The sequence below is a fragment of the Folsomia candida genome, unplaced genomic scaffold (assembly GCF_002217175.1).
Source record: "Folsomia candida strain VU population unplaced genomic scaffold, ASM221717v1 Fcan01_Sc051, whole genome shotgun sequence".
Taxonomy (NCBI): Eukaryota; Metazoa; Arthropoda; class Collembola; order Entomobryomorpha; family Isotomidae; genus Folsomia; species Folsomia candida.
Window position 1 is genome coordinate 548,514 of NW_019091243.1, and position 71,049 is coordinate 619,562.

Below are 71,049 nucleotides of genomic sequence, written 5' to 3' on the forward strand. Positions count from 1 at the left end.
GTCACTGGGAAAAATGGACTTTTCTTGTTGGGTACCTGTTGAAATGACGAGCTTTCAAACTTCCGGACTTCGCCGAAGATTTTCTTTGGTCAAGGTGAATTTGAAGGTGCTAGGTCCACCTTCTTTTCCAAACATGGTGGTTACTTCAGGAGTTCGCGTAGAGGCGAACAATGATGATTGTATTGTCATCCGCCCGACCAAATGTCCGAATTATTCATGCAAAACGATGTTGTGCAACCCCTTCCAGGTTGTTTTCTTAACCGAACCAGTTTTGTTTTAATTTACTATGATTGTTTTCTTTGTTTTCTTTGCTAATTGGTCCTTCCCGCTTAGTTTGCATTGAGATAAACCCACATTTTGACCCCCTTCAAATGTTGGATTAGATGGGCTCTGAAATATACATACGACAATGTGACATCCACAATTGTCATCAAATTTAGTGTCATAATGTTTATACGTTATATTCACAGCCTTACCTAAATGGGAAAATTAATTTATCCTGCTTTATCTGAAAATAATTGTACCTGGACGCACAATTTTGTCCGACCAGTTTGCACTAATAATTTTCATTGTTTATTTTTCTCATGTTTCCCCAGTAGAAATACAATATGTAATTACTGATTTCGAAAGAGTATTAAGGGACCAATAATTTGATATCATGAGTGTTGAGATGAGTCGACCAGTTTAGATGCTATGCAAGGGTCAGTGCAGCATAATAATGTGGACGCACAATTCTGTCCGACACTGTATATAGTGGCGATGGAGAACTTTGACCTAAAAATTATCAAAAAATGATTCTATAAATCTCAAATTTTGGTATGATATGCTAAATATATTTGGCCTTAGCTTTTCGCGAACAAAAAAGACCGAAGTCCGTTGTCCATCTCGTATTTAGCTTTTTTCATCACGCCCGCCATAACTGCTGTTTCGGAAGACTCTGCAACTTCAATGCTCATTATCTTCTAGAATCAGAATTTTTTTAAAGTATCGACTGTTTCACAAAGCTGGGAGTATGTCTTCTTACATATAGCCCAATTTTTTTTTATTACGCGAAAATAAGGGTCGAATGTGAGGCTTTCATTTTTCAACGTCAAACTAATTTTTTCCGATTTCTTCCTTGATACTTGTTGCACTGTGAATTAGTCCAAGGTCGGTCAAAAAAATTACATTGCATATTGTTTGATACTACTTGATGAAAGGAATCAGACAGTGTATCTCACATTTCCGAAAAGTCGCTCTAATACCCAAGATTTTTGGAGATATTGGTGAAAATGGCATACATACCCAGGTAAGGAAAACCCCGGGGTTTTGCTATTGAAAACCCATACCCAGGGGTTTTAGCTGGGTTTAGCGGGTAGTCGGGGTAGTCGGGGTTTTGGGGGCAAACTGAGCCAGTATCTCATGTACAAAAGGCGATCAGACATACTTTTGACGAATTCAAACGTTAATTACGGGATGGTTTTTAGTTGTAGTGATTTCTAGCATGTTTTATGTGAAAGCCCATGTCTCAAACTATAGGCAGGCCCTAAACTGGGGGTGGGCAAGCAGGGCAATTGCCCGGGGCGCCAAGTTGTCAGGGGGCGCCGGCAGGCGCCCACACAAGCACTAGATATTATGGGTTATTTCGGATTATACAAACAAAAATTTTGACATGAAAGTAAGTAAATCCACGCAAAGTTTGTTGAAATTTATTTTAACTTGTTCGAGGACACAAAAGCTCGTTATGGAAAGCTCCTTAAGTTATCAAGTTTTATTTCTACATTTCAGAGAAGTACAATGTAGTGAATTCCCCACGACCGCTCATAACCCAATAACCATTTCAATCAAATTCTAGATTTTATACACTGCGACCTTAGAACTGATAATTGTTGCATCCCAGGGCAGGTATAATATTTTTATACGCCATTCTAGCCGTGGAAACAACTTTCACAATGTGGAACACTTTGGGGTCAATTTGAGGACCCATTCACCATTGAAAGAGCGGATCCACGTCGCAGTTTGAATCGAAGTTTCGTAAGTCCTTTGGGTGTTTGAAATTAGCGCAATTTTTTTTGCGTATTTGGGCACAGGGGGGAGACGCCGCTGACTACACACCGCCGCTACTGCTTTAGGCGCCGACCTCGAGTAAAATTCTTATTTCACCGCGGGGTAATTTGTCGCCGATTTTTATTCAGGCTGAACATTTGGATTCGGGTCTAATTGTAATTATAAAATTCAATCTTTAAAAATATTGTCGGTCCCAAACTAGACTGTCCATTTGAGACTCTCCTACTTACACTATCTACAAAAAGTGAGTATACGGTGGTCCATGCCAAAATTTAAGTCTACTTTTTCCACACTTCAGTCGATACTATGTCCATCCAGAAAGTCCTGAGCAAGGGAATTCTCGGGAGGTTAATTGGCCGACCTTTCCATAAGTAATAACATGTAAAGTTTCGAAATTAATTGCACGGCCATTTCTCGATGGATTTTCAAGATGGCGTACATTTTGGAAACCTTGGACCCTTAGGAAAAATATACATTTTCAGAATTTTCAAATTCGGCCCCACCCCCTCGAAATCCAGGTCATAAGGTCAAAAACAAGTGACACTTCTCTCTCGGAGTTTAAAATTCTACGACGGAATTCAAAGGACCTGGGCATAAATTCTTGGCGGCACTAGCCAGGTCATCATATTCACTGACTAATAGACCACACCCCCTGCTTTGGAGTCATCGTGGGGGTGGTCAAATATAAAATTAGCACATTTCATGTAGAAAAAATAACCCCCCACCGTAGTTTCCGAAATTCAACGTCGCGAATAAACGTAGTCTTACCAAGGCCACCTGCGTGAATGACATTCCATTGTATTAGACCCACAGGGGGTGTGGTTATCAGCGCATCTGCCAATACATCTGGTCATGCGACAAATCAATTTTCTCAGCTCGCCAAGGGGGTTTAAGTGACGTAGTTTAAATTTAATAAACCACACCCCCTGTGGGTGTGGCTGACGATATCCAGTGAATCGAGATAAACCTGGTCATGCGACATATCAATTTTCTCAGCTTGCCAAGGGGGTTTAAGTGACGTGGTTTAAATTTAATAAACCACACCCCCTGTGGGTGTGGCTGTCGCTATTCAGTTATTCGAAGTAAAACAGGTCATGCGACATATCCATTTTCTCAGCTAAGCAAGAGGATTTCAGTGACGTAGTTTAAATTTAATGAGCCACACCCCCTGTGGGTGTGGCTGTCGCTATTCAGTTATTCGAAGTAAACCAGGGCATGCGACATATCAATTTTCTTAGGAGGATAAGTAGGTTTCTGTGGTGTAGTTAAAATTTAAAATGCGTGCACCCCCTGAGGGTGTGGTTGCTAGAATTTGACCAATGTACTTAAATTGGGACATGTGCGACACGTGAAGTTTCTCAGCTACTCAATGCGGCCACGACGGAATGATTAACATATGCTAAAACACGTCCCCCTTACGTGTCACACGCCACAGCAGCCACACCCACAGGGGGTATGGCTCATTAAATTTAAACTACGTCACTGAAATCACCTTGTCGAGCTGAGAAAATTGATATGTCGCATGACCTGGTTTGTTTCGAATAACTGGATAGCGACAGCCACACCCACAGGGGGTGTGGCATTTTAAATTTTACCGACGCCCCTCAAATCTACTTAACATCCTAAGAAAATTGATATGTCGCTTGACCAGGTTTACTTCGATTCACTGGATAGCGACAGCCACACCCACAGGGGGGGGAGTGGCTCATTAAATTTAAACTACGAGACTGAAATCCCCTTGTTGAGCTGAGAAAATTGATATGTCGGAGGACCTGGTTTACTTCGAATAACTGAATAGCGAAAGCCACACCCACAGGGGTGTGGCTCATTAAATTTAAACTACGTCACTGAAATCCTCTTGTCCAGCTGAGAAAATTGATATGTCGCATGACCTGGGTTAGGTACATTCACTGAACAGCGACAGCCACACCCACAGGGGGTGTGGTTTATTAAATTTAAACTACGTCACTTAAACCCCCTTGGCGAGCTGAGAAAATTGATATGTCGCATGACCAGGTCTATCGCGATTCACTGGACAGTGACGGCCACACCCACAGGGGGTGTGGCATATTTAAATTTGAAATATGCCATTGAAATCTCCTTACCGTCTTGAGAAGAATGATATGTCGCATGGCGTGCATTGGTAATGTATTGGCAGATGCGCTGATAACCACACCCCCTGTCGCCAGGGGGTCTAGTACAATGGAATGTCATTCACGCAGGTGGCCTTGGTAAGACTACGTTTATTCGCGACGTTGAATTTCGGAAACTACGGTGGGGGGTTATTTTTTCTACATGAAATGTGCTAATTTTATATTTGACCACCCCCACGATGACTCCAAAGCAGGGGGTGTGGTCTATTAGTCAGTGAATATGATGACCTGGCTAGTGCCGCCAAGAATTTATGCCCAGGTCCTTTGAATTCCGTCGTAGAATTTTAAACTCCGAGAGAGAAGTGTCACTTGTTTTTGACCTTATGACCTGGATTTCGAGGGGGTGGGGCCGAATTTGAAAATTCTGAAAATGTATATTTTTCCTAAGGGTCCAAGGTTTCCAAAATGTACGCCATCTTGAAAATCCATCGAGAAATGGCCGTGCAATTAATTTCGAAACTTTACATGTTATTACTTATGGAGAGGTTGGCCATTTAGCCTTTTAGTATTATTAACATTGGCCGATGCTCAGGACTTTCTGGATGGACCATAAGCAAATGTAGCAAATGAAATTTATAGCAAATTTATCCAGGAATTCGACTACGGTGGCCGTTTTTCAAAATTTCGGAGGCGGGAAAAGTAATGATGGGGCGAAGCGCGAAATCTGTGAATTTCATCCCAAAAAAGTATTGATACGATTCATGGTTTTTGTCCCCAGAGTTACATTTTCGCACTTTTTGCACCAATTTCATTTCTTATGTGATTTGGTAACTATCAGGAGTTATTTTGAAAACAATACATAGTCAAGTAATTTCTTGCATGACAAAGTAAACCGCGAAATTTGGACCTTGTACTGGTAGTAACGGGAAAACATGATTTCCTACACCAGAAACTTATCCGGATTGGACCAAATTTCTCCAAATACTAACGGCTGGAGACTTGGAATTAAAAAAGTTGCTCAGAAATTGAAAGAATGTCGCTTATTGATCACTAATACACAAATTTCGCATAAAAAGGAGACACGACACGCAATTTTGCAGCTGCACTTGTCAAAGAAGAGACCGATCGAGATTTTCAATTGTCTGAAAAATTCTGGAGTCAAACGCCAAACAGTCTATGACACCGTCAAAAGGACCTGGAGACAGGGAGTGTTGATTACCGAAAGAGATCCGGCCGACCTCGAACTGCCCGAACTCCAGCTATGGTGAAAGCTCTAAAGGCCAGAATTCGGAGGAATCCACGCCGCACTCAAAAGAAACTTGCTATGCAGATGAAGGTTTCAAGGGGTACCATTAGAAATGTCCTCAAAGTTGACCTAGGGGTTAAGGCTCTCCGGCGAGGTACTTGTCATCTACTGACAATTCCACAGAAGAAGAAGAGGGTGGAAAGATGTCGGGCGCTACTCAAGCGGTACGGGGGTGAACAGTACAAATCGATCCTCTTCACGGATGAGAAGATATTTTCGGTAGAAGAAAAATTTAATCGTCAAAACGACCGAATTTACGCAAGACGGAAACAAGACATCCCATTACCGCAAAGAAAGTCCAAAAGATGTCATCATCCTGGCTCCGTCATGGTCTGCCTTGGAGTGAGTTGGAAGGGGAAAGCAAAGTTGTTCTTCGTGCCCCAAGGGGTGAAAGTGAGAGCGAAGAACTACTTGGAAAACGTCTTGGAGCCGATTGTCAAGCCGTTGGGGTATACTTTGTTCAAGAATGAACATTGGACTTTCCAACAAGATTCAGCGCCTGCACATGGGGCTAAAATTGTCCAGAAGTGGTTGGCAACGAATACACCGGATTTCATTTCTTCTCAACAATGGCCATCGGCGTCCCCGGACCTAAATCCTCTGGACTATGACATATGGTCGAAATTGGAGGTGGAGGCCTGCTCTAAGCCCCATACAAGTGTTGAGGCTCTGAAGTGCTCCCTTCGTAAAGCTTGGGCAAAATTTCCAATGGAAGTCGTGCGTGCCGCCATCGACCGGTTGCCCATCAGACTTCGCCAGTGTGTAAAAGCCAAAGGAGGAAATTTTGAAGAATGGGATGTTTTTATTGTTCATAAATACTTTCTTTAACCAAGCTGAAAGTTTGAAATAAAAATTCACTTCAGTTACCTGAAAAAGTTAGAATTACTGAATACGGGAATTTACTAGCACACTAGGTAGTTTAATTTTTGAATATTTTTTCCGATATTACCTCCTCAAGGCGAAAAACAGGGACGTATTTATGCAGGAACTCTGATCCGTAAACGGGCTATCCAAGCATAGCTGTTCAAACCACAGTGTGGATCCACAAAGTGGACTGTGGTGTGGAAAGTGGACAAGGTTTTTCTGTGGTTTGTGGTGTTGTGGATTGTAGTTTGCGGAAGGTTTTGTGGTTTGTGGTGTTGTGGATTGTGGTGTGTGGAAAGTTTTGTGGTTTGTGGAATCCACAAACCTTTCCACTAACTACAATCCACAAAACCACAAAATGAATTTTGTAATTTCAGGAGAGTAATTCTGAGCAAAAATTGAAATTATGCTAAAATTCGAAAAGTGACAGCCCTTTCAAAAATCTGAATTTTGGCTGAATTTTTTTATTCTTCCGCCACGAGCGAAAACATGAGAATTCTGGAGTACGCAAAAATAATGATCGTAGAAAATTTAAAATTGGGTGAAAAAAACGAAGATAATTACCTCACACCATTTTAAGTCATGCCACAAAACTACAAACCACGACTACATACAACAACTATTCATAATTTATGGGAAGGTTAGTGGTTTGTGGATTGTAGTTTGTGGATTGTGGATTGTGGAAGGTCATGTGGTTTGTGGTTTTGTGTATTGTGGTTTGTGGAAGGTTTTGTGGTTTGTGGTCTTGTGGATTGTGGTGAGATGAAATGAACAGCTATGCATCCAAGTTTTTTTTTACATTTTTTCATCCTAATTTTTGGCTCAATTTTTCCTTTAAATAACTCGCTCAACAATCCCGGTGTAGCTTTTCAATAATGAGCTCTATTTTCGATTTAATTTGTGAATTTACGCTTCTAGTGATGGAAATTGTATCGCCGGGTCATCGTCCTGCACGTGGGGGGTAAAATATCGGTAGCAAATGTGCGGTGGCCAAGGCATCTTGTAAAGCGGTGTATGCGGGGAGACTGCAATAAGCCTTTAGTGCTTGCGCAGCTGACGGTCCTGTCCAACAATGGCAGGATCGTCACCCCACCAATACATACATACAAGGCATCTGGACCAGCTTTATTTTTCTCAAGAGAGGCATCTTCGGAAAGGAAATAGTCACCTTGGGACTGTCCATGTGCGCTGTGGGGAAAACTTAACATTTTTGAGTCTGACGTTAGGGGTTAAAGCCTAGGACGGATTCTTGGCGCGAAAAGGCAGATTCTTGGCGTTGTACCAAATTACTCCTACATACAATGGAATTACCTTAATTTCACTACAAATGGGAGTGTTTATACAAGTGAGTTTGAAGACTACAGTTAAGTTTCAGTTTCCCTGTTTTGGATAACTTTTTCGCGCGAAAAATAAATCCTGAGTTCTAGGGGCCATCTAAAAATTATGTTACGCGTGAGGGGTACCCAAGGCCCCAATGGCATGCAATTAACGATACCCCCTAACCGTTAAGTTTTTGCCCCCTAAATTGTGGAAATGAACCCCCATTTACTTTTGCCCCCACATAATTCATTTTTTACACCTTAAATATCAAGCGAATCAAACTAATAGAATGACTGGAAAAATAATAATGAACATCAAGTATAATCAAAAATATTTGGATCGGATTTGTCAAGGATAATCAAAATGATCTAAATATCATTCAATGACAATTCTTTGGAGCACTTTGAGGGGCCCCTGCTTTCCTTCTTTCTTTGAGTATGTACCTGTTTCCTGAATTGAAAAATGGTAATGTCCATCGGTTGTCGCCCACAAGGACCAACATTTATTCAATAATATGATACACCATTTGAATTGAATGTTGAATTTATTGCTAAAAACCCAATAAAAACCCAAACTTTATAACCTTCTCCGAGAGATCTATGAATTACAACCGACCTTACATGTATGCGCCAATTCATAGGACAGAAGCTTTTAAACATTTACTTCTTGATCGTAGGTGTCTTGATCTGAAAAGCAGATTTTATTCTGATGATTTACATTTCAATAAACTTCAGTAAACAGTAAATCCCAAGGTTTTTATTTTTTTAATAAACCCTGGGTGTTAATTGAAACCCTAGATCACACCTTAGAAGATCAATAACGTCGCAAAAGGTCACGTGAATGTTAAGTTGCATATAGATATAAATGTAACAAGAAAATCCCCGAATCAATGGGGACCTCAATTTTAGCCTCAAAGGTCACCCAAGGCGACAAAATGTAACGTAAAGGTTAAGGTACGCACCTATATTAGTCAATTTATTTAACCCAGAAACCCCTAATTCAACGGTCACCACCCTATTGACCTCAAAGGTCAGTTTGACGTATCCCACACTTTTCATCCCTTGGTTGCAAGCGTTGTAACCCCTTGATGAAGACGGGTGTGCAGGTACCCGGAGAAAGAACGATAGCAGAGGGCCCACCAAATTGGTCCAAAGATTGTCATTGATTAATATTAAATTATTTTGATTATCCTTGACAAGTCTGTCCAAAATATGTGCAATTATACTTATCTTTAATTTTTGCCCGGTCATTTTATTAGGTGGACTCGCTTGATATTTAGGGGTAAAAAATGAATTGCATGGGGGCAAAAGTAAATGGCGGTTCATTTCCACATTTTAGGGGGCAAAAACCATAATGTTAGGGGGGGGGCCGTTAATTTAATCCTTTTAATTCATTTAAGTGTGACTCAGGGGAGGAACGTGGCTAATAATTCGAAACATGCTTAATAACATAAACATGTTTCATGGAGTAAATTAAGCCTGTCTGTGGTCCCAGCGCCAATTTCAAATATTAACACAAACACACTACTACCCAATTCTTACTATTGATTGATGTCTGATGTGATAAATGACATTAGAGGGCGCATAATGCATGAATATACAAAAGTCGATAATCTCAAAATACTCCAATGCTCATCACTGAAATTCAGGGCGGGACGCTTATGTTTTTTTAAATTTCAATAACATTAAACTGAGTCTCATTTTGCCCCATGCGCAAACCAAGTTGGAACGCAAAGATTCAAATTGATCAGACAAATAGAGTCACTCACGGCTATTCTTAGGATTAATTTTTGCGTTACACAATTTATGAATGTCCCCCTCGGTTCATTTTTGTATAATAAAATCTGAATACCAGTCAATTCAGTTATCTCCAATTCCTCCAGAGTTTGGGAGCAGTTGCTTAATAAAAGCTGGAAGAAAAATACGTCTTCCCGAAATTCAGTGTATTCAATGCCCACGAAAACCACAAACAGGATTTTTGTGACGGGAATTTGTGTCCAATGAGGTTGCATCAGTAGCGGATATTGCCCCACGATTTTTTTAGTCACCCATTCCGATCGGACGACAAGATTGATAGATTCCAGCGATGGTGCGTCTACATTGAGGATATTTTAAGTTGCGTTTCTTCGTTTTATACGTATCGTTCGGACATGTTATACAGGGTGGTTTAAATGTCACGTTACAATCGAACAACTTGCAAACGGAAAAGCCTCTAAGATCTTTATTAGTTACAAGATTTGGGATTGAGATTATATTAATTATTTTCAAAACTGATGGAACACTGATGACAAAATTCTTAAAACTTTGAATTTCCGAATTTTCTAATATTTCAGTATTTAACGGGGATTTGGGAATTTTGCTTATTAAATAATTTCCCATTATAGCGTGACATTACATTTAAACCACCCTGTACATATATATAATTATTACTTTTAAACGTTGTTAAAATGGCTTCCAAAACAGGGCAAATGTGAATGCATAATGTTAATGCTGTCAATTTTGGGAACGCCCTTAGCATTGCCTCCGATCCACTAACTTCTTCTTCCAGTGTGAGTTCATATTTGGACTCAGGCCCGGGATAAACCTGGTTGGGCACCTCGACCCAAGAACAAGGTCCGCCGACCCATAAGGTTAGCTCGGTAATGTTCAGAAATGTTAAGCTTCCGTCAAATACGTTGTGAACTGAGTACTCTGTAATAAAAAATGACAAGTATTCCTACAGTTATTTGCTCTTCCTAATCCAACTTTCTTGTTATTTAAGAAGGAAAACCCTGAACAAAGGAACGAGGCCCCTTTGAAACTAAACCTTAACAGCTACATAAATAACTATTTTTGGATTTTAAAGGTATACGATACTCGACAAAAATTTATTAAAACTAAGTACTAAATTTATCTGTACCTATAAAGTTAGTCAACAACAGGACCTACTCATAATTCGCACATATTTATATCAACTTTTACAGGAATTGCGAAACTACGTGAATTTCAGTCTCAAATTCCTTCAAATTATGCTGAATGGAGACGTTGAGATCGGCAGTGGCGTGGTTTGTCACAATTCTAAATTTGTGTAAAAGTTCAATTGTGTGCGAATTAAGGGTATGTAATGTATACATGATGCACTCACCATTCTCCAACCCACTTTTCGAGAATACCACGGCGGACATCAGCATTTCTAAATGGGGCAGAAGTTTTGAAATTTTGCCAGCATTTACTTTTGTCAAACAGGTCCAGGGCGCGTCAATATTTGTCACGCATGGCCCCAGTGGTGGCCAGAGGGCAGGTGGTAGTATATCCGTAACGCGGGAACCAAGAGCTGCATCCAGTAACACCAAATTACACAAGGCCACATTTACAATCGAATTATGCGCCGTATGTAAAGCATGTGATCCATTTTTGGAGAATTTTGACCCCTACCCCCTGGTGTGACCTATACGCCCAATGTTAATTAACGTGAGAAAGATAGGATGCCTTAACTAGGGTAAGATAACGGCAGGGTTTTGCTATTGAAAACACATACCCAGGGGTTTTACCTTGGTTTTGCGGGTAGTCAGGGTGGGTACTCGGGGTTTTGGCGGCAAACTGAGTGTCGACCTCATGAATGTATTAAGTTTTGAAAACACTCTGTTTTTCAACAATTTCGCAACAAAACTGCTGGTTAATTCTCTTTTAATGATTTATTAAATTGTAGAAGTGTTGGTGAAGCACGGTTACCATACTTCACGAAATTTGAAAAACCCGACTACCCGAGGGTATTGGTCATTTTTATTGCCCCAAAACCCGCAAAACCCAAGGCTAGCATTGGCTGGGCTGAACCCTTGCTACCACCGATAAACGGACCCACGACCTGCCTACTTTGACCACTATCCCCCTCCAATCGACCACATGCTTTCTGCAGAGTCCCTCACCATTATTTAGCTCCCACGAGAGCCAGGAATCCAGAAAGAAAAATTTACCGGCTTCGTCTCGCTGGTGAATATATATTAAAAGTATAAAATAACCCCCTACCCCACCCCCTGCCCCCACCGCCGGAGAAAAGATTTTGTATCCCCAGCATCACCGCCCTGGGAATAATTTTTTGCTTGGTAATCCCTAAATAATTTATCACTGGTCAAACTTTAACTTATATTTTATTAAAATATGATTAAGACATGATTGATGCCTCTGAATGTTTCTAAGTATATACACATAACACAAATTTAAATCACCGTCACAAACTTTTACTTCCTTATACATATCTTAATAAATAAAAAATGATGAAACTTTTGTTATTTTATTATTAGAATATGAACGTTATTTATTTTAGTTTTAAATTTAAAATTGTATCACACATATTATTTAATACGTATTATATATGTTGACAAAGTTTGTGCATCTGAGTTTGTATATCTGACAAAGTTTGTGCACTGCTGGTGTTATTTCTGATGTTATTTCCTGAAAGATCAATGCAAAAAATGAATATTAAATTGTTTTGTATTTCAAGTGTAAGTTTAATTTTCAATGAAAACGTTACCCAATTTGAGAACATAGTTCGCATAAAGGCTCCAATCGTAATTCAGGTTTCACTGTCTCCACGCTACACGCCACCACTCCATTACGCTCCACCTCTAGGAAATTGAATTAATTAATTGTAACCAAATCAAGAAATTCTATATCTCTGAATCTTTGTAAGTAACATACTGCACAACCTCCGTCAAAAAATTATTCCCAGGGCGGTGATGCTGGGGATACAAAATCTTTTCTCCGGCGGTGGGGCAGGGGGGTGGGGTAGGGGGTTATTTTATACTTTTAATCGCACCAGTAGTCTCACCTAAGCATTCCTTTTTTGGGTTTAGTTTATTTTAAACTTTTCATTGATAATATTAAGGGTTGTTGTTGCAAATATGAGTTGTGAATGCTAGATGCTCCTATTCCTTTGCATAAGAATAGAATCACCAAATATTATGATCTATTCCTGAACCTTACTTTTGCCACTACCTGTCCCAGTCAGTATCTCATTTGGGAAAAAAATTCCTTGTACTTAACTCCTACCCGGAGTGCACTCAAATGAGACACTATTAATGACTAGGGACACCCTTTTCTCGATGACTTTAATACAAAAACGTATTCAAAGACACCTACCTTGTTTATTGTAGAATATAAAAATGTAGAAAATTTTGAACTTTGGCACCATACGCTTTTCTTGGAGCTAAAAACATTGATTAGTTAATGAATCAAATTGCATACCTCTTGGAACAAACCAAATACCACAGTTGGACATCTGAAACTCAAAATTAGATTAAAACCATGATAAAATAATAATGTAACTAAATAAGGGCTGGTAGTGGCAAAATATGGGAATAGTTCTATAACATTTTCAAAGTCTTTTATGTATGTCTACGATATTATGCAAATTTGTATTTCTTGAAATTAATTAATTTAACTTCAACAATAAAAGTTATTGTACAATATTGTAAAGATTTATAAGCGACAAATACACTGACAAACCCATTTCCTACAACTAACACATTCAGGAAAATCTAAAATCCAGTTTAATATTTCTTCCGCCTCGTCTTCATTTACTATTCCGACTTTGAAAAGACGTATACGATGAAGCTCCCGTACAGCATCCTCATCACAAGGCGTTTTATTTGGACCCATGGTTAATAATATGTACATACATAACATTCATACAGATAAATCCCACATACATACATATAAACATAGCACATTCATACAGCTATACATCAAACACACAAACAAACCATAATAAATATGTATCTATTACCGTTATCGTTTCCCAAAATTCGACAATTTTTTGACATTGGATCCTGTTCGCTAAAGTGTTTGGGAAATTCATAGCATCCAGGAAAGATCCATACACCGACGATGTTTGAAACACATTTCTGCTTTTTAAGTTGGACGATTTAACCGCATTAATTATGACTACAAATGGTGTACTCTTTAAAGATAACATTTTGCTTGCAAAATCGACGAATTCTCGCAATATTTTTATCCGTCGACAACATTTGTTACATTGTAAAATCCCCCAAGATTGTTGCTGTGCGACCTTTACCAAAAACTTTTCAAGCATTTCCAAACTACCCATTTTCACCATCAAGAAAACTTTTTCATTTCTTATCCGATTTTGATCATCTAAAGTTTGTTCGGTAGCCAAAAATATTTACTTCAATATTTTTGGAACAGAATTTTTAGTTAAGCCCCTAATTTTTTCAAATCCACCAGAGATCGAATTCAGAGGGGGTTTTTGGTGAATATCTCAGAAACCGACAGCACTTCCTGTCTCCTAGTTCGTTTTCAGATTCTACTCGATCATAAATGACTCTGGGTTTTTATTTCATCAAAATCGGTTGCGAAATGGCAACGTCAAGGCCCCGTGTCACTTTTTAAAACCATGCGGAATGCTTACTTAGGTGTTTTTTAACGTAACTATAGCCTCACCTAAGAAAAAGGGCGAGGGTGGAGTGCGCCTGTTAGGTTTCCCAATCCGGTTACGTTTATGCACACTGTCACGCTTAAAAATCCCGCAATAATATCTTAAATATAGTGTGTTACCGCGAGTGTGGTAATATTACTATCAGCGGTAGCCGGGTGTCTCAATTCCTCCACGACGCGATAAGGCATTATTTAGTCTCGTATCAGCATTACGTACGCTGTAAATAAAGTTGAGAACAATGGCACACTAGCACAACTATTGTGTAAAATTTACACTGACAAGTGAGAAAGGTAAAATTTACTCCAGGTTGGGCAAAAATCTTTCAAAATTGTATAAATCTTAACTTTTATTCAGTAACTTTTACACAATAGTTGTGCTAGTGGAAATTTTACATAAAATGGAGTAAATTACAGATGGTACATATAATCACATTTATTTATAGTGTTGCAAAAGATTGGGTGGCATGCGGTAATACATAGTGCGGCTACCAGCACAGTATAGGCATATAGGCATATACTTAATTATCTAACAAAATGAATTGCTTGTGCTAGTAACAATAATACCCTTCTTCACAAGTTACATAAATAGGTCGGCCTTTCTTCTAGACCACCATTTCCTTATTATCTAGTTAGAACGCGGTTTGTTAAGTATAAAAAATTGGAAAATTTATGGACATGGACTTTCTGTTACTTCATGTACGCAGGACGATAGCTTTTGCATTCGATTGATGTACCATGCCTGTCCAACGATTTAGGTCCGTAGGTCGTTCCACCAAAATACGCGTCGCATGGACCACAATTTCCACATCGAGTTGGTGCTTTTACCAACTGAACAAATTTGCGTGCAGAAAATACTACTTGGACCTAAATTTACAGATTCCAATTACTCATATGTACAATCTTGTTCATTAACGCTTCAAATTAAATTACCATCCACTTATCCCCTTGATTAATGATTAAGAAGTTGCCGATTAAATAAACTTCTTTCGGCGGGGTGTCATAAATCCCAGTTGTGAAATTTTGATTGCCGTCTATACATTGTAATTTCCGGCCTTCTCTCATCGTTAGGACGCATTTCCCAGCGCAGATTTCTGATGACGATGAACTGTTGTGAGCCCCGTAGAAAATAACATGTCGCCAATTTGAGCCTCGTGCAGGCGGAAGTATGCGGAACACCATTTGCTTATCGGTGTTAATGAACTTCTTGATATCCGAACCAATGTCATACTCTTTCAGTGTAGGCGAACCAAAACGAGCAACTACTAGCTTCGTATTGTTCTGATCTATGAGTAAAATAATAGGTCACACAATTACGACTGATAATAAATGATTTAAGCTATTTAATCTTATTTGAGTTTACTTAGAAATGCTACTTTTGGGCTACGATCTGGAACAACTGAGTAGTCATGGGTTGGGATGGTTACAGTCTCCGTCAGAGCTCCTTCTTTTACGAGGTATGCGGTGTATGGCGGCTTATCCTAATAATATGTATGCACACCATGAATAAACCGTAGTAAGGTTAGAAATAGCTCACCCTGTGATAATGGTTTAATATAACTTTGCACCATTGGTGCAGATTAGTTGGGAAAATAGCTGCATAAGTATTATACAATTTTGCATCACTGGTGCAGACGAAGTCGGGAAACCTAAGACACAATTTCGACATGATTTCGAGGTTATGTTGTGTCAGGTTTTACTTTATATAACTTTCGGTTAATCTAAACCACTGGTGCAGAACACATCGATTCCCCCAATTATTTCGCACCATTTTGAGTCACGATTCTCTGATACTAATGGTGCTGCTTAGGCTGGTAATAATGGAGCAGGGACATATTAATTCGCATCAATTGATGCAAAAAACTCGTCAACAGACAGACGGACGGACGGACAAGAGGAATTCAATAGCTCCCGTGCTACGCAGGGTGAGGTAATAACTTGGAGCCAAATCGTCACATCGTTTTTAAATATACCGTTCTATTTTTGTCAATGACGGATATATTTCGTCATCAACGGTAAATAGGTCTCAAACTCATGTACCAAACTGGGGTGGCGTCGTTATTCCAATGTTCACCACTTTAATGTAAAAAATCTTATACATATTCGGTCGGATAATAAAAATCGTCCACTTTTTCAAAATAACGACGTCACGTGTATTTGGTACACACGTTTTTTTGAAATATTTCCCTGTGATGACAAAACATTTCTGTATTTATTACCCAAAAATAGACCAAAATTTATGGTACCCTCGTGTTTGACAATTAGTCTTCAATTACTTATTCTCACTATTAGTTATTTAGAGTGTGTGGTAGTAAGTAATCACAAATTTGTACCGTAAATACTCTTTTTATAGCCTGGGCTAAAATGCAAAATTCAGGGCCACAGAGCCGGCTAAAATTGTGAAATATTGGTCCCGAGACCCGGCTAAAATTTTGGGATATTTGCACCGAGCCCCGACTACATATATTAGGAGATCGGCTATAATTAAAATATGGCTATAAACAGAGTATTTACGGTGCATAAAAATTGAAGGCTAAATTTGATGGCACTAAAATAAGGAATTCGTACCTCTCCCACGCATGATACACCGATCAGACAGCGGTCATTTTTAACACCTAACCCCTCGTCAAATGAGTGTGTAGATATCAAGACTGAATCCTCGCCTAAAAAGGCATCACTCATTGTCGCTGCCGAAACCTGCCGCTCATGACCAACGGTCCCCTTTTTGGTCACAAAGACGACAGAGTGATCGGAATAAGGATGTACATTAAATATGTCCTCGACCTATAAATACTTCATCATTACTCACAATGGAGGTCTCCCAACGTATGCTCACAGATTTGGACCAAATTAGCGTCAATCGATCACAAATATGATAAAAATGAATTTTGCAAATGGAACTATCTGCCAATGCGCAGGTTTTGCAAAAATATTTGCATTTAAAAGGGGGCAAAACGCGCCAAAAGGCTGGCAAATGTTTATTTTCCAAACTTGCGCATTTTTCCCGCTTTGGATGCAAATATCTTTGCAAAACCTGCGCATTGACAGATAGTTCCATTTGCAAAATTCATGCTTATCATATTTGTGATCGATTGACGCTAATTTGGTCCAAATCTGTGAGCATACGTTGGGAGACCTCCATTGTTAGTTAAAACTATAATAATATGCATATGTAAATATGATGAGTAAAACCTTAACGCCGGGAGTTAAATTAGTGAAGGGCTCGTGTTCTCTCCAAGAAACAAGAGCGTCTTCCTCAGTGATTCCGGCATAATCCGACAAGTCTCCGCAGTATAGAACCCTGCCTTTGAATTTATTTGGTCCAGTGTTCAATTGGACAGCACAGTCGACTCCTTCAAGCTAAAAAAATGCAGAAAATGTGCACACTTCGTCCAAGAAATAACAAATACTTATGTACATATGTATTTCCTTAGGTAAGCAAAATTTTTACTCGCAATTTTAATTGCAATGCGGTTTATTAAGGGGTGAAACCCCTTTATAAGATCGTTATGTCCGTCTGTCTGTCTGTCTGTTGGCGCTATAACTTTCGAACGCAATGACATAGAGACTTGAAATTTGGAACATAAACTCATTGCACCAAGGGGACGAAGTGATTAGAATTTGGGGGTCATAGGTCAAAAGGTCACGGCGCCAGGTCATAAGGTCATAATATTTTAAATGACAAATGGGTCGTGTGAGGTGTCAAATTGATAGGGTTTTCAACGCTCTGTCCAATGGGATAGGCCATTTTGACCTGCGACGCTCCCGTGACCGTGGGGACGAGGTCAAAGGTCAAAATGTCGAAAGTTTTGTTTTAGTGGTTTTAGACGTATTTTTGAGCGGGGATTTTAGAAATCACAACCATTTTGACCTGCGGCGCTCCCGTGACCGTGGGGACGAGGTCAAAGGTCAAAAATGTCGAAAGTTTTGTTTTAGTCGTTGTAGACTTATTTTTGGGCCATTTGAAAATAATTGAGATTAAAGGTGAATTAATAATTGGATAGTCAAGACTCGGGAACAATACAAGCAGAAGTTTGATCTTGATCACTACTAAAAAAAATAGTAATAATTATTAAAGTAGTAATTATTGTGTACCCAGAGTTCGAAGTTATAATGATCACATGCAAATACATGCATGACTTTGTTTCACCCCTTGGTTACAGTCGTTTGTAACGGTTTATTTAAATACATTTCCAATATGAATAACGAATTAAATATGAAAAATCATTTTCGATCAAGTACTTACATCGACTCGAAATGCTCCTTTAAGCTTCGTAGTAAAAATTGCATGATGTGTAAAGTTGGGGCTGTAATCCTTCACTATTCCGAATTTGATAATCTCAGTTGGCGAAAAACCCACATTTAAATAGTATCGTCCCCCTAATCCAGCTTGAACCTGACTACGACCCTCGAAATAGTTAACTAACTTGCTTACACTCCCACCATCAAAGTTAGGAATTTCACTCATTTCGAACTTGATGTCTAGAGTGTAGTGTAATTTTATAAAAATTAAAGTCGTAAAATCTGGAAGAAACAGGGCTAAAAAATTCTGACTGTGAATATTAAATGGACAAACTAAACTGGGAAGAAGACTGAAGAAGGAGACTGATGTAAAGTTTCTGGGATGGAAAAGGTATTCTGTACGATAGTCAAATTTCATGGACAATGGAGCATCTTATCTTTTGTAGCCGTACATATTTACTGGTCAAGCTGGACATTTAGCATGGGTAGGGACGGATGTTAAAATCTAATGATGTTTATGATTGAGATTAACTAAGGATGACGCAGAAATAAGTACTCTCACCTTGCTTGTTGCATTTTGGGTTGACAATTGTTTACCATAGATACATATGTGTGTACATATGTACATAGTTAGAGATATCCCTACCTTTGATAATCGGTGATTAACCGTTCGTTAACAGCAGAGTGCGTGCAAATAAATATGTAACGATGCACCTATGTACTATGCATTCGTTTATGTAGCTATGTTTGTAAGTACGTATATGGAAATTGAGATTCAACTTGGTAACTTGTTGAATTGGATTTGTGTCAAATAAATTTGCAGTTACATAAATACACAAATGTCGGGCCAAAATGAAGTGCAATATTAGCTAAAAACACGCCTTGCCTCTTACCAATTGTTTGGAATTCGGGTTTATTAATTTCAGTACTTACAATGGAGGTCTCCCAACGTATGTATGCTCACAGATTTGTACCAAACTAGCGTCAATCGACCACAAATATAATTAGTATGAAATTTACAGGTAGAACTATCTGCCAATGCGCTGACTTTGTGGAGGTATTTGCATCAAAGGCGGGAAAATCGGCAGCATATTTGGAAAATCAAAAATTTTCCAGCGTTAAGGGTGCGCTTGCTTCTCTTTTTACATATACCAATACCTCCGCCAAACCTGTTTATTGGCAGATAGTTCCATTTGCAAATTTCATACTAACTATATTTGTGGTCGATTGATGCTCATTTGGTCCAAATCTGTGAGTGTACGTTGGGAGATCCCCGTTACTAAATAAATACCAATAACACAGGTACATACACGGGTAAATATTCTGGAAATTTCAAGCATTTAGATTGGATTCGTAATCTTGGTTCTGAAGAAATCAAACATTGGGTGTGTCAAAATGACAGAAAACTAGCTCATCAAATTTTAATTAACTTTCCATCATGACTTAAATAATGTACAAATATATAGTCATCATTATTGATTGATTGATTGATTGATTGATTTATTGCATTTAAAAATCCGAAGGACATTCTTAACTTATGAAAAGATGTCATTAAATGTACATATCCTCTGCAAATATGAAATCTACACTATCTACAAAAAGTGCGTATACGGTGGCCCATGCCAAAATTTAAGTCTACTTTTTCTACACTTCAGTCGCTACTAAGCAAATGTAGCAAATGAAATTTCTAGGAAATTTATCGAGGACTTCGAGTATGGTGGTCGTTTTTCAAAATTTCGGGAGCGGGAAAAATAATGATGGGGGAAGAGCGAAATCTGTGAATTTCATCCCAAAAAAGTATTGATACGGTTCATGATTTTTGGTTTCAAAGTTACGTTTTCGAACTTTTTGCACCAATTTCATTTCTTGTATGATTTGGTAACTATCAGGAGTTATTTTGAAAACAAAATATAGTGAAGTAATTTCTTGCATGACAAAGAAAACCGCGAAATTTGGATGAAGAACGTTGTACTGGAAGTAAAGGGAAAATATGATTTCCTACACGAGAAACTTATCCGGATTGGACTAAATTTCTCCACATACTAACGGCTGGAGACTATGAATTCAAAAAGTTGCTCAGAAATTGAAATCATGTCGGTTATTGACCATCAATACACAAATTTCGCATAAAAATGAGACACGTTGTCGGGCTAATCGGCAAATTTTAGCCAATATCCTGATTAGAAAATTTATTTTGGAGTCTGAAATTGCTGCTTAGACCAGAGGACAACTTTTAGTTTCCATTTCAGACAATGTATTTCGAAATTCTCCGAAATTGAAAGGTTGCAGAGGTGTGTAGCAATTTGGAAGTCTACACTGCCAAGCGAAATAAATTGTACGGTGACGGTCTCCAGATTCAAATGACCACAACTCCACGAGTTGTCGGGTTATAATATTCAACTTTATTTTATTTTGTACATAATGTAATAGTAATTAATTGTCAACCACGTTTTGTTCAAAAAACTCAATGAAGTTTCAAAGAATTGGGGTTATATAAAAAAAGTCAAAAAAATTAAGTGCGAAATAAATTGTACCCCACTATAAAAATTACAAATAAAGAATAGAAACTCATAATTTTGTATTGAATGTAACTCTAAATAACGTGTGGGATGTCGCAAACTTGAAATCCATGCATTACCACGAGTTTGCATGGATTAAACCAACTTTTGACGTGATGTTTTGATCCGCTTCAAATATTCTATTTTTAGGATGTTTCCCGTTCGAAACAGTCAATATTCGGACTTGTCCTTCTATCTGGCCCTACAATTGTTCGAATAGGTAAGTGTTTTAAATAAACCTAAACCTGTATTTTAAATAAACCCTCCAAACGAATGTAAATAAGTAGCGTCGGAGCGATTCCAGTTTCCTTTAACGTTTCTCCGTATATGACCTCGTCCTAACGGTCATGAGGTCAAAAATCTTAACGTCCTTGAAATCTCAGTCAAATTTCCTACAAAATGACACCCCATATGACGATTATGACCTTTCTTGACCTTTGATCTCGTCCTCAAGCTCACAAGGTCAAAAATTGTGACGCCATTGAATTCGTGATGAAATGTCCTTTAAAATGACACCCCATATGAAAATTAAAGTCAAACTTAATTTTGACCACACCTCCTGGCGCCGTGGGGTGTGGTCCGATTGACCCCACTTTCGAACTCGACCGAGAACTAAAAATCAGAAGCACAATGGCGAAAACGGGGTTTGATTATGTTGACTCGTTCTTGAGATATCCTGCTTACCCAGGAAGAACCGAAATCGTATAAACTATGGGTTTTCTATGGGATGCCTGTAAATAGGCTGGGAATTTTTTTAGTGGGTTAACGGCAAGATAAAACCTCAACATAATTACGGGTATCCGCGTGATGGGATTTAGGAGACATTTAACTACAATAAACCAATACGATTTCCCTATAATTTTATAAGTCACATATTACACCCTTATTATTTTCGGGAAAACCAGTCGGTTTTACCGAACAATCGAAAAACTCAATAATACTGTTGGGTATACCCATGCTTGGTTGGCTTTGCTAATAAATTCTGTGGGTTTTGCCCGGGTTGTCCCAGCGTATTTTTTGATCGGGTTATTAGTTGGAAACCCTTTTATATCCCCGAGTTTCAATCGAGAACACTTATCAGCCTCATTTATCTTCTTCCATCTCTCGCACCAACAGCATCATATTTTGTTTCCTTCAAAATTTAAATTAAATATTAAATCTTGTCCATAATTTTAAATGTTTTTGTTGTACAATTCGCTGGTGAAAAATGTTGAAAAACGATTGTTACAACTTGTTCCTTCTTGTTGGATAAGCCAGTATAAAAAAAACTTGCAAGTGGCCATCGGGGCCTTTGTAAAAATATAATCAGTTTAATTAAACAAAAGGACCTCTGGACAGAACATCAAATAACCGACATGTGGTAAGTATATTTGCATGTTCATTTTTTACATTTCCAAAATTTGACGCATTTATGCATTAATAATATTTTAATGTAATTATTATTGTTTATATTGCAGACACACATTCATAAAGCCTGAAATTTGATTCTAATCCCTCAATGGACAACCCGTCGATTTCCCCTGCGTTAAACCCTTCTCAGGTTGCATATATCTCAACACAATTTATTTTTAGCTAATGTAAGTTGTAATAATTTATCATATATAAATAATTTTGTAATTGTTTTTGAAATCAAATAAAATACGAACAGAAATATGGAGTACGAGTTACTGCGAAAAACAGGCATCTTATTGGAATAAAAGCTCTGGGAAAAGCATGGGAAATCCCAGTAAATGCAGAGAGACAGCCCCACCGTAATATGGTCATAAAATGGTTGGGAAATATCTGGGTTCAAATTTAGTAAAACGTATGGGAAACGCTTGGGGTAAACACTGGAAAAAACTCGGGGTGGGGCGGCCAAAACCATGTATGTTTTACCGAAATTAACCCATAGATAAAATTGAAATATCCCATCATCTGTTCTTCCTGGGTACAGACGGACGGACAGACAGACGGAAAGACGGACAGACGGACGGACGTACAAGACGATGGCAATAAGTAGCTGACGCTACTTCATAAATCCCAAAATTATTAAGTTGTACATAAGGTTGCTTGCTTACTTACTCGGTTCGGAAATTTACACGGTTACGAAGAAATTCCATGTTTACGTTCCCTGCATAATGTGGGAAAGAAAAGTAGCGTGATTTGTCAGTGGAAGGAAAAGAGTGACATAGATATGGAGTAGCGTTCAATAGCTCAGTGGTTAAGGCGTTCGCCCGGTATGCGAAAGGTTCAGGGTTCGATTCCCTGATTGACTCTCCTCTATATTTTTGCACATTCTACGGACTTCCAGCTGACAAATAATGCCTACAATAATATTTAGTGTACGACTCTTCAATACAAAAAAGATTGACAATGCACTTTAATTCACCAACCTCTTCAGCACTCCTTTGTCGCAAAAGATCTGACCATTGACATCTTCACTTGACACACTTTCCCTTCCAATAATAAAATTTGAGTTAGAAATAAATATATTGATATGTGTGAACACTCTTAAAAATTGTACGACCAGTTTGAAAGTATGGAATTTCTGAATTAACCGAACTTTATATACTAAATCCAAACTATGTAACCTTTCCACTTCTTTTCCGGACTGTGCAGTGTGACCGATTTGAAGGGGTGGGTAGTGGTTCTATCCTATCCTGTTCATGTTAATTATTTATAACATGGGACATCTTGGCCACACCAGGGGGAGTTACGTTCAAAATTCTCCGAAAATTTAGCACATTCTTTATGCACGCCCCTTATCAAGTTCACCTTGCTCTGAATTAAGTATGTAGTTTCGTTAATATCGAATTCTGACTCTATTTAAATTCCACAAAGGTAACATTATTTTTAAGAGGGTGACACAAATTTCTGGTCCATTTACTGGTACACTCTTAGCAAAATTGTATTAAATCATTACCGACCAGAGTGCATATGTAACATATAACTTTACGGTAATAAATAAGGGAACGTCTATAACTTGTGTCCCGCGAATGAGGGGGGGTTCAGGGCTCCAATGATATTCATCGCGCCTATGTATCTGACACATGTTAAGGGGGAGAAAGAGTGGGGTGGGGGGGGGGGTGGGGTTCTAGAAAATCTAGAGTTTTGCATTACATAATTTTTGGACGGCACCTGATTATCGTATACATAGTAATGCAATATGCCGCTATGGTAATAAAAATATTTGTGACCACATTTTTAAGAGTACGTGGTACACCCATACATGAATATATTGTCTGACCATTAAATGAAAATAGTTATATGTGCATGCAAAGGCAGGTTAACAAAGTTTACACTAGAAATATGTAAATGTGTATAAAAACAGGTCCCCATTTATTTTTACACTTTACTTTTTTGGTTGTCTTTATTTTACTACGAGTTGTCTGACAACCCCATAAAAATTGATTGGGAAATAAACTTTACGCTACCGGTTTCCCCGTCGCGAATTGGACCCAATTTCATTTATTTATGTAAATATGTATGCAGGTATGTATCTGTGATCAAGTAACATTATTTGTATGTCAAATGTGTACGTACTAAATTGATTTCAACAACTCCGGAATCCCACTAGTTTCACATTGTATACATTATTTATTCATGAATGAACAAACATATTTTTTTAAATATGTTTGCATGCATCACGCAAATTTGTGTGAGGTTCTGCTGAAAAAAATTTATTTGATTCGATGCCATTCGATTAACTGTGTGCTTACCTAAATCACTTTCACAATAACGAGCAGATTCGGTTAAATTGTTAAATGGACTCTTATGTAAACCACCACTCGAAGCGTGCTTGTCACATATAATGTGTATACTCAAAACACAAATTTGTCAAAGCAACACCGCCGGTGTCAATATATGACTTAACCGCTTTGGTTACAATGTTGAATCAGGGTTATGATGATTTTGTGACCGGTAGTGATAATGTTATAACCGGACGGAAGAATTTCATTACTGCTTGGAATTAGAATTGTAACCAAGGCGGTTAAGTCATATATTGACAACGGCGGTGTTGATTTGACCAATTTGTGTTTTGCGTGTAGGGACTCACCCGTAACTATTTACTTCTCAACGTTTTAACGGATTTATTTAGCTTGCAGGTAAAAAAGTGAGAATTTCGCAATTCAATTGTGAGATTCTATTTGTGCAAAATCGTATCAAAAACATGGATCCATTCTGGCAGCTTATTCCATATTAATGGTTCAAAGTTATATCCAAATCATTACTACTGAGTGAGCTAAATACTTCTAACTTTACAACGCTAAATTCTGTGGGTACATATTTGTTTCTAAATCGAAGCGATATAATTTTCACATTCCGTCACTAAATTCGGAAATCTGGATAATATTTTTCCTTTAAAACGTGCAATCGTGCTTGGTAATGCCTGACATAAATGATTCTTCTCAACTTCAAGATGCCCCATGGGAGGAGGTAGTAGCCGCATTATATCTTCGTCATTCTGCCACACCTCATCGTGCACCCCGGAAAAAATTGACAACATTTGTAACGACTCGCAAGGCTTGGTCTCTGACGGGAATAGGGCTTCAATCATGAACAAGGTGGCGTCCAGATCGTAACATTTTTCGCTTGATTGATAGCATTGAACTCCATCGAAGAGAAGTCTGCAAGATGTCAACGATTTAAAATTTCATAAAATACACATGAAAAAACTCGCAACGGAACCGTTTTTCAAAGCTACACCGGGATTTATATCAAAAAATCGAGCCAAACATTAGGAAGCACATGGCCCGGCGACTGGCTCCTTCGAAGAAAATATCGGCGGCAAAGCTCAATGTTTGAACATTTTTTTAAGATTTTTCCTCCTCAAGGTGAAAAACAGGGACATATTTATGTAGGAACTTTGATCCGTAAACGGGCCATCCAACGCAAACTAAGTTATTAAGGGGTGAAAGCCCTTTATAAGATCGTTATGTCCGTCTGTCCGTCTGTCTGTCTGTCTGTCTGTCCGTTGGTCCAATAACTTTTGAACGGAAAGACATAGAGACTGGAAATTTTGAACGTAAACTCCTAACGTGGTGGGACAGGACGAGTTCGAAGATGGATACTGTGTCATCGTCACCTGTGACGATGACGTCGTCACAGTGACGAAAAAGTGACACGTGTCAGTTGTGGCATGTGACATCATTTTTAACTATCTTTGATTGAGGAGTTCAATGGTGACCTCCATTTTGACCTCACGTGTCACGAAATGTCACTTAGAGGTCATTTAAATGTCAACAACAGTTCAATTTGATAAACATGTTGAAGAAACGTCAGACATGTCAATTTTAACAGATCTTGAACGGGCAAACACAATATTGTGTTCAGTTTGACGTATGATAAATACACTACTTTCACCTCTTGGTTACATGCGTTGTAACGGTTTATTTTTTTCATTTTTGCATCATAATTTTTGGCTCAATTTTTTTTCTAAATAACTCGCTCAACAATCCCGGTGTTGCTTGTCAGCAATGTGTTCCGCTGTCAATTCGATTTGTAATTTTACTCTTCTAGTGATGGAAATTGGATCGCGGGGTCATCGTCCTGCACTTGGGGGGTAAAATATCGGTAGCAAATGTGCGGTGGCCAAGGCATCTGGACCAGCTTTATTTTTCTTAATCGAGGCATCTTTGGAAAGGCAATTGTTACCTTGGGACTGTCCATGTGTGCTGTGGGGAAATCATTTTTGAGCCTGTCGTTAACGATTAATGCCTACGTGGTAGTGAGGACAGATTTTTCGCGCGAAAAGACATTCTTTTCTTTTTATCAAATTACTGCTACAATGGAATTTCCTCAATTTCACTATAAAGTGTACCAAATGAGAGTGTTTATTCAAGTCAGTTTGAAGACGACATTTAAGTTTCTGTTTCCCCGTCTTGCTAAAATTTTTGCACAAAAATTAGTCCTGACTACAGTGGTCTTGCTCTAAAGAATGGATGTCAACAAGCAGATCGGGGTGGGGTCCATCCATCCCCCATGTGTAAATAAGTGGCTCTATTGACCACTGTTCAGTGGTGGTAACATGGTACCTGAAGCAGAACTCTCTTTTAAGATGCAGAATTTTATACATACAACACATGCCTCGTGTATGTGTTGTATGGGATTCTTGTTATACGGCGCATGGATGAAACAAAGATCGGAAAAATCTTCTTTCATAATGCACCTTATGGCAACTTTAGAACGGAATCGAATTTCGACATGCGGTTTTCGCCAACGTGTTTCTAATTTTTGAAGTACGCCCGAGTTAGAAGGTGGGCGTTGTAGATCATAAGGTCATGGCGCCACTGTGATGTGATGAACGGTCAAAAGTGTCGAATTTTTCGTTTCCACACTTTTAGACGTAGTTTTGGGCGGGGATTTCAGAAATCGTCATCATTTCGTCGTGCGAGGACCCCATGACCGTGTAGACGGCGCCAAAGTCGATAATTGTCGAATTTTTTGTTGCCACCGCTTTCGACGCATTTTTGGGCGGGGATTTCAAAAACATACACGAGGCATGTGTTAAAATAGAATAAAATTCTGCATCTTAAAAGAGAGTTCTGCTTCAGGTACCATGTTACCACCACTGAACAGTGGTCAATAGAGCCACTTATTTACACATGGGGGATGGATGGACCCCACCCCGATCTGCTTGTTGACATCCATTCTTTAGAGCAAGACCACTGTAGTAAAAGCCGTCCGTAAATTACATATGTGGCGCGAAATGATGGGATGCGGGGCTTAGGCTTCATCGATACCGCGAATACGTGACACCTGTATGCTAAAGGGGAAGAGGAGGTCTAGAAATTCGCGACTTTTGCATGACATAATTGATGGACGTCCCCCTCGGTTCAACCCGATGCAAATCCTTTTACGATAAAATCTGAGTACATACCAGTCAATTCAGTAATTTCCAATTCCTCCAGAGTTAGAGAGCAATGGTTTAGTAAAACCTGGAAGAAAAATACATCCCGAAATGTAGGGTATTCAATGCCCACCAAAACCAGGAACAAGATTTTCGTGATAGGAATTTGTATCCAGTGAGGTTGCATCAGGAGCGGGTATTGCGCCACGATTTTTTTTGTCACCCATTCCGATCGGACGACGAGGTAGATAGATTCAAGCGATGGTGGTGCGTCTAAATACATTAAAAATGTTTTAATTTACATTTCCCGTTTTATACATACGTTTCGTGTCAAAGTGTGGTTTAAATTTCGCGCTACAATGGAAAATTTGGCAGACGGAAAATCCCCCAATTCAAGATTTGCCAAAATTCATAAAGTTTTGACTTTCATAGACAAAAATTTCCGTAGCTAATGGAAATTTACGAATTTGTCTGATTGAAAAGTTTCCCTTTGTATTGTGACATTCATACGACCTTGCATATAAAATTATTACTTTCAAGCATGCTTAAAATGGCTTCCAAAACAGGGCAAATGTGATTGTTTAGGCTTAACACGGTCAACCTTGGGAACGCCCTTAGCATTGTTTCGGACTCGCTAACTTCTTGTTCCGGTGTGAGTTCATAGCTGGACTCAGGCCCGGGATAAGTTTGGCTGGGCACTTCAACAAAAGGACAAGGCCCGTTGACCCACAACGTGAGCTCCTTGACGTTCAGAAATTGTAGGCTCCCGTCAAATACGGTGTGGATTGAATAGTCTGTAATATGTAAGAAATTACCAGTACTTACATATGTATGTATTCAGGCAGTTATTAGATTCTAAATATATTCTTTATTAGAGTTAGTTAAGAAGGACTCCAAGTAAATGAGCCGGGAGCCTATGTCAGGCTCCGGTTTTTCTGGGTTTTGGGGGGTATGATACCGATACCCCGGGTATCGAATGTTGGGAAAAGTCTTAATGTTTAACAGGATTTTTGCGTTTTTTTGGAGCAGATTGAAGATTTTTAAACTAGAACTAATATGGGTGAAAATTAAATTTTTTGAATTAGCATAGAATTTCGAGAATTTCTTGAATTTTCAAATTGCATTATATTTATATTTCTGATTTAATTTCTGGTTTTCTATGTTGCAAAAAATAAACTTTTGACTTGTTAAAAAGTCAATGAACATGCTGTGCTAAACTATAATATTGAATTTTGTAGTTTTACTTTAATGTGTAATTTTAGGAATTATGCATCAACCAGCCCCATATTCTACAAAGACCCACAAGAATCTCAGAAGCCCCGGAAAAACGCCAGAACTCACCATTCGCAAACCAACTTTTTGAAAATGCCACGGAGGCCTTGAGAATTTCCAAATCGGGCACAAGTTTTGAAATCTTTGCAGCCTTTACTTTTGACAAACAGCGCCCTGACGCGTCAACATTTGATATGCATGGCCCCACAGCTGGCCAGAGGGCAGGCGGCAGTAGGGCCACAACGGTCGGCCCAGCACCTGTATCCAATAGATATGTAGATGATTAACACCAAATTACTCAAGCCCACATTTAAGTGTTATCAGACCCCGTTCAAGGAAATGTGGCGCCCTAGGCATAAATATAATGGGGCCTAAACGCTAATTTGGCGCCCAAAATTTTTCACCATTCTTATTATACATGTTATCCCTACACAAATTTGCCTTTTCCATTTAATTGCATTTGCACAAATCACTACGTTTGCAAAAAATGTCATTGAATATTTGATACAAAAACATAGAATACTTTTTACCAATTTGTACTTGTTGTTTTGCATGATAAGTTATAAAACTCCACAAGCTTCTTTTTATCTATGTAGTGCACACTCTAAAGAATTTTTTGATGATATTGTTACCGGCGGAGGTACTATGCAACTCTACCGCGTGGATAATAATTTATCACTAAAGGGTAGCATATAAATATACAGAAGCTAAATCCTGCTCAGCCCCCAATGTCTATGCTGACGTAATAAAAATATCACCAATACCTGAGGCAATTTCTTACCCTCAGAAGACAATTTCTTACTATAGTGTTACCACACGGTAGAGTTGCATAGTACCACCGCCCTTAACAATTATGTCAAAAAATTATTGAGAGAGTATTGCCTTGCCCGCCCATGCCTCAAACGGGGCCTGGTGGTCATCCAATTACCATTATCTAGCCTAGACGAGAGCCAGGAATCCAAAAAGAAATATCTGCCGTCTTCGTCTCGCTGATGAATATATTTCCTCGCCTCGCACGCCCACTCGGCGCAAACGAAGGACAAATTAATCATTTCGTGCTTATCCCACCCATTCAAACGAGGAGGAAATGTTTCGTCTATTATTATTTCAAACAGTCTGGAAACAATCTAGACGAAGATATCACAAGTAAAGTGTCCCATTCTACTCGAACAATTTTTGAGAATTTGGTGTCCCAAGCCAGGAAAGGATACATAAAACAAAACGGGTTTCGAAGTACTTTAGAAGAATCAATATATTACATCTGTCTGCTTCCTACACTCAAAACAAAAATTGGTCAAATCAACACCGCCGGTGTCAATATATGACTTAACCGCCTTGGTTACAATTGTGATTCCGAGTTGTAGTGAAATTTTTCCGTTCGGTTATAACATTATCACCACCGCTATCAAAATCATCCTAACTCGGATTCAGCATTGTAACCAACGCGGTTAAGTAATGTATTGACACCGGTGGTGTGGATTTCACAAATTTTTGTTTTTAGCGTAAGAGCAGATTTAGGGTTGAAAATTTCACTGTGAATAAAGTGCTTGTGTATTAAGATATTTCGAAAGCCGTGTTGGTTCATCTTTCCTCAGCTTGTGAGAAAAAAATTCTTAAAAATCGTTCCAGGAGAGGAGAACACTCTCTGTATTTATTACAGGATTAAATATCTATATAGTTAAAGATATATGTATGTATATGTAGAAAATCAGCGAATTTACCACGAAGTTTTTCAACGGATGCTGTTCCCCCATAGTCACAAGCCTTTTTGTCTCGTCTGCCATCTATTAGTCAAATACAATGTAAATATGCCCCTCTCTAATTAACAATTAGTGTATGTAACAATAAACTAAAGTACTTTATCATTACGTAGAACTATTTATGTGAGTTTCTTCTCGAAATATCTATTTCCTTGGTAAATTTTTCCCTTTCACAACAACAACACACATGTTGTTCTAGTAGGAATCGTTAAGGGATAGGAAACAAAAGTTATAACCCTTTCACTACATAAAACGATGAGGATCCAAACGGACAGAACTGTTAGGTAGGTACATACATGCATCACTCTTCCCATTCAAGCATTGCCTTAGGACCCAGTCACATTTGCGTTTTTTGCTGCGTGATGCGACATTTTTTGATGCCACATCACGCATCACCATCGTTCACATTTGCGCCAAAAAATGTGGCAGCAAAACTTCTGCTGCGCGCAGTTTTTGCTCTCGCATCTTTTGCTGCTCGCCTGTTCACATATAATTTTGCAGCAACATCAAATTGCTGCCGCAACTCATTTTCCTCCTGCGCATCTCAAAATCTTGCGGCTTCTCCCAGAGAAGCAGCAAAGTAGAATATTGTGCATCTTTTAGTCAAATCGTTATAAAATCTGTTTAAAAACGTTAGTTCGCTTGTTTTTCATTGATTTTGATGAATATGCACTATAACTAGCCAAAATAGTTTTCAAAAATTTCTTTTTCAATGTTTGGATTTATTATGTCGACATGAAAGCTGAAGCGAACAAGTAAATGAAGGAAATCAAAATGAAAAAAAGTAACACACACCCCATGTCGGATACAAGAGCACTTTTTATTTTGAATTTCTAAGACAAATATGTTCACATGAGTTGAGAATATTGTGAAAGAGTTGCAAAAGTATTCACATTTGACAAAATTAATGCAGTGTGAAAAACTGCCGCATCTTAGATGTGGCGTCAAAATGATGCGGCAAAAAAATGATGCAAATGTGAACGATTTTGCATTTTTTGATGTGGATGATGTGGAAATCAACATCAACATCAAAAAATGCCGCATCACGCAGCAAAAAACGCATATGTGGCTGAGGCCTTAAGGACAGGATGCACATGTACATATGTACATAGGTATGAGTCAAGTTCCGGTGTATGTATATTTATGCTCTCTCTTTAGTAAACTTGCAATATGACCTCACCGGAATGCTACGGAATTGTAGTAAATTTTTTGCCACATTTTGACTAACCGCAACAGTGGGGTAAGGATATGCTACAAGATGGTAGCAAATTTACTACAATTCTGTAGCACAACGCAACCAATCCTGTGTGAGGTCATATATAGACACCCCCAGGAGCAATTTGCTTACTTTTTATTCTCGGTGTGTTAAATGAGGACTTGCAGGATTTCCATGATTATGCCGCGAAATGGAACAATTTCCGTGAATATTTCTTTGCAATCTGGGGTTTTTCATAATTTATATGTAATTTATTCTCAAATTTTGTGTGGCATGACAGTATTAGAAAGACAGTATTTAAGTATCAATTCAAGTTTCACGAATTATACATATTTATATATTTATTTCAATGTTTTTAAGATTAATTAAAGACATTGATTAAAAGAAGTAATCGATAATATATGAATCGGATGATTGAAATCTTTATTTTTAAGATTTTTAAAGAAAATACCAATTAAGTCATCGGAAACATCTTCATAATATTTGAAGCTATTGTACTCGGACGAATTTAAGTTTGACGTTTTTGCCGCGCAATCCAGCACCAATGATGGGGATGGATTATGGTACAAAAACGGCAAACTTAAATTCCTCCAAGTACAATAATTGACAGTTTGCATTTTCCGAAATTATGTCACGCTTCCATGTCGACAAAAATAATTGGACGGATCAAGGATTGAGACACGTTTTAAAAATGGATTTCGAATTTTTCGAAATTTTTCGAACTTAGAATTTCAAAAAAGTACAGAAAAAAATATTGGTAGAATTTTAAAATTATTGAAATCACCAGAGTCAAAACTTTAAAAAATCCTTATTACTTTTTTATAATTCTAAGTTCGAAACATTTCGAAAAATTCGAAATCAATTTTCAAAACGTGTCTTAATCCTTGATCCGTCCAATGATTTTAATCGACATGGAAGTGTGACATAATTTCGGAAATCGCAAACTGTCGATATTACAAGGTTCCGAAGAAGTTTCGAATTTTCCCGCCCAGAACTCCTAATTAAAATTTTTGCTTGTTTTTTTCAAAGAAAATAAATAAGATTCCGGGCGGCATTAGTTAAAATAAGGCATAATCACAAATTTTGGACGGTCGGCGGCATGCAAACGGAATTGGATCGAGTCCATTTTAGGAGGAGAACGTGCGATGTTTGCCACGCCAAATTTTGATGCCCTTCGGATGCGTTGTAGGACTTAAGCAGGACCGGAAAAGGGAAGGAGGGTTCGACTTTATGGGTCCATTTGGGCCCGCCACACCTACCGAAATGGGGACCAAACGCTAAACTGGAGGCATTTCAAATTCACGAAAAACCCAATTTTTTCCTCAGATTCAAAATAATAATTTCTCTCTTCAAGAAATTTCCTCTCCTCTATCCAAAACTATACTCCACTTTTTCAGTTTTCAATAGCAGTCAAAAATTTAAAAACTTTAAAAATCTACAGTTTCGTATTGCATCGAGCAGAAGAACTTTCAAAAAAAGTTTATATTATGTATAGAAATCTGAGAATTTTCGTGAATTTAAAATGCCTCCTGTTTAGCGTTTAGTGCCCATTTAAATGAGTGCAACGGGCCCACATGGACCCATGAAGTCGAACCCTCCTTCCCTTTTCCGGTCCTGCTTAAGTCCGACAACGCATCCGAAGGGCATCAAAATGTGGCGTGGCAAACGTCCCACGTTCTCCTCCCTAGATCGAATTCCAATCTGTATACGGCCCATCTTCAAAAATCAGTGATTATACAAAAATAAAATGTTTTTCATATGTAATAAGTTTCCTAAAATTAAGTTAATATTAAATATTTTAGTCAATATTTATCACATCGTTTCCAAAATGGTCGGCCCGAGTTGATCCACGTCCAGATTTGTGTCATCAATTATCACCTGATTTTGCCCCTTTGTCAAAATTTGCTGAATAATTTCCAATTTTTTCTTGTAATCTGTAAGTTCCGAATTTTTCTCTTTAATAATTTCTTCCAAGCGGGAAATTTTTTACTCTTTGGCATCGTTCTCCGCTACAAGATTTTCCAGCCGTCGTTTCGCCGCGACGCGATTTTTTCTAGCCGCGATCGCATCCCGGATGTCTTTTGTGATGGGTTCCAATTCATATTTGTGTACGCGGGGAGCAGTTTTAGGCGCGGGTTTTTTCAATATTCGTGGTCGGCCCCGCCCTCTTTTTTGAGGTGGTGGCGATATGATGTCTCCTAATTGTGTGTCTGTTGCCTCAATATCGACTGGAGATGACGTAATGGAAGATAAGACCTCATCGAGCGAGTTATCTAGTTCTGATGATGACTCACTTTGTGACGTGGGCTCATCAAGTGATAAGAGAGCTGCATGGTTTATCAAATCTGAAAATGGCAAGGTGACGTCGAGGTCGTCCGTATCCATGGCGATTGAGCTGTCGTCTCGCCACGCCACCAAGGAGGTCAAGGTTGACTCGAGGTCAAAGGTGTGACCTTGGTCCGTTGTCAGCTCGACAGCACCAGCACCGACCGGAAACGATGTGAAGTCAATCTCACCATTCTCAATCGAGGAGAATGGTAGATAATTAAAATCACCGTTTTCAAACTGATGAGAGGGATTCATTAGTTCTGCAATTGAAAAATTGGAATTTTGTTACTATATAGTTCTTCGATAGGAGGAAATCCAACCGTGTGAATAACATGGTAACAAAATTGAATCAATCAAAAAACTTATTCTTCCATAATCACAAAAGAACGAAGCATGAATATTTTTGTACACTTTAAACAAAAATAATTAAAATTTTCCCACCCGTTGGACAAAATAAGCAAAATTTGTTGGATAAATTTTACACATCGGTTGGGTAAATTTTATTCAACGTTGGACAAAATTTACCTTTCGGTTGTGTCGTCCCCTTTTTATCCAACCTTGAGTAAATTTCAGTTATTTTTGTTTAGTGTGCATGTACATACATAGTTGGCTATAGCTGGCTGTCAACATCTGATTTCTGAAAAACTACACAGCAGAATTAAAATCTGATAAGTGCATTAGATTCGCCATGTGATTTACATTATGATTCATTATGGACTTTGTAATTTTTGAACATCTGGATAAATATATGGGAAATTGAAGAGAAGCGGGCGGCGATAGTTTTTCACACAAAAAATCGAATAAAAATAGTGCATTTGGCATGTGCTGTAAAAGTCAAAGGTGTTCTTTAATTTAGCCCAACGGACTATAAAAAACGTTGATGGGGACCGAATCGACTAAGAACAGTCGAAGAAGAACTTTTTGAAAACCTCCAAGGACCACACCCATCGTGATGCCTCTCAAGCCTGGAATCCGAAGAAATTCACGCGTCCCAGTGCGTGATAGGTTCATGACTGGTGACCCACACCTTATAACTTCGACCAGAAATGATTACTTACGTATTAAAATTTGGAGATTTCCTAAACTTCCTGGGAAACAGGGTAAGGAAAACCCCTGGGTTTTGCTATTGAAAACCCATACCCAGGGGTTTTACCTGGGTTTTCCATGTAGTCGGGGTAGTCGGGGGTTTGGGGGTAAACTGAGCCAGTGGCCCGCGTAATCAGTTGTGAAAATAATTTGGTTATGCAATAATTTTGCAGCCAAGCTGCTTATTAATTTTATTTTACTAACTAATTAATTTGTAGACTTGTTAGTAATGCCCAGTTATCATATTTTATTCAATTCGATAACCCCGACTACCCCGACTACCAATGGGTAGTGCTCAAATTTGCTACCCAAAACCCACCAATACCCGCAATACCCCAAAAACCCGGGGTAGCATACCCTGCTGAGAAATTTTTTGAATGTTCCCGAGAACACGTGTAAACTCCTGATAACCCGCATACATGGATTGTAAGCATTACGATGCACTCTTCTCAATGAAGAAAATATTGAGTAATCCTTATGAAAATGGTGCCTGTTTGAGTGTAAACCACCGAATATGCTACATCTTTGCAAAGCGTGTTTCTCTTGGAATTCGAAAGATTATATTCAAAATCCTTAAATTTTTGGATTTATTTAGGCGACTTGTTGATTCCTAAATTGCAAAAATTTTAGAACCACGCCCCCTCAGGGGTAACATTGCGCCAAGAGAGGGTTTGGTTGGTAAGAAATTTTGAGGCACATTTCTTAGTTTTTCGTGACCCAAAGTACATCTTTGGGTCACGTATGTATGAACGGTTTACACCCACACCTAATTTTGCAATTCATTCGGTGGCCGCGGATGTGGGGAGACATGTCCCCACACAGATTTTCGTTGGGATACGATGCAGCGCATTTGCTCCCACGGTCTCGTGTACAGGAATTAAAAAACGTCGTCCCAGGGTTCGGAAAACCCCGGGGGTTTTCTAGAAAATCCAAACCTCGAGAGTTTTTCGAGGGGTTAACTCCGCAGTTTTTGGGGGTTTTGTGGGTTTTTGGGTTTTTGTGGGTTTTTGTAGATTTTGGGGCAGGTTGAACCAAAATTCCTAAAATTATATATTAACGAAAAACTAACTTAATATACGAATTCAGCATGCAATTTTAAGCGATATAATTGACCACTGTTAAATCTAAACTTCATGTTTAGCATGTAAACCTGGAAAATCAAGTCTCACATTAAAATTCTAAAAATTCCATGATGAATCCAAGAGCTTAATTAGCATTGATCTAAGATGTAGTTTAAGGGATTTTGTTTCAATCTGCCCCAAAATCATACAAAAACCCTGGAAAAACCTACAAAAACCCACAAAAACCCGGTTTTGCGAACCCTGGTTCGACCAAGTCAACCCACAATTTAAAATGGTAATAAATTTCTTAAATTTTCTTAAAAATTTTGCATTTTTTAAAATTTCAGGTTATACCGAATATTGCGTTAACTTTTTTCTCCAAATTCTGGATTTTATTTAAACTTCCTCACCTTAGAGATAAATATGTAGGCAAGTGTAATTTTCGAGAGCGGGTTAAACGGATAATGTCCCCACCGTCCAGATTATCTTCCCCGGTCACTGCACTCATTGCACATTGTACGATACAATATAATGCATTTTAGCTATTGGAATCCTTATCAACATATTTGTCACTATCCCATTGCGGACTTACTATGTATACTATTTAGGTGGGTGGAGAGTTCATATATGCCACTATATGTAAATATTGCACACTAAATAGGTATGAAAAAATATGCAAAAATTTCCGTGCTATAATCACTTTTGAAAAAGTAATGACGATTCAAGTGACGCAAGTCTAGAAATTTTCTCAATGCTTTAACAAAGGTGAAATTTTTGCTTTTGACCATTACGGATTACACTCTTTCTCCACCACTGGCGGAGACATCGTTTCGCTACGGTTCTAATCACTGTCCAAATTAGCCGCCCAAATTGTTCAAAATGCCCAAAAAGTGTCCAAAATAGGAAATGGGCCAAAATGTTGCAATTTCTTTGTTACATCTTTTTGCAAATCTAGGCACCTATATTTTATTCTCCTTATTAAGTAGTTTTAACATTTATATAGCATTATTTGGAATTTTGTGCTCAAATATGTTTCCTTATGAAAAATTACAGAATTTTTATGCCAATTATTTGACAGCACATAAACGTGAATTTGTAGTGTCATTACACGAAGCACTATTTTCTCTGCAGGATACAAATGGTCAGAGAAAAATTTATTATGATTTAGTTACAGAAAAAAATCCCTCAAAGTGGGCCTTCCAGCACAAGGAAAACTTTTGTAAAAAGTTCATGGTGGTCGGTGCACTTAGTGGGCGTGGAGTCCTCCCTCTCATCAAAGTTCCACAAAAAGTTGAAATTAATGCAAAATACTATGTAGACTTTGTGTTAAAACCACTTTTAGAAAAACATGTGCCCAAAGTTTACGATAAGGACACCTGCAAAGTTATTGTTCATCATGACGCCGCGACATCACACACCGCCAGATTAACACAAGAATACGCAAAGACCTTAAAGATAGACTGGGGATAAAAATCATCCTAAATAGTGAAATTCCTGTGAAATCTCCTGATGCGAGTCCCATGGATTTTTTCGGATTCGGATATTTGAAACAAAAATGTTTTCTGCGGCGGCCATCTACAATGGAAGGAGTTTGGAAAGTCTTAAACGACGAGTGGCGCAAAGTTGGCCTTGATACTGTGACCAGGGTGTATAAAAGTTGGAGTGAAAGGTGTCGAATGATAGTTCAAGAGAAGGGCTCTCATATAGAAAATCTCCGAAGTCTGCATGGCAAGAGGTTATCGAGTAATTAAGGTGAGAATTTGGGTCAAATTAAAAAACTCGCCTTTTGTATATAAGAAATATAAAATTTGGTCATGACAAAAAGTAGCATGTTGACGATGGCGTCGTCACAGCTTATTAATCTGCTTAATTTATTATAGTTTTCAATTTCTTCAAACTACTCCTTCTTCTATATTAACAAATACTCTTTTTGTAAAAACCAAGCTATCTTCTACCCGAAGTATAGTGTCTTTACTAGATATTTAATTGTGTCTTGCTCGTGGAATTAAAGAAAGTGACCTGAGTGAATATACGTGGAATTTATCTGCTTAAACTAGATTTTATTTTCAACAATTAAACGATTAGTCAACACAATTGAGATCTCTGCACTAACACGAGTGGATTGGTGACTACTATAGCGACAAATTAATCGTGGGCATCAATTACAAAGAACTAACAATTCTTACTCTTGCCTGCCTACCACGACGCAACTAACTTACTTTGACAACGACTCAAACTCGACTCTGTAGATTTTCCTACTTACTTACTTATAAGACTTCTAACAAAGAGAGACGCGCACCCAAAATCCCACCCTGACAACCACCACCACGCCATGGAGTAATTTTGGACGCATACTCAATAATTTTCATAAATAAATAAAACAATTTCATAAATACAACATTTTACACTTTTTTTAAACCTAGGTGCCTTCTTCTCTCTTTAATTACCTAAGTTTCGCCGAACAGGTCCCTTAACATTATCGCCAAATAGTCGATTATGAGCCCATCTTAATTACAAATATTTACTCCAGCTAAAACGTCAATAATAAATCAATCGTGTAATTCACAATGATCGTCAAGATTTTTACGACCCATCGCTTTGTGGCGTAGCCAAACGGGCCAATCGCTATCCCCACCTTGGCCACTGATCTCAGTAGCTTCATCTCATATTTAGAGTAACATTTCCCCCTTAAAATTCCCAGAAAACTGCGCGATTCTTCAAAAATATTGGCAGCCTCGGGCAAGAGTGTCATAAATATCAAAAGCGCGATTGAACTTGTCGCCGGAGCTAACCAGTAAAGCAGCAGAGAATCCCTTTCTGACCGGATGGTCAAATAATTCGTAAAAATAAGGGTGCACATCCCAAAAAACACGAGTGGTGGGCAGATAAAGTAGCTAAAATCTTTGTTATAGTAACAATTCCAAATTTGAAATTCTTTATACACCTGCAAAACTCGGGTTTGGGAATTGGCCCAGGTTTCACTAACTTTCCTGCAACGAGCTATTAGTTCTGTGGATGTCGCCAAAACGATGAGCACGAATATGGCAAAGCCACAAATTGATGCCAGAATTTCTTCCACGATCCAGAACAAGGCGCTAATTCGGAGCAGAATTAGGATATACTTATGCCCCAGGGATTGGCTGAGAACATGGAGCGGATCAATATCCAGTAAGACGGCGATGGGACTAACACACGTAGGAATAAGGTGGGAAATTTGAATAAGTAATCGCAGCAAAAACTCCACTGTTTTATTGCGGTGGAACCGATGATGAATTTTGCCTAATCCTAGGGAGGATAAGGAGAGCATGTAAATTATATAATCTAATGTTTATCAATTGATCCTAACAATCCGATGGTGTGAAGTGTAACCCTCCGATATGGCTGAAATTTTAAATTACATATGTGGTCAATACAACTAACGTTTGTTTAGACAGTTTGTGCGATGATGGGAATTAGTCAAAATATTTTAGGTTAAACTAGAAAAATGGGTGATTTGGCCATTCCAAGGGACTGGGTTTTGCTTACTAGCTTGGTGAAAATCGCCAATTTTCAAAGTTTGACCTCAAATATTTTGACTAATTTTCACCATCGGACAAACTGCCTCAAGAAACGCTAGTTGTATTGACTTGGACCACATAATTTTAAAATTTCAGCCAAAAAATCGCAGGGTTACACTTCACACCATCGCATTTTACGTATATAGGACATATAGGATATTTTTCTTCAAAGTATCCATTCAACGGAAACATACATAAGCGTTATGTGACCCCTAATTTTTTGCTTGATTTTGGAAATAACTCGCTAGTCAATCCCAGTGTAGCTTGAAAAAAGGTTCCCTTGTAAGTGCTTACCTTTAACTCGGCTACGAAACTGATCAGCTGGGTTGAACAGCTGACAAGCCAGGCTCGCTCGGAACCCGAGGATCAAACTGCTCGGGATGATGGCCGGGAAAACCAGAGTGATGTAAAACATAGCCCAGATCCTAACTTTCTCTATGTGCGGACTTGCCGTTTCGTCAACCCGGTGGAAATATAGTTTTTCGAAAAGGAGAAGGAACGTCGTCAAGGTGTAAGAAATTACGAGAAGGGGCAACAATTTTACAAATTTTGGCTTCAGGCGGGAACACTTGTTCAAATATATTTGCCTTTTCTGCACCAAAATTCCGAAATGATGCAAGTGTCGGTTGGAAGAGGCGTATCGGGCCCAAATTTTCCATAACCCGGGTGAAATTAAATCGTTTTCGGATTTGGGGATGCAGCTAGATTTTAAAATATTTTGAAGAAAAGTGGAAACGCGAGACCATTTTTTGATTTTTATAAGTATTCTCTGCATGTTTGGAATTTTCATGGTTCGAATGGCGGATTGGCTTGGGAATATTATGTCTTAGAATTGAACATATTTATGTAAACGTATGTACATACATTCATATTTAGAAGGGCAATTTTGTAATGATATTAGCAGTTGTGTAACGTTCGAATACTTATTTTGGGACGAGTTGGTATACATATTTACATACGGATATGTAAGAGACAAGGAATTTATGTATGCACTTTGGAACATTTTGCATTTCGCCAGTTTTATTTAACTTGGAGAGAAGAGGTTTCGCCATAATTGATGAGAATATTGTAAGCAAACCGGATGTCAGAACTACATATGCATTCACAGACATATGTATGTTAGACATTCTAGCAAATGAGACTTTGACGTATTTATATAATGTCGAAGTAACTTTTCATAATAAATGTGTAGATACATACGTTCGATACGTATTACTGAATAGGTTAATGTAATATCGCAAATGTTTGGTTATATACATATATATTTTGCGGAATAGCTTCGCCCTCAGGGGCGGTTCATAAATTATGTAACGCAAAAATCGACCTTTCTCAGACCTCTCCCCCCTGTGTCACACTACTGTAATGCAAAACCAATACCCACCCCCCCTCCCCCTGTGCAACGGAACGCAAATCTCGTTTTTTTCCGAAAATGTAAAAGACAAAAATGAAAAAAATTGCAAAAAGGCATTTCTGTACGTTTGTTGCTAAACAAAATGCTGTAAATTTATATGTACAGTCAAAACAAAGATTTGTCAAATCAACACCGCCGGTGTCAATATATGATTTAACCGCCTTGGTTACAATTGTGATTCCACGTGGTAACGAAATTTTTCCGTCCGGTTGTAACATTATCACTACCGATATCCAAATCATCATAACTCGGATTCAACATTGTAACCAAGGCGGTTAAGCCACATATTGACACCGGCGGTGTTGATTTGACAATTTTTTTGTTTTGAGTGTATGAATTTGCTTAATCGAATTACTCAATTGAAGTGAAATTGCGCATACTTTGGATAAATTGCAATTGTAACTTTGTAGCAAGAAACTTCATGGGAAGGACTAAAATTAAGCATATTTTGTTGTGGACAATGGTAGTTCAATTTCCTATCAGATGCCTATAAGTATAAATCTTTCGCCCAATTTCAGAAACCTGACGGTCCAATTTTTATGAGATAACGAATGGTTTGCATTTTTATACGACACTGCGTAAGATTCGGAATTCTCAATTTTTGTATCAGTTCTAAATATTTACTTTCAAAACGTTACTTTTGCAAATTTTCTCGAATTAAGGTGAAAACACGTTTCCTGTGGAGTAAAAGTTTCCTGAAATTTTCAATCATTCTCAGGAAATTGTCAAATAATTACTGGAAATTTAGAATTTTTTTTTGAATTTTCGAGCAAATTTTCGAACAATTTTGAATTTGAATTTGAGTTACGTCACGCAAGACCCTGACCCCCCTCGTCACATCCTGTAACGCAACTCTGAAGACCTCTCCCCTTATCGCGTTACATAATTTATGAACGGCCCCTCACCCTCGCAAGGGCAGGCAGAGATGAGCCGTGTGCACGACTTTTTCGTGTTAACACGAACACGCACGACACGGCTGTGCATCGTGTCGTGCGTGCGCCGACGCGAGCCGTGTCGTGCTGTGCGTGTTACCCTCACGCAAACACTTCGTGCGTGCGTGCGTGCAAAAACAATAGCATCCTCGTGTCGTGCGTGTTCGCACTTTTAGCACTACACCCACGTTATGAAGTGGGACATTGGCTACTAGTGCCAGCGTTGCTAAATTCTTCGTATAATTGCATCTTTACACTCTGGAAATTGAAAATGTCGGTTAAATGACAATTACTCATGATAGTGTCAAACAATTCTTCGGTTATACTAGACATGATAGAGCTTAAATAAAAAATATGCCGAAATTTTCTGATCGTGCGTATCGTGGGTGCCGTGCGTGTTGTCCCATCGTGCGTGTTTTTTCGTTTTAAAAAAATTTCCGTGCGTGTTGGACATTTTTTTGGCAGACAAAGTCGTGTTTCGTGTCGTGCGTGATTTTTTTAAGACCCGTGTTCGTGTTCGTGCAGAACATGACACGAGTTTCGTGTTCGTGTCGTGCGTGTTTCAAAAAACCGTGACACGACTCATCTCTAATGGCAGGCATGAAAGTGACTACGTGCGTCAGGCGATCAGAAGACTATAATATATAAATAGGAACGAAAATGGCGTAAACAACTTAATTACGTTTGTATTGTGTACATACTATCCTCGCATTTAGGCGCGTCACCTCATTTGCATAAATCTCACTATGCCCATTGTCGGCGATACGGGCTTTTCATGTTGAAAACACTCTACGTCTCCCGCGACGGTGTCAAACTATGCAAATGAGATGACCGGCCCCGTAAGTGCACAACAAAAACAAGGAAAATTACCTAATTGCCATTCCAAAATAATATGCAGTTAATTATTTATGCAAGGTGATACTATAAACTTAAATATGAAAATTAACTGCGTATTACATATTTTGGAATTGCAGTTAGGTTATTTTCCTTCTTTTTATTGTGCACTTACTTACCTGGTTTTAGAATTAAACATTGACTGCACTTAGGTTGTGTTAGAACTAGCCCGACGATATGTAGGTATGCGTGCCGTATCTTTACAGGATTCAACAGAAGTTGATTACTCACACCAAACTTTGACAGCGATACATTCCCGGATCACTACTTACGCAACCGACCCGAAATCTGTTCCGGGTATTTCTTTCTCAGGCTCTGATGTACTTCTCCATTTAACTCCAGCTGCTCGTTGATCCACTTTTGTGCAAAAGAGAGACACACATTAGATACATATTTATTTGCCAAAATTTTCGTAAAGAAGAGAAAAAATGGACATCGAGCTCCGGTTTTTAGGTCGGGACCATAACTTTAAAACAAGCCGTCAATTCGTATACTGCGTTCTTCCGTACATCGAAGGTCAGCGGGTGAGTGGAATTATTTATTTGAAGGGACCATGCATAACTGTTGCGGTTAAATAATATTCTAATTATTTATGAGACCGATTTTTTTTCGAAAATCGATTCTGCGTTCTTAAAATAAAGATACAGTTTTGATGGGCAAATGAACCATGAACATTATAGAAATTAAACTTCACCAAATCCAGAGTATCATAAAGTTTACACAGTTTCTTTTACAACAGCTTACTTAATATGGTTAGAATTTGAAGTGCATTTACTGTTCAAAATGGTTAAGGCATTTTTAAGAGTGTGACCAATTTTGTTTAATTATTTGCGCAGTACACTTTCGGCCACTCGTATCAACCTTGTGGTTCCGGAGAAGAATTCCTTTACTTGTTAAGGATCCGATTATTCGGGAAGGAGAAAGAAGCGGCCCGATTTCAGATTTCCTGTCGGCGTGGTAAATTCTGGATTAAACGGTTGTCGGTTAGTTTCAGTTTTTTATTTTTGATAAATAAATATTTTTTTTATTTTTGAAAAGATTTTTGAAATAATTTTTTTGATTTTTGAAAAGATTTTTGAAATAATTTTTTTCATAAATCCGTAGTTATCTCAGTGCGCTGAACATTTTTAGAAATATGTTTGCGTTAACAAGCACATTGAATGTCGCCCAAACTATATTTTAAAATTGTGCGGGAATTATGACAACGAAAGACGAATTATTTGCATCAACTTTTAATGAGTGTACTCACCTCAACGTGATAAACTCGGGTGATTTTACCGCCACATGAAAAGTGCCTGGTATGCTATTCTCATTCCCAGCAGGCGGTGAAATTACCCATCATGGAATGCAGTTTAAAAAGTTGACACATGTATAATTCTTGAGTGAACTAATCTAAAAAGTTTCCAACAAAAATTCCAGAACGCCCAAAACTACGCAATATTCCTAAACGAGACGGAAGTTTGTGATACCACGGACGGAATGAAGCTATCGATCGGGGACATTTTGGTCGTCGCAGAACATAACACATTGAAATACTCGGTTTCCCAGCGATCCTGGTTGAACCCGAGGTGGAAATTGTTTTCAAAGGAAAACACGCAGAGGAAGAATCGGCCAGGAAATTTCCAGCACACGTGCGTCTTCACCTTCCAGGTTTGCATACATATGTAAATGTACAATTCATAACCCGTCTTAACCGGGTATTTATTTATTAGGGTTCGTTTCAATTTTATTTGAGTTTTGAGATATTCAAATTCCAAGAAAGATTTCTTAGGTCAAGTAATTTGTCGAATTTGTAAAGATCTGATGAAGGAATAAGCATTCTGAAGGCTAGTGTCACGTTTACGATAAATAATGTCCCAGGGCGCATCAACTTTTTATTGCAATTTTTCCATGACTTTGGCTGGTTACCATGGCAAAATTGCATGCAATTCCCGAACTTTTAATTTTTTAAATTTTTTGAAAACATGGTCTTCCCTGCACCACCCCCTTGGGAGAAACCACGGACAACAAAAAATTTATGCGCCCAGATAATGTCCTCAGAATCCATGAATTCTACTTCAAAATTTAAATTCCAATTTTTGACACTATGGACTAAACACTTTAATACGTTTAATGGGTCTAATTTATTTACTCCGGAATGTCTTGTAAAAAAAAATGCAAATTACTTTAAGCGGTTTTAGCTAATGCTATCCACGAAATGGAATTCTAAAATATTTTTTAGATTTCGATTCGCGACGAACGAGATTCGTGGTCTGATATGTGGAGCGCAGTATTTAGTTTGAGTAATTTTTTTTCCGCAAATGTTTTTTCAGGCGAGAAGAATTCCCACCACGTTCGACTCACCTGCGTATCACGCGTCCATGAAGTTCGAATACTTCCCGCGTGACGCAACCGAATCTTACAACGCCCTTGAAAACACATTGGTTAGTAAACCATTTTTGAAAAATATTTAAAAAAAATTCTATTTCATTTAATCCATAATTTTTGTGAAATTATGGATTAATATTTAGATACTCTCCAAAATATTTTCCCACTTGGGCCTCCCAACCTTAAAGAACTGCCGCCTCGTGTCCTCCCTTTGGGATAGTGAAGCCGTCCCCTGGCTAAAGTCCCGATCCGAAATTCGGTTCAAGTTTTACGCCTACCGTGAGCCCGCCAAGTCAACTCGGTTCTTTCTCTACAGACATGAAATGTTACCCTTCACCCATCCGAATTGGCACGTGGACCGTATCGATACCGGGGAAACGGTGACGTTTTGCAAATTAAGTGTCGATTTCGACATGGTGGTCGAAAATTGTGGGGTCATCCGTCGCCTGAGTTGTGTTTACTGTCCGACAATAAATAACTTGCTTTTGACAAGGTTGCTGAATCGATTGTCCAGTTCGTTGGAGGAATTGTCGATTTGTTTCGAAAATTGTGGAAATGCTGGGGATGATATTACCGAATTTTTTCCCTTTATAGAATTCCCGCTACTGAAAAGGTTTGAAATCGATATGGATCCCAACGTTTCGACGACGATAAGACCGTCAAAGTACGAAAATTTGACCCGTTCGCTGATCAAGTTGAGTAGCAAGGTGTCCGCGTTATATCTGAAGTCTTACAGTGCCCCAATGAACGCGCATTTTTTGCAGGAAATTGTGTCCGATAAGGGATCTTATCCCAGGCTGAGGGAGGTTCGGATTAAGAAGGTTAATTCGGAGGGGATAAAAGTCTTGCGGGGTTTTAGGACAGGTTTGGTGAGACTGGAGATTAATTGGTTTTCTGACGAGTGTGAGATTCGACAGGTGGAAGAGATCGTGCAAAGGCAGAGGGAGTCGTTGGAATTTCTACGTCTTGAAGTGCCCCCATATTGGGGACTGTTGGGGAGTATTCCTGTGGAGTTACCTTACTTGAAACGGAAAGATATTTTGTTCAGAAGGGTCTGAATAAGTCTCGCTTATAAATATGTGCATGATAAGTTGATTAAAATGCTGTATTGACGGAATGATTATCAATAAATTTAAAAATTTTCATTAAAAAGGCAAGGACATACATATGGTCGGGCTAATTCTAAAAGCACCTAAGTACAGTCTCATCTTAATTCTAAAACCACGTAGGTGCAGTCAATGTTTAATTCTAAAACCACCTAAATGCACAACAAAAACAAGGAAAATAACGTAACTGCAATTCCAAAATAATACGCCGTGATTTCTGCAAGATCATACAGTATGATCTTGCCTAATTCATACTATAAACTGAAGTATGAAGATTAACTGCATACATGTTATTTTTGAATTGCAATTAGGTTATTTTCCTTGTTTTTGTTGTGCACTTATGTGATTTTTGAATTAAACATTGACTGCACTTACGTGGTTTTAGAATTTCGAAGCGAGTTCACTTACGTGGTTTTAAATTTACTTCGACGATATATATTTGTGGCGTCTCAGCGGTTTAATCACGTGCTTAATTTATTACAATAAATTGCATACCAAGCAAAAAGCCAATTCCTTCAAAATATTTACTTGTTAGTTCAAGCTAACAAAGACTAGGTATTTTAAAGACACATAAATACATGTCGGCTAATTTTCTTGTTGCGCCGTAATCACATCATAATATTGGTAAGGCTAAGTTGCTAAATACTCATGAGTCCTTAACGACCTTAGCGATAAAAATTATGTAACTACCACCTAAAACGTCAATAATAAATCAATCGTGTAATTCACAATGTTCGACAAGATACAGAGGCTGAACGGGCGAAGAAAGACCACTTCCAAATTATTTTTTTTATTGGAAGAGAATTTTTTTCGAAACTCTTTTTTTCTTATCAGGTCGCCCTTATTGTTGTTAACCACTCTGGATCTTGATTTCAAATCCGGAAACACTTTTTAGCCCGTTTTAGGCCAATTGCCGCTCCACTCGCTTCGAGCTACTTTCCAGAGACCATCCAAAGTTGTTGCGCACCGTATGGAAAGTCGTTTTTTTAAATATCCAAAACCGAAAAAATCAAATGGTGACATATCAGGAGACTTGATATGAATGTTCTTATTGGAAATTATGGTGAGGGTCAATTGTTGATGAATAGTGGTTGCACAACCGACGACGTTCTTTGAACTCCGAAATAATGTTTTGACATCATGAATGACAATCTTGAAAATTTCACGAAGATCCAATTTGGCAAGATTAACTTCTAAAAATGGCTTTAGGACACTGTCAGGGCATACCTGTGAAATAATTTTTACATTTTGTGGCCCTGAATTTAAGGGGAGTGAATTTCTGCCACGCAGAACTCCAACCACTATTATTTTTTCCAATCACTTTTTCATGGGTTGGAACCCAAACTTTGAATTTTTTCAACGTCGTCCAGACAGCTAATTTGCTCTCACATTACCAAAAGTTAGGGCAAGGTCAAGACTCATCGGTAGTGACAATAGATTAATTTTTGTTTTTCTGAATGTGGCTTTCGAAAGCTTCCTAGAGTTGGCCCCACGATTCTGAGTATGACACGGGTTCAAGGCCTGTTCGACGAATCTGTTTCTTCGAATCGATATGAATGATGTTTCTGATAGTGTCTTGACTTGTTTCAATCTTCCTAGCAATCATCATCTGACGGTTAGGGATTTCTTCGTTAACTACTTTTTGACACCAAAAATTACGGTTTGGTCAATTTCAAATTGGAGTTTTGTCTGACGTATACTGGTATGAAATTTTTTTCGTCATGATGTTTTTCTACTACATCATGAAGTACCCTGTATATATATGCCTTGCTGACCTTCAATCAGTCTAGTTTTAGTCGGTTTGCAGTCCTTAATTTTGGGTAACCTCTCTGGAAAGCGTCTTCACGACCACTTCGGGTTCTGGGGTATGGTGCTCCTTTATTTTTCAAATTAAATTTCTAAAATAATTAGGATTACACACAGATCGGTTTGCCGACAATATATGCAAATTTCAACGAATTATTTCAATCCACGCAGATTTGAAAGCCAAATTTAAGTGGTCTTTCTTCGCCCGTCCAGCCTCTGTAGCTACCATCCACCTCTTACTAGCATAGCCAAACGGGCCAATAGCGATCCCCACCTTGGCCACTGATCGCAGTAACCTCAACTCATATTTCGAGTAACATTTCCCCCTTAAAAATCCCAGAAAACTGCGCGAATCTTTAAACACCTTTGCTGCCTCGGGCAGCAATGTCATCAATATCCAAAACCCAATTGCACTCGTCGCCGGAGCTAACCAGTAAAGCAGCAGAGAATCCCTTTTAGACCGGATGGTCAAATAATTCGTAAAAATCAGGGTGCACATCCAAAAAAACACGAGTGGTGGGCAGACAAAGTAGCTAAAATCTTTGTTATAGTAACAATTCCAAATTTGAAATTCTTTATACACCTCCAAAACTTGGGTTTGGGAATTGACCCAGGTTTCTGAAATTTTCTTACATCGACCAATTATTTCTGTCGATGTGGCCAAAACTATTAGAACGAATATAGCAAAGCCACAAATTGATGCCAGGATTTCTTCCACGATCCAGAATAAGGCTAATTAGGAGAAGAATTATTACATTGTTATATCCCTGCAAAATCTAGACTTTTCTGAGAACATGGAGCGGATCTATGTCCAGTAGGACGGCGATGGGACTCATAAATGTCGGAATTAGGTGGGAAATTCGAATAAACGATTGCAGCAAGGACTCCATGGTTTTACTGGAACGAAACTGATGGCGAATTTTGCCTAGTCCTGAAAATTTATACAATATGGACTGGTCGGTGAAGTTAAGTGTCAAGGTTCCCCCTATTGGTTCAACCAGTTAACAGTTAATTTTGCTTATGTAAAAAGCATAAAAATTGGCCAATTGGATAAGCTTTCTAGAACCGAAAACAGAATTTGATTATCTCTTTTCGTTAGAAAATGACAGCACAAAATTTAGAGGAAGTGGAAAAATTAGTTTGCCACTCGTGCGAAAAAGTGTTTTTCTCGGATCGGAAAAATGCTCCTGACCACTTCATTATTGAAGTCATGCCCCGGACAAAATTAGTCATACACTAAACATATCTAAGGATCGTAAAAAATCCAAATCTAAAATTTCTTCGGGTCAACCTGTCCCCCTGAAGACCAATCAACTGACGAGATACGTGAAAAAGTTTTTTGAAAAAACCCGATCACATCCATATGGGTTGCACCCAGACAACTGAAAATTTTGAAAACCTATCTTCGCAAGATCAAAGCCAATAAGATGGGCTTCAAAACTTACAACACTAAAACCGCGCCAAAATACAATGCTGATAAAAAAGCCGGGGCTAAAGCAAATTGTTGAAAACTTGTTGAGAAAATGTTTATATCGACTTCTTGATCTTTCTCGTCGTGAATGATGAAAACTACTGCCCTCTTGACCTCGAAGCGTCAATCATGCAGAGTTCTACTCATGTAGAAGTAAAACTGACTTTCGTTCGAAATATAATTTCAAAGCCAAGCAAAATTTCTAATGAAATACAAAAAATGGCTGGAAATTGACAAAAATTGGAGGGTCTTACAAAATGCGACCTACATGCTCTGATAGCTTCGGGAACAAGGAATTATTGAGATCAAAATTATTTTCATGCAGCGCAATGCCACAGGTCACATGGAATAATCCACTATGGGGGTAAAAAAAACAGCAAGTTTAACCGTTACCTAGGAAATTTCGGTTGTATGATAAAAATCTAGTCGTGTGTTTCGTGGATATCCTGTGGTCCATAGGGAAAGAAAAGGTGCACAAGGTTCAAAACCTTGAAGTGTGGAAGATATAATTCCCAAGGCAGACTTGCAGAATTGCGTTCCAAAATCAACTTTGGAAAAGCGAGCATAGGGTTAAGGTCAAAGAGTGGAGGACATTATTGAAGTGCATGGTGAAAGACCAAATTGTAATGTATCTCTGAAAAAAGATTGGCTTTGGTCACTCCAGTGCTTTTGAAACACACTCATTTGCTTTTTACAGTGAAAAAGGTCACCTGAATAAATCAACACCCTTTATTCAACAAGGTAACCTTTCAGTACCTCGTTCGAGAAAACACCTTATTCCTTTCCAGAGTTATCAATATTCCGAAAGCTGTTGGCTGTGTAAGAAACCTTGAAAAATTTCAGGTTTTTTCACCAAATATTTCGCGAATACGTAACTTTTAACCACGGAGCAGAAACAATGGTCCACGGATTCAGTGCTCACGTCGAGAACACGAGACCGCCTCGTCAGCGCAGAAATAATGCAGGGTGAAGGAATTTGGAAAACTAAAAATTGGTTTCTACTCAGAAATTAATTTGGGCCTGTCGCGAATTTTAAACGGTTTGCCAGTTAAAACTTCGTGTTTTAAAAATCATGGAACTTTACAAATTTCAGCTTCAAAAGTGATCCTTCCGATGTTTCATTAGAAGTACTTCGAGCAAGGATATGAGTTGAAAATTAAATTCTTCCTCTGAATTAAAATTTCAGTTTTTCCCAGTTTTCTACATTGATAAAAACTAGAAAACATGCTCCAAACTTTTAAAATGTCGTAGAATTTACATAAATATATCAAGGAACTTATTTTGGAGAAACATTTTTATGAGTTTGTGAATTTGCGATAAGATTATAATATTTATGTAATGGGTTTTAAAAAACCAAGGCCAGGGCTGAAAAACTGATTAGAGTTCGTTCATCACTTTCAATTTTAACACGCGAGAAGCATGAGCGCTAATTTAATGAGCGCATTACTTACTCACAACTATCAGGACAGCCACGTTAAATCGTTTTTCGTCGCTTACTACGGTATTATCCCTCTTGGAGGTCCACGTCATTCGATCTAGGAATCGAGCATCTTTGTTCCTCTTGGGCTGCACACGATTCATCTTGATTTTCCTATTTCTGAGGGCGGGGCAGGCTGAAATGACTTTACCTATTTTAGACGTTTAAAAGGGAAGCCGGAACTCCGCTTAAACCTGGCTAGTTGTTACACAGGGGTTGCGAGGCGACGGCGAATGATGAATTTTTGTGTTTGTGTCATTTTCGGTTGGCGTTCTCGCTTCCTTGTTCCACCGGAAGTGCTCGCCGTGACAATAAACGTTGTTACGGAGGGTTGGCCGACATTTTTGTGATTGCTCGTGTTTGAAATACTCCATCGTAATGCAAGCGCAGCTTTCACCCTGCCCCTTTGCAACAATTACTGTAAGTTACCACTCACCATGGGAAATGTGCAGAAGAAAGGATTTACTTTATATCAACTATTGACCAAAATATCACAAATATAGTGCTAATGTAATTTCTTACTCAAATGAATTTAATTCTAATCAAGTCCGCCGAAAACAATCGATTAATTATGGGGTGTCCTTGTTTTAGTGGCCACCTGAATTTAATGTTTTTGTGGATTCCCAAGTTGTTTCACTATGTACCAAGATGAAAATTTACGACAAGACTACTACGCACAGTAGTCTTAATGGGGAAATAATCAGCTAAATATTTTGACAGGCCTTTGAGAAATGTGAAAAAACCTAGGGTGTCCTTGTTTTACCGGTCGGAGTGTATGTATGCTTATCAATGTGTTGTGGTAAAGATAGTGATAAAGAATTACTAAAATTAATAAGAAAAATTACACCTGCGAGAACAAATTTCGGCACATTTGTAAATTAAAAACTTGTTAAAAACGCACATTAAAACCAAGAAGAATGGGGGAATATTCCAGGGTAGGCATTTGCATTGAGTGCCCACCCTGCTATTTTCTAGGGTGGGCATTTTCCACCCTGCCTACCCCGTGTCTGCGCCTATGAACACACTTCATAAGATACACCTTTCAGTAGGTCAAAGAAGTATACATATCACTGGGTCCCGAAATATTATCGACGACATGAATGTTATAGGAGATACTAATTTACTCCACGTTTTTCGTTTATCTAGCTTGCCCCTCATTGTATTTTGTCCGAGAGTATGTACAACAAATTTTCTCGCGTAACCCTTCAATGGAGTTTTCCGGAAGGGTTATTTTTCTCCCTCAGGCGAGCGAACTTCAACAGCATAGAAAATTGTAATCTATTGAAAATTGGAATTTACATTAAATTTCCTATAAAACGGATGTATTACATAACAAGAATCGAGTTACATAAAGCAGGAAACAATGGATTTGCGACATCACAGAAAAGGGTACGATTTAAATTTTTGCTTACTGTAAGTAAGTTGAGCTTCATTCATTTTTACGCATTGTTATTAGTTTTTATGAATTTTATGCAGTTTATGTATTTTTATGTATTTTTATGCGTTTTTACGCACCGTGCATGCATAATTATAATTTTGTGCGCACGTCAAGATAGATATGTGTTCTGTATGACCAAGTGCAGTTTTTACACATATGTATGTAAATTTAGCCGAACTGCACTCGACACGATAAATATTTAGCCACACTAAATACTTTCCCCGGATCACTCCGCACCGCAACCAACCCGGAATCTGTTCCGGGTATTTCTTATTTAGTAATAGATCATCTTTTACCTTCAGCTGATCATTAAACCGCACGTACCACTTTTGTGCAAAAACGAAAAATTTACTTATTTGCAAAATTTTCGCCGAGAATAACATAGAATGGACGTGGAACTGCGTTTCTTAGGTCGGGATAAGAAGTTAAGACCACGTGGACAATTCACGTACTGCGTCCTCCCGTACATCGAAGGTCAGCGGGTAAGAGGAATTCAATCTGTTTGTTAAATACTTATTTAAGGTACCCCTCATAAATATTGCGATCGTACATACCTGTTCAAAAAAATATTTCTTCATGCAATTTATAGACTGAATTAACTATTCATTAATTAAGTATTAATTCATTATTTAAGTACCTGGTGGCCATGTTGACTGGACGAAAAGTGAGAAATATCAAATTTTCGTACTTTTCATCCCGCCCACACGGTCACCAGGTCGTCGAAGGTCAAAAGAAATGTGGTTTATGAATTCTCCACTCTTAAAAATTCAACAAAAATTCAAACAAAAAATAATGCCCCGACTGGGACTCGAACCCAAAGATAATTTGTCCGCTTATTAATGAGCCACCACCAACATCACTTCCCTATAAGAACGTTCATATGCTGGACGGATATGATCAGTATACCAAGCACCTTGTCTTTGATGCTTTGAGTGACAGACAAAGATATGCCTCAACTGGAGCGATGGTGGCGCATATACCTATCTGTGTATTATTTAGTTGCTAGATGACAAGTCGTGGTGCTAGTGTGCAACACCTACCAGTGTATTATTAGTTGGTGAATGCGCATAGACGGCGCTCATAAGGGTGCTACTATCACTCGTCCATTTCGCCTTCTAGATATCCTATATAATAGTATAGTTCTGTGCAGTATATGTACATACCAAATAACTTTTTTTTAATAATTTGCACAGTACACTTTCGGCCATTCGTATGAGGATTGTCGTGACGGAGGAGAATTCTTCTTTTTGTTTAGGATTCGAGCATTTGGAGCGATGGTCACCTCTGCCCGATTTCAAATTTCATGTCGCCATGGACACTACTGGATTAAGCGGTTGTCGGTTAGCTACATAAAATTTAATACGCAGACGCATCTACCCAAACTTTTTAACAAGCAGAATACTAAATTCAGGATTCAGGTCTCCTTAATCTCAGAAACCGCATGATAATATTAAATTTTAAAAAAATTGAAAATGAATTTCTATATTTTCAAGGAAGTAATTCATTTGAGCACAAATTGTATTCAATTTTTGAAATCGGGCTAAAATTCGAAAGGTTAGAGCGTTTTTAAAAATCCGGATTTTGGCTGAATTTTTTTTTTGAAAATTCCGCCACGATCGTAAACATGCCCATTCAGGAAAACGAAAAAATACGGGTCCGCTTATTTCTGAAGGTAAACAATTTAAAATTATAGTCTAGTCCACATTGGGATTTGACAAAAAGTGAAGGCAATTTTAACGGTATTCAAAAATGTACTAAAACCTTGAAAACAAAAATTAATTTCAGAACGGCCAAGATTACGCAATATTCTTAAATAAGACCGAGGTTTGTGACACAACGGACGGAAAGAAGATCACACTTGGGGACATGTTGGTCCTTCGGGAAGACGGGACTTATCCACCTCCACCCTGGTGGAAAGTTTTAAAGTGGAAAGTGTTTTCAAACCAGGAGAGAAAGTATTCCCCAGAGAATTATCAGTACAAAAACGTTTTCAGGTTCCAGGTTTGTACAGACATACAGTTTTTAAAGGTTGTAACACACCTGTTCAAAAATCTAGTTTTCATTCAAAACTCAGTCATCCCGATTTCTGACTAAAGATTTTCATTCACATTCATTCAGTCATTTTCGTTCAAATGCATTCCATTTCACTTCATCGGAGTTCATTTCTTATTTCGCCCCACGTATTAAGTATTAGATGAAAAATGAAATGAGCGAGAAATCCTATCATTCACAGTGATAAATCTGAAATGACGGAACCCTTCAGTCGTTTCCGTTCAAATTAGATGAAATTCATTTTTATTCACTATCATTCACCATCATAGTAGCGCACATGAATGAAAGTGAACAGATTTGGGTTGCACCGATTCAATTTAATAAGTTTTAAGGTCAATTTTCGGCATAATTTTGTTGAGCCTCTTGAACGGTTCGATTTTGCCCTCTAAACGATTTTGCGTTACGGTAGTTGACTAAATTAAGTAAATTAAATTGCAAGTAATTTGATTGGTGTTGTCCACCAGAAAATACTTAAGCTATTTCTTTTGTTAATATATTACGTGGCAATTTAAGTTTAATCAGGAGGCGAAAAAAAATACGTGCGGGCAAAAGCGATAGTTAATTCATAGTATGAACTAACCAAACGATAGCTTTCCAGAGTATGAATTTCATACTCTGGAAAGCTATCATGAAAAAATTCTCAATCACTGAGACAATTCACGCAGTGTGACGTTGTCAAACGGATAAGTTCTCTACACTTATCATACACATTTTTCTTACAATGCAAGTCTTTTACGTGTACAACTCAGATCTGGTTGGGACCAATTTTATTTTGTTCACAAGAAAAAATAAGCATATCCGTATTTCTCCATTTTTACTAATGCGCTAATTTGAGCGCGCGGCACGAATTTTAAGCCATCTTCCTCCCAAAACCTCGATATTTAAAAATTCTGTAAATTTTCGAATTTTGACGGGAATCCAAAAATTAAAAAACATGTCTCGTCAGAATGACTTACTTGACTTATGAAAAATCCAGTTGCTGCGAAATTTGAATTTCAGAATTTTATGCCAGTTTTTGAAACTCTTATTATAAACTCTTACAAATTTTTAATTTTTCAAAAAACAGTGATTGCGAATTTTTTATACGTCAAGTAAGTCATTCTGACGAGACATGTTTGCGAATTTTTGGATTCCCGCCAAAATTCGAAAATTCACAGAATTCTTAAAAATCGAAATTTTGGCTGGAAACTGGTTTAAAATTCGCGCCGCGCGCTCAAATTAGCGCATTAGAAAAAATGAAACAATACGGGTATGCTTATTTTTTGTGGTGAACAAAATAAAATTAGTCCCAGTGAGATCTGAGCTTATCACGTAAAAGACTTGCATTGTTAGTGAGGCAAATACTTAACAATGACAAAATTACTAAATATTTTTTGAAAAAGTTTGCAAAATTAATTCACGAAGCGCACATACATAGTTCGCAAGTTATAAATGAGTGCGTGATTTGTCTCAATATTTCACCGAACTTTCTACTAGTCAGTATGTCACTCTCTATTTCAGGAGAGATGCGTAACTTTCACCATACCCGACCCGTCTAGGAATCACGTATTCCAAATGACCAAATATTTCCCACGCGATAAAACCGAATCCTACCCGGCACTCGAAAACATGTTGGTAAGTATTTTTAATTTCCCCCTAAAATCAAATTTAGTCCGAATTTTTTCGTGTAGAATTTTGAAAACATGAATTTAAATAGATCCTCTCCAAAATATTTTCCCACATGGGCCTCCTAACCTTGAAGATTTGCCGCCTCGTATCATCCCTCTGGGAGAGTGAAGCCGTCCCCTGGCTGAAATCTCGATCCCAAATTCGGTTCGGGTTTTACCCGTACAACGAACCCGCCCAGCACTCGGCGAGATTGTTTCTCTACAGACATGAAATGCTCCACCTCGCCCATCCCAATTGGCACGTGGACTGTTTCGTTGAAGAAACAAATGTGATGTTTGACAAATTTAGGGACGATTTGGACAAGGTTCTGGAAAATTGTCACCCAATCCGTCGCCTAAGTTGTGACTTCCGTCACATAAATAACGAGCTATTGATTAAGGTGCTGAATCGGGTGGCCGGTTCCTTAGAGGAATTGGAGGTTTGTTTCCACAGTTCTGACAATGCGCGGGAAGATATTACCGAATTTTTACAGTTGGTAGAATTCCCGCTCCTGAGAAGGCTCGAGATTGATATGAGTCCTAACGTTTCTTTAACGATTAAACCGATATGGTATGAAAAGTTGGCGGGTTCGCTGATAAGGTTGAGTGGCAAGGTGTCCACTCTGTACCTCAAGTCGTTCATTGCCCCGCTGAATACCCAGTTTTTGCGGGAAATTATGTCGAATAGGGAATACCCGAGGTTGAGGGAGGTTCGGATTGGAAAAATTGACTCGGACGGGATGGAAATTTTGCGGGGTTTGAGGGCGAATTTGGTTAGGCTGGAGATTAAATGGTTTTCCGACGAGTGTGAGATTCGGCAGGTGGAAGAGGTCGTGCAAAGGCAGAGGGAGTCGTTGGAGTTTCTGTATCTCGAAGTGCCCCCGGACTGGGGGGTGGTCCCTGTGGGGGAGATGCCTTACTTGAAAAGGAAAGACATTTTGTTTAGACAGCTTTAAGTTCGTTGTATTTAAGCATTTTAAAGTTTTAAATTCAAGTTTTTATTTATTCGCCCCTTAATTTATTAAATTTTTATCAAGATAATTGTTAATTGCAAGATCAAAATCTTAATTGCGTAGTTATGTTGATAAATTATTAGTTAATGCTGCACACTTTAAGGGGCCTGTAATTCTACGGAGCATACATAAGTGAGCCTTGTAAGAATCTTTCAAGCATAAATTATATATATTGAATTTTTGAATGAATAAAATTTATGCTAATTAATTAAATTAAACCTTAATCTTCTACGTTAACTGTTTATTTTTATTCGTTCATGAACCATAAGAGTGCCAGTCCTGGTCGCATCTTAACCCATCTCTCTAAATATTTAAGGAATATTTATGGAAAGGGCCACACTCTTAGAAATAGGGTTACGATTATAACCAAAAACTTAACGTACAAAACATAAATTTGTTAAATCAACACCGCCGGTGTCAATATGTATGTGACTTAACCGCCTTGGTTACAATTGTGATTCCGAGTGGTGATGACATTTTTCCGTCCGGTTATAACATTATCACTACAGGTATCAAAATCATCATAACTCGGATTCAACATTTTAACCAAGGCGGTTAAGTCACATACATATTGACACCGGCGGTGTTGATTTGACAAATTTTTGTTTTGAGTGTGTGATTCTACCGTCGTCGTTATGTATAAAGTTGTCATCGAGTGATTACAATTGTCACCGACTAATTATAAATTTTCACTGACTTCGTATTAAATTGCCACCAGAGCTAGGAAATTTATAACCAGTTCGTGACAAATTTGTAACCACGGCGGTAGAGCCATACATATATCTGTACGTTTGGTTTTTGGTAATAATCGTACCCCTACTTCTAAGAGTGCACATGTCTTTTGGTACAGAGCGTTATCTAAGGTAATACATATATTTTTTTCAAAAACCCTGTTTTTTAAAGCGTTTTTTCCCTTCAGCTCGGAAAATCATGTTCTTCAAGCGAACCCAGTCTAACCCGATTTGAATTTCAAGTATTTTTAAGTGTTCATATAGATACCTGTTCAAAAAAAACATTTTTTTCAAAAGCGAATCGTTCCGATGTCTGGTTAAAGATTTGCATTCAAATTTCGTCATTTTCTTCAAGTTCATTTCATTTCACTTCACTTTACTTCATCGGATTTCATTTCTTACTTCGTCCCACGTGTTAAGCACAGGGTGAAAAATTTGAAATGACAGAATTCTCAAGTCCTTTACATGCCAACGAGGGGAAATTCAGTTTCATTCACTATGTATCATACTCAGTCAAATGAATGAAAATGAACAGGTTTGTATGGCCAAGTGCAGTTTCTATACATACTTATGTAGATTTCGCAGAACTGCATTTAACACGTTAAATATTTAGGAATCTTGAACCACACTACTTTCCCCGGATCACTTCGCAACCAACCCGGAATCTGTTTCGGGTATTTTGCGAGCAACAACTCCAGCCGAGTATTAGCAAGTCAGTCTTCAACATGTGTAACAGTCCAGCTGCTTTTTAACACACACGACTTTTGTGCACGAAAACAAGTCAAAATATTTCTTTCGAAAATTTTCCTGTAACATTAAATGGACATGGAACTGAATTTTGTAGGTCACGGATATAAATTGAGGACAGGTTACGAACTCATATACTGCGTCCTCCCGTACATCGAAGACCAGCGGGTGAGAGGAGTTCAATAAATTACTTATTTACTTATAATTAAAAACTTTTAACTTTTTAAAAATGTGATTTTTCCAACTATGCAAAATTCAGAAATAGATAGCATGTGTAATATCAAATTTTTAAATTTGTAAAAATTACTTTTTATAATTTAATCGGAGCAAAATTGTGTTTAAGTTTTGAAATCGTGATAAACCTCGAAAAGTTACAGGGTTTTTATGAGTCCTAATTATGGCTGACTTTTTTTGTAAATTCAACAACCGGCTAAAACTTGCGCGTTTTGGAAAACCTAAAAAGACCCTGATTTCTGAGCTTGTCAAAATAACCCCTTTGCGCGTATCTTACATAATCATTTTTTGACATAATCGTTACCGTAATAAATTGTCTTTTGAGGGTAATTAAATTGTCCCCGGCGTCGATAGTATTTTTATTACGTAGGCGTTGACATTGGAGGCTGAGCAGGATTTAGCCTCTGTATTCATGATACCCTTCGGTGATAAATTATTACCCGAGCGGTTGAAATGCATAGTACCTTCGCCAGTAGCCATCTCATCAAATAGTTATTGAGTGTGTAATCATTGTTGGGGACTTATTAAAGGGACAATCTATGTATAAATAAATTTCGACAAGGAAATTCAAAATTTGAAGAATTGGAACAACCGATTTTCGAGTGTTCCCATTTATGCAATTTATACTTGTAGCCAGGGTAAGGAAAACCCCTGGGTTTTGCTATTGAAAACCCATACCCAGGGGTTTTACCTGGGATTTGCGGGTAGTCAGGGTAGTCGGGGTTATGGGGGAAACTGATCCAGTGTCTCATGTATTCAGTTGTAAAAATAATTTGCTTTTTCAGTAATTTTGCAGCAAAGCTGCTTATTAATTATATTGTACTGACTAATTAATTAGTAGAATTATTAGTAATGCCCAGGTATCATTGTTATTAAATTCGAATACCCCAACTACCCCGACTACCCGTGGGTATTGCTCAAATTTGCTACACAAAACCCACCAATACCCGCAATACCCCAATACCCCAAAAACCCGGGGTAGCATACCCTGCTTGTAACCTAACCTAATAATTAGTCTAATTATTTATGAAATGATGACCCCAAATCGATTCTAATTATTTTCACAGTACACTTTCGGACACTCGTACGAAGGTTGTGGGGATGATGAAGAGTTCCTACTTTTGTTAAGGATCCGATGGTTCGAGGAGGCGAAGTTCTCATCCGCCCGTTTCCAAATTTCCTGTCGCCATGGCAACTACTGGATTAAGCGGTTGTCGGTTTGTCACACTCTTAGAAATGGGGTTATGATTATAACCAAGAAGTAAACGCATGTGATTCTACCGCCGTGGTTATAAATTTGTCATCGAGCTGTGACAAATTCTCATCGATTATGTAATTATCAACTCTCACCGACTTGGTATTAAATTGTCACCTAAGCTAGAAAATCAATAATCAAATTAATAACCACAGCGGTTGAGTCATATGCGTTTACATTTTGGTAATAATCGTACACCGAATACAAAAAATTGTCAAATAGCACCGCCGGTGTGAATATATGACTTAACCGCCTTGGTTACAATTGTGATTCCGAGTGGTACTGAAATTTTTCCGTCCGGTTATAACATTATCACTACCGGTATGAAAATCATCATAACTCGGATTCAACATTGTAACCAAGGCGGTTAAGTCATATATTCACACCGGCGGTGTTGATTTGACAAATTTTTGTTTAGAGTGTAACCTTATTTCTAAGAGTGTATGTACGTGGAAATTTTAGGCTGCCAAAAATTACGCAATATTCGTAAATGGAACCGACGTCCGTGATACCACGGATGGAATGAAGATATCGCCCGGGGACATTTTCGTCCTTGCGGAAAACATCTTGCCGAAGATTACCCGCCATCGCGCTGGAGGAAACTAAAGTTGAAGGTTTTTTCAAAAATGAAGAAACGCCCAGACGATTTTCAGAACACGTTCGATTTCCGCTTCCAGGTTTGTGCACACCTTTTTCTAACTTTTACCAGATTGGGTGGAAATTTAAACTTTTTATCATACCTGTTCATCAGTGTTTCTGCTGTTAAATAACACCTGCACGAAATTAGTGCAGAAAAATGTTTTTAAACGTTTAATAACACCCATCAAAAATCCGGAAAAGTGCATGAAAATGCACTAAAATGCGCGAAATCATTTACGTGCAAATAACATTAGAATAATGGAATTTTTGGAAATATTCGATTAATTGAGAAGTCTTTGTGCTATTGTACAATATTTTCCTCCTCGTTTTAGTATTTTAGTGTAAAAGCATTTTTCATTTTGCAAGACATAGGTAAGCCCTGATTCCGGCTGGAAAGTGTGATAAACTTTCAAACTAGTTAGATAACTGAATCTTTCCCCCCATTTTCAGTGTTTCGGGTGAAAGTAACCACCTGCAAGAAATAACCGCAAGAAAATGGTTTCTTGCAGCTATTTTTACCCGCAAAAAATGCAAGAAACTCCTTCCTGCCCGCTGTAATTCTTAGGGCGCGTCGCTAGAGGGCGCTGTGTTTCTTGCATTTCTTGCAATATCTTGCACCTTACATTTCTTGCGTTTCTTGCTTTGCATTGCAAGACATTAAGCAAACCCGTAAGAAACGAAACACTGCCCATTTTATAGAGTAGCAGAATATGATTTCTTAAAAATATGAAATTCCCTGTATGAATTGCATTTCAGTTATTATTATGCATTATTACACATTTTCGTGCATTTTCGTGCGTTTTTATGCGTTTTTATGCATTTTTGTGCATTTTTATGCACCATGCATGCATAAAAATAATTTCGTGCGCACAAAAAGAAACACTGCTGTTCATGAACGTAGTTTTCCTTCAAAAGTCAGTCATTCCGATAGAAATATGTATGAGTGAAGATTTTATTCACATTCAGTCTTTTTCCTTCAAATTCATTTCTCTTCGTCTTATCTTACTTCACATTTTATTCATCATCTCAAATGATAGAATCCTGAGTTTGAGTCGTGTTCATTCAAACGATCGGCAATTCATTTTCATTCAATTTTCATCATAGTCAGTCAAATGAATGAAGGTGAACATGTATGGTTTTTCCTAGAAAACAAGTTCCCTGCTATGGAACCCTCAAATATTTTGACTCTACCCATACAACAGATTGATGAAATTAAATATGAACGTTCTGTTAAATTTCTCAATGCAAATTTCAGCCTCGAAGCGATCCCATCACGTCCGACCCGCCTGACAATTACGCATCAGACTCCGCCATCCTTGCCTATTTCCCACGTGACACAGCCGAATCTTATATCGCCCTGGAAAACACGTTGGTTAGTACTTTTTATAATTTTCCTCTAAAATCACTTAACTTTAATCAAGAAATTTTGTAAACTTGTCAAATTATATAGATACTCTCCAAAATATTTTCCCACTTGGGCCTCTCAACCTTAAAGATCTGCCGCCTCGTGTCATCCCTCTGGGAGAGTGAAGCCGTCCCCTGGCTCAAGTCTCGATCCGAAATTCGGTTCCAGTTTTACGCCTACCGCGAACCCGCAATGTCGATGAAGTTCTTCTTCTATACGAGTGAAATGCTGCCCTTTGCCCATCCGAATTGGCACATGGACCGTCTCAATACTGGCGATACGGCGACGTTGTCTAAATTAGGGGACGATTTGGACCGGATCCTTAAAAATTGTCACCCGATGATCCGGCGCCTAAGTTGTGTTTATTGTCACACCATAAATAACGCGCTCTTGGCCAAATTGCTGAATCGATTTGCCGCGTCTTTAGAGGAATTGTCGGTTTGGTTCGATGATTGTGAAAACGCGGAGGAAGATATTACCGAATTTTTCAACTTGATAGATTTCCCGCTCCTTAAAAGATTCGAGATCGATATGGGTTGCAGTGTTTTGTCGACGATTAATCCCGCATGGTATGTAAATTTGACCCGTTCCCTGATCAAATTGAGTAGCAGGGTATCCGCGCTGTACCTCAAGTCGAACAGCGCCCCGCTGAATACGTATTGTTTGCGGGAAATTTTTTCGAATAGAGAATACCCGAGGTTGAGGGAGGTTCGGATTAAAAAAATTGATTCGGATGGGATGGAAGTTTTGCGGGGTTTGAGGGCGGGTTTGGTTCGGCTGGAGATTAATGGGTTTTCCGATGAGTGTGAGATTCGACAGGTGGAAGAGGTCGTGCAGAGACAGAGAGAGTCGTTGGAGTTTCTGCGTCTCGAAGTGCCCCCGGACTGGGGGGTGGTTCCCGTGGGGGAAATGCCTTTGTTGAAAAGGAAAGAGATTTTCTTTAAACAATTTTAGGCAATAGGTTTAGGATTTATACTTTCAATACCCTTGTTTAAAGTGCAAATTTCTAAATACCCTTAATTAATTAAATTTTTAATTCCTGTATTTATCATTGCATGGACCATTAGCATTGTTAGAATTTTTATACGAAAGTAATTACTATTTTATTGCTATGTTACGTTTATTGATTACTATTGATTAATTACTGTTATTTGCATCACCCGAAGTATTTACATACATCGGGGGTAGTAGATGATCGGTAAGAATTGTAAGAAAACATAGCCTTGAAAGCGTTAAATGAGCCATCTCATCGGATATGAACATGATATGAGATGAGTTACGACTTTATGCATGTAAATAATCTGGTAATAAACATTACCGAAAAGCACAAGTATATGACTCTACCAAAGTGGTAATGATAAGTTGTACCGTGTGGTGATAAAGTTTCACCATCATGCCAACGAATTTTTACTACCTGGTAAAATATTATTACCAAATCTATTATCATTACCTGCGTGACTTTACCGGATTATTAAGAGTGTAAATACACACCTATTGAAAAAAATATTTTCATTTAAAATCCAGCCTTTCGGATTTCTGTCAGAAGATTTTTACTCACATTTAGTCATTTTCCTTCAAATTTATGTATTTAACTTCATTTCTTATGCTTTGATCACAGGGTGAAAAATCCCTTCATTCATACTCCTTCGTCTGAGATGACAGGATCATTCGGTCATTTTCATTCAAATGATTTATGAGGAAATCTACTCACATTCACGGTCATAATGCATCAAATGAATGAAAGGGAACAGGTACGTATGCGTGTGAACATATGCATTCTGCACACTCAAAACAAAAATTTGTCAAATCAACACCGCCGGTGTCAATATATGACTTAACCGCCTTGGTTACAATTCTGATTCCTAGTGGTAGTGAAATGTTTCCTTCTGGTTATAACATTATCACTACCGGTATCAAAATCGTCATAACTCTGAATCAAAATTTTAGCCAAGGCGGTTAAGTCATATATTGACCCCGGCGGTGTTGATTTGACAAATTTTTGTTTTGAGTGCATACATATATAACTCAACCAACAGGGTATTGCTAAGTACATAACACCGTTTAGTACTACCTCGGTGTTAGAGTTATACCATATCGGTAGTAAATTTCTACGGTGTGGTATAATTTCAATACCATAAAAACTTTAATATCGATGAATCAATACATACCTACCAGACCAGATTTCTAACAGTGTACATACTGATAGAATTTTGATATAAATCAATCGATCAGCTATTCACTAATAGAATAATAATTTGCACTCAACCAGTTTTTCATCCTTCTTGGGTGACATCACATTTGTATTTGTACCGGATTCCAACCGACGTTATTGGGTTGCTCTCTGATTTATGAAGTGCAACTTATTTCCTCAATATCAAACTTTCTGCTAGGAATGTTCCCCTTATTGAATTTGCAAACATTTACATAGTTTTCCCATGACGGAAAATTTCCGAAAATTTATGTAAGTACCACCAAAAAATGGAACTTTGACTTAATCAAATTCGTTACTTAGGTATGTTTGGATCATCTTACATATGTCCTCGTAATTTATTTTCGTCTGCCAACCTGCACAAATTCATGGATCCATTTGGAAATTAATTTCAAGCTGTATGGAGGCAAGTTGTACATATGTAATTAATGCTCAAAAAGTATTTAAAAATATCCACTGATTTGTCCACATTTATGAGCCTTTAAATTTGTCCGCATTTTTCCACGTGTAGATTTTCCAATCGCTTTGTCCACATTTTTGCGCGTGTAAACTTGACTAAAACTTTGACATTATTTCTTTATATAAACATTTGAACCCCGGCCGGGACTTTTGTCTTTGCAGGTCTCTTTAACATATTTTAGAGTCAATTTTGACACATTTTTGCACACATTTTTATAGGTATCTCCCATCTCACCTACTTTACCACTCCAATTCCAGCAAGTTCGGAATGGACACGTAGATTTCCTAAGTTTGCCAAATTTCCAATGTTTTTTAAGGACCCTGTCAAAATTATGTCACCCTTTTCAAAAGTAATCCACTCTTAATCCCACATATATTAAGGAACTCATTAAAAAAATCGACACACAACTGTACCCCTCATCAAATCCACGTTACTCTGGATTCAGTTGCTATGGAGAAATTAGCATTGTAGGAGATCGGAGCTGTCAAAATCGTTCATTCATCATCCGAATAAAAACCAGTTTTTCTCTTTTTTTCGCGTGACATCACAACACATTTATGTATGTACGGCATTCCAATCAACGTCATTTTCAATCACTTTTTTTCAACCGTCATTTGTCAAATGCTGAATACCTAAAGTCAAACTTTTCACTGGGGAAGATTCCTTCTTAAAAAGTGGTCAATTTATTCGAAATCTAAAATTCGCTTGTGAAATTTTCTCGAGAAATTAAATTACCACAAAATTGGAACATGACTTAATCCAATTTTATTACCTGCGATGGATCACCTACGTGTAGCTTTTTTCTTTGCAAGCTTCGCAATTACTCTCCCAAGCGGTACAAATTTACTCCTCCCGTTTGAAATTAGTTCCAACCCGGATAAAATCAAGTGCTACATAATTAGTGCTCAAAGCTAAGGTTTCAACTTGAGGACAAAAGTATTGGATTCACCCTGTTCAGTTCAATGTCGTTGTATGGTTTGTGGATTAAAATTAGACCGTTTTTGGTAAATGTTTTTTATAAAGGATTGCTCTACTTATTAAATTCAATCCATAGTACAACTTTTACAAGGACTATTGAACTTCATTTTTAGCACGTGTCTCCAAATGTGTGAATATTTGCAAAATGTAGCAAAGTAGCTTGGTCTTACTTCACCCTAAATACGACGGCGCGGGAATACTTATTGTCAGTGTTTCAAGCATAAATTCAATTTTAGTAAAGGCCTCCTTCACTCCCCAGACCAAAATTTAGTCCTGCGGGTGTCTTAATCCTCCGAATTGAGTTCATAGTTACATTTCCAATGATTTTTTGCAGTGGCCTTGAAGAAGTTAGGCACCTGGACACGGCATCCCTGAATGCGAGTCCCTACCGACCCGGAGAATTAACAGTTTTTCTTATTCACGGATTTCTAACACAAGTCAACGTAACTGGGAATAATGGCAAGATTTCGAAAATCTAATTTGATATGGTCTGTTCGGAAAAGATAGACCATAGACCAAAGACATATATCACGAAATTATATAGCTAGCAAATTCGAAATTTTCGCGGGAAGCCATCTAATGACCAAGTTTTTCCCGGGACGACTATCTTCCTCAAAAAGATCATAGTTATTTCAAGATTTTTGTATCAAAAATGCTCTAAACGTGATAATTTTTTTTCATTTCAGGAAATTTTGCCAACAACAAGATGACATCGTTCAACCCAAATATCTAGTATCTTTAGGAGCCCAGTTGGCGGGACGGGTTGGGAGGGACTTCCAGCTGGCGATGGGAGGCAGGAAGATACCCCGAATTTCGGATAAAAAATATTCATGGATTTGTACACAATTTTGTTTGAAAAAATTCCTCCATATTTTTGCCCACATAGATTTGTCCACATTTCTGTCAACATCTTTGTCCACAGACTTGTCCACATTTTAGCCCATCCACCATTATGCAAATATGTGCAAGTTGATCGACACAGTTGTCCACAGTTTTGTATGTGCAAATATGTATGTGCATAATTTAAACATTTCTCAACGTACATATTAGATTCTTGTGTAATTTTGAACACAACTTATGACAAGTTGAGCCAATATTTTCACAAAATTTGGCAGATTCTTATCCCAAGTTGAAACATAGTTTTGACGACAACTTTGACATATTTTTTAACTTGGTTGTTCCAGACATTTTTGTAAAAAGGGTATCTATAAACTTTTTAGTAGGTTTTTAGCCAATCTTGGCCATAATTTTGACAACAAAGTTGACGCGAATTTTGGCATAGACATCATCAAAATGTATAATCTTTGTCTTGGAAAGTTATGTATGTTTGCAGGGTTGGATCTGGCAGGTCCATTATTTTACCCATCCCTCCCAGAATGGATCATTGACAAAAGCGACGCCTACTTCGTCGACCTTTACCACTCCAATGCCGGCGAGTTCGGGACGGACAAGCTGGATGGACACGTGGATTTCATAAGTTGGTCCAATTTCCTGGAAAAAACTTCTTAACAAAGGAGCCAATGGCTTATCACCAATCTCGTCAAAATCAACATATTGCCAATCATTTCTTGCCTGTGGGAATTTATTTTTAAATTCTGAACGACGAATTTTCAGTCAGTAGACTAGAATGACAGTGTTTTTAAGCCAGTTTCGATGTATTCAAATTTTTCTGAAGGTATAATAAAAAAAACACCAATAAATTTTTCGTCCCGAATTTTTTAATAAATTTCCAGTTGCGAAAAATTATTAAAAATGTCTACATTTTGACGAGTTTGATGAGGAGTCTAAAATAACATGTCAAGCTAACTAAACTTTTTAAATCTAGTAAATAACGGCCATTCTCAACCCGGCTGTAATCCAGGATCGAATCTTTTATTCTGCAGTCATCAAACGGCTCAGTATTTATTCGCGGATTCAATTGATAACGCGTACGTGGCCTGTCAATGTTCCCAGAAGGAGCTGGACCCCGACAATTTCGAAATTTGTGTGCAACAATGTCCCAACCCTGTTTTTGCTGGGATATACACACCCCACACGTAAGAAATACATACATTATATACTCATTAGGTTAATTTTTTTGTTCGACACTCTTTAAAATCATGTTACCCATTTGCAAAATAAATTAACTCTGGATTTTATATTAAGTCAACTGCATGTACTAAGTCCAGAGTAACGTCAACGTGCTAAAAAGTAAAGTTTACTCTAGATTTGTTGTATAGTTTAGTTAAAACAGAATTCGAGTGAATCCACTTTTCGAAAGGATGACAATGACATGACTTGTAAGTGTGTACGGTTTGTTCAGAATTATGTAAGTATTTAGTAAAGATTAGCAAAATTTTACCGATTTATCTAGAAAACCTGTGCATTTATTTTCGTGAAAATTTTCTGGAATATTTTGAGCCATGATTCTCCAGAATTTAACACATCAATAGATTGAGCCTTTATACTGTATGAGCAAATTTTTCACAATCACGTAATTGTGCAACAGTGCACGTGGCGAGTACTACATCGATGTTCCGTATCCACTAAAGTCACCCCCGTTTTTATCAAATTACTTCTTCAATACGATTCCAGTTCTGGGGAAGTGAGACGACGTGAAACAACAAAAGTATCAAAATATCTATCATGCAATGGCTACATTTTATACAAAGTTAAAAAACCCCCGTTTGCTAAAAATATAATCTGATAAAACCGTGCAGTGTATGCAGTTTATTTCATTTATAGGACATTTTTCTTTCGTAATGTATGCATTTAATGCATATCCAGTATCTTATTTTATAATTTATTTAGTTCAAAAGTCTTAATTTACGTTTTAATTTTTAACCTAAAGTTAATATATATGTATGATTGTATTTTATTTTTTAAGTTAAAGCCGGGAGTAACCCATAACTAGTGAGAGTTCATTTTTTCATTTCTATGTATTGCTGTGGTTGTGAGCAAATGTATATTTATAACTTCTGGTTGGTAAAAATGTGCGAGTGAGGATAACAAGGAGTAAGGAATTGAGGAGACTCACTAATACTGTAGGATCCAGATTAAAGGGCCAATGGTCAACGTTTCGAACCTTCGTTCTTCCTCAGGACCGGAGGGATAATTTTGTGGTGACTGCTCACGGGAAGAACCAATGTGAGTGTGAGGATATGGGAATGGGAAGGATAGGAAGACTGCCAGACCACGTGGGCGTAGCAGTCTAGGCTCAGGTACCTCGGGGTCGCCCGGACACCCGTCAGCAATTAAAAACCGCCCTGAGGGTATATTGAACTCGCAAAGTTTACTTTAATAGAAAACTAAAGTTTACATTTAAACCAGGAGGTTTGTTGGCTTTGAAATGAAAGATAATTTTATTCTCAAGAGTCAGGCGAGCCTTCTCGTCTGACGGAGCCTTAATTAAAGCAGTGATCATAATATCATCATCACTGTGATTATGAACAAAATAATCTGAAACTGTGGTATGGGAATCATTGCGAATGGAAAGTAAATGTTCACGAAAACGATCGGCTAATTTGCGAAGAGTTTGGCCAATGTAAATGACATCAAGGCATCTCTTGCAAGTAATTGCGTAGATTAAACAAGAACTAGTACAAGTAGAAAAAGACTTAATTTCAAAATTTACTGTTTTAATATTTAAAGAGGAACGTTTAAGAACGTGAGTGCAGGTTTTGCAACGTGGCCGATTACAAGGAAAAGTGCCAAAATTAGTGAAATTAGTGAAATTGCTGATTGGGTCACGAATTGGTTGCAATTTGCAATTTGGTTGCAATTTAGACTGCTACGCCCACGTGGTCTGGCAGTCTTCCTATCCTTCCCATTCCCATATCCTCACACTCACATTGGTTCTTCCCGTGAGCAGTCACCACAAAATTATCCCTCCGGTCCTGAGGAAGAACGAAGGTTCGAAACGTTGACCATTGGCCCTTAAATCTGGATCCTACAGTATTAGTGAGTCTCCTCAATTCCTTACTCCTATATTTATAACTTCTATTTTCCATCAATTTAACTTACACGTGCACGCTAGTTACTCATGAATCAGCTCCCCATTCGAGTAAATGTTACTTCAGTCTCGTCGATCGTATTTTTGCTAATTTGTTTTACTGGGAAAATGCGTCTGCGGTACCAGGATCTGTTTAGAAATCAGCTTCCAATTCGATTTTTCACAATCTATTTACTCATTATCACCAAAAATGACATCATTTGTCTCACGCAGAATTCCTGCACTACCAGCGGTGTCAAAACTTCGACAAAATTGTTACCAAACATTAACCTCAGCGGGGCCAGGGATTTGTGCATTTTTCTCTCAAATTTACTTGTAGTCCTCCCTTTGCATGAATCGACCCACTTCTGGCTCGCCATGTTTACCTTGGCCGCAGATGAGAACGTCTGCAGGGTAAATGCCAAGTTTAAAAGGTACACAAGCAGGAACATGGCCATTATGGGAGAGTCGACCTGTTCAAAAAATAAATTGCTTCATTCAAAATTCGTTCAGTTGAAGAATTTGAAAAATTATTCATTCATTCGAAATTTAGAAATAAATATGTATTATTGATTTGCTATTCTTTTGATTCCGATTATTAAATACATGGATTTCACAATCAGACATATTGTGAAAAAACGAGTAAATAATGAATAAAATTATTCACTCATTGGTCATGAATATGAAATGAGAAAATCTTTATTCAAAATTCATCCATTCAAAAATTTTGTAAAAAAATATAACTCAAGGTTCATAAATTTATTGATTAATGAATAAATAATTTGTTCAGGCTCGATTGAATGAATGAATGTGAGCAAGAATGAATAAATAATAACCTGATT

General features: G+C 38.0%; 7 protein-coding genes across 8 annotated transcripts in view; 4 read left to right on the forward strand and 3 right to left on the reverse strand.

The window, feature by feature from the left end:
• Positions 1-14,459: 14,459 nt before the first annotated feature.
• On the reverse strand, positions 14,460-18,650 carry LOC118433431. Its single transcript, XM_035845359.1, has 6 exons — positions 18,304-18,650; positions 17,250-17,417; positions 16,626-16,841; positions 15,421-15,538; positions 14,991-15,343; positions 14,460-14,924 (listed from the first exon to the last, which is right to left on the reverse strand). The coding sequence occupies exons 1-6, from the start codon at positions 18,523-18,525 to the stop codon at positions 14,748-14,750; spliced, it is 1,254 nt and encodes a 417-aa protein (XP_035701252.1). The 5' UTR covers positions 18,526-18,650; the 3' UTR covers positions 14,460-14,747.
• Positions 18,651-24,854: 6,204 nt separating this feature from the next.
• Positions 24,855-30,879, reverse strand: LOC118433417. The gene is made up of 8 exons (XM_035845340.1): positions 30,817-30,879; positions 30,680-30,742; positions 29,887-30,085; positions 28,968-29,216; positions 28,220-28,480; positions 27,717-27,959; positions 26,349-26,511; positions 24,855-25,464 (listed from the first exon to the last, which is right to left on the reverse strand). Exons 2-8 carry the CDS (start codon positions 30,740-30,742, stop codon positions 25,131-25,133), a joined length of 1,512 nt encoding a protein of 503 aa, XP_035701233.1. The 5' UTR covers positions 30,817-30,879; the 3' UTR covers positions 24,855-25,130.
• A 12,675-nt stretch (positions 30,880-43,554) lies between these two features.
• LOC118433422 lies at positions 43,555-46,681 on the forward strand. Its single transcript, XM_035845344.1, has 5 exons — positions 43,555-43,727; positions 44,040-44,186; positions 44,623-44,853; positions 45,516-45,626; positions 45,714-46,681. The coding sequence occupies exons 1-5, from the start codon at positions 43,632-43,634 to the stop codon at positions 46,626-46,628; spliced, it is 1,500 nt and encodes a 499-aa protein (XP_035701237.1). The 5' UTR covers positions 43,555-43,631; the 3' UTR covers positions 46,629-46,681.
• A 6,482-nt stretch (positions 46,682-53,163) lies between these two features.
• On the forward strand, positions 53,164-57,803 carry LOC118433407. The gene is made up of 5 exons (XM_035845324.1): positions 53,164-53,350; positions 54,062-54,208; positions 54,654-54,869; positions 56,421-56,534; positions 56,617-57,803. The coding sequence occupies exons 1-5, from the start codon at positions 53,255-53,257 to the stop codon at positions 57,520-57,522; spliced, it is 1,479 nt and encodes a 492-aa protein (XP_035701217.1). The 5' UTR covers positions 53,164-53,254; the 3' UTR covers positions 57,523-57,803.
• Positions 57,804-58,605: 802 nt separating this feature from the next.
• LOC118433409 lies at positions 58,606-63,920 on the forward strand. Its single transcript, XM_035845326.1, has 6 exons — positions 58,606-58,845; positions 58,924-59,225; positions 60,359-60,508; positions 61,009-61,223; positions 62,441-62,557; positions 62,636-63,920. Exons 4-6 carry the CDS (start codon positions 61,173-61,175, stop codon positions 63,542-63,544), a joined length of 1,077 nt encoding a protein of 358 aa, XP_035701219.1. The 5' UTR covers positions 58,606-58,845; positions 58,924-59,225; positions 60,359-60,508; positions 61,009-61,172; the 3' UTR covers positions 63,545-63,920.
• A 2,773-nt stretch (positions 63,921-66,693) lies between these two features.
• LOC118433418 (lipase member H-like) lies at positions 66,694-68,395 on the forward strand. Its single transcript, XM_035845341.1, has 4 exons — positions 66,694-66,725; positions 66,924-67,075; positions 67,571-67,714; positions 68,063-68,395. The coding sequence occupies exons 1-4, from the start codon at positions 66,694-66,696 to the stop codon at positions 68,275-68,277; spliced, it is 543 nt and encodes a 180-aa protein (XP_035701234.1). The 3' UTR covers positions 68,278-68,395.
• Positions 68,396-68,915: 520 nt separating this feature from the next.
• Positions 68,916-71,049, reverse strand: part of LOC118433405 — a 4,335-nt gene continuing 2,201 nt past the window's right edge. The window contains exons 2-4 of one of the 2 annotated variants that reach the window (XR_004833363.1): positions 71,044-71,049; positions 70,240-70,680; positions 68,916-69,194 (exon numbers count right to left, since the gene is read on the reverse strand). The exon at positions 71,044-71,049 is cut by the window's right edge and continues 252 nt beyond it. Coding sequence is in view for 1 of the 2 variants with exons in the window: in XM_035845321.1 (XP_035701214.1) it covers positions 70,396-70,680; positions 71,044-71,049 (291 nt within the window). In the remaining variant the exon portion in view is untranslated. Of the gene's footprint in view, positions 70,681-71,043 lie in introns of both variants that reach the window. The other variant, XM_035845321.1, reaches the window with a different exon arrangement.

Excerpts from the sequence above, each read along its gene's own strand:
- LOC118433417 (XM_035845340.1), bottom strand. The coding sequence starts at position 30,742 with ATGGCAGACGAGACAAAAAGGCTTGTGACTATGGGGGAACAGCATCCG. Across the intron at positions 29,217-29,886 it reads CTCGTCTAGGCTAGATAATG|GTGCTGGGCCGACCGTTGTG; the intron begins GTAATTGGATGA and ends TATTGGATACAG. Across the intron at positions 28,481-28,967 it reads GGGTCTTTGTAGAATATGGG|ACTATTCAATCCACACCGTA; the intron begins GCTGGTTGATGC and ends TACATATTACAG.
- LOC118433407 (XM_035845324.1), top strand. The coding sequence starts at position 53,255 with ATGGACGTGGAACTGCGTTTCTTAGGTCGGGATAAGAAGTTAAGACCA. Across the intron at positions 53,351-54,061 it reads CGTACATCGAAGGTCAGCGG|TACACTTTCGGCCATTCGTA; the intron begins GTAAGAGGAATT and ends TAATTTGCACAG. Across the intron at positions 54,870-56,420 it reads AAAACGTTTTCAGGTTCCAG|GAGAGATGCGTAACTTTCAC; the intron begins GTTTGTACAGAC and ends TCTCTATTTCAG.
- LOC118433431 (XM_035845359.1), bottom strand. The coding sequence starts at position 18,525 with ATGAGTGAAATTCCTAACTTTGATGGTGGGAGTGTAAGCAAGTTAGTT. Across the intron at positions 15,539-16,625 it reads GTGTATCATGCGTGGGAGAG|GATAAGCCGCCATACACCGC; the intron begins GTACGAATTCCT and ends ACATATTATTAG. Across the intron at positions 15,344-15,420 it reads CCCAAAAGTAGCATTTCTAA|ATCAGAACAATACGAAGCTA; the intron begins GTAAACTCAAAT and ends TTTTACTCATAG.
- LOC118433409 (XM_035845326.1), top strand. The coding sequence starts at position 61,173 with ATGAAGAAACGCCCAGACGATTTTCAGAACACGTTCGATTTCCGCTTC. Across the intron at positions 61,224-62,440 it reads CGTTCGATTTCCGCTTCCAG|CCTCGAAGCGATCCCATCAC; the intron begins GTTTGTGCACAC and ends TGCAAATTTCAG. Across the intron at positions 62,558-62,635 it reads TCGCCCTGGAAAACACGTTG|ATACTCTCCAAAATATTTTC; the intron begins GTTAGTACTTTT and ends CAAATTATATAG.
- LOC118433422 (XM_035845344.1), top strand. The coding sequence starts at position 43,632 with ATGGACATCGAGCTCCGGTTTTTAGGTCGGGACCATAACTTTAAAACA. Across the intron at positions 43,728-44,039 it reads CGTACATCGAAGGTCAGCGG|TACACTTTCGGCCACTCGTA; the intron begins GTGAGTGGAATT and ends TTATTTGCGCAG. Across the intron at positions 44,854-45,515 it reads CGTGCGTCTTCACCTTCCAG|GCGAGAAGAATTCCCACCAC; the intron begins GTTTGCATACAT and ends ATGTTTTTTCAG.
- LOC118433418 (XM_035845341.1), top strand. The coding sequence starts at position 66,694 with ATGGCAAGATTTCGAAAATCTAATTTGATATG. Across the intron at positions 66,726-66,923 it reads CGAAAATCTAATTTGATATG|GAAATTTTGCCAACAACAAG; the intron begins GTCTGTTCGGAA and ends TTTTCATTTCAG. Across the intron at positions 67,076-67,570 it reads TAAAAAATATTCATGGATTT|GGTTGGATCTGGCAGGTCCA; the intron begins GTACACAATTTT and ends GTATGTTTGCAG.